The following is a 65,752-nucleotide window of genomic DNA, read 5'->3' as shown; positions in this document are numbered from 1 at the left end:
GTCCGTCAGGCTGTAGTTCCTAAACCCCTTTTGTGTTTGCCATATGTATTCACTACACACTGGAAAGGAAAGCACAGGAGCTTTATCCAATATGGATGTTCCAGGTTATCTTGTTAGAACAGCCTTTTCCTTATTTTTTAAATCCTCTTCATCTCTTTGAGGAGAAAATTAAATGAGGCAGATGGGAAGGGTTTTGAGTATATGGAAGTGTGTGTGTGTGTGTGTGTGTGTGTGTGTGTGTGTGTGTGTGTGTGTGTGTGTGTGTGTGTGTGTGTGTGTGTGTGTGTGTGTGTGTGTACACAGCGGCAGTGCTGCCCTGATTTAATTAACCTCTAATCTTAAATGACACACCTGTCTTCTCTAACTGCCACTGGGAGGTGTTGCCATGACAGAGAACTGCCACTTTGAAGCCATGGCAACAACATGCATAGCTGTTTACCTATCATAAACACACCAATCACACCAACCGTCTGCTGCACATGGGCCATACAGATAGAGGCTGGATAGGATGCATTACACACACACACAAACCCACTCTAAACACAGTGTGTGTATGTGATTGGAACGTTAAAATCAGCCCTTGCATAATTTACAGCAACTTCAGGTCAATGAGTGTTTTGACCATAGCAGCAGCAGGTCTTAAAGATAAGCCTAACATGGTCGCATGGTCGCCTGGTCCCAGAGTTGGAGTGGAAAGACCCATAGGGGAGGAGATGGTGTGGTGATGTGGTATGTGGAGGCCATTTTCCTCACTGTGCTCTAAACCACAGAGTCAATTCACATATAAATCTCTCGTACCAGGAGCTATTACAGGGAAGGGGAACTGGGGATACCTTGTCAGTTGCACAACTGAATGCATTCAACCGGAATGTGTCTGCCGCATTTAACCCAACCCTTATGAATTAGACCAGGGGCGGTACTGAGCTGAGGTACCCAAAACAACCTTTAAAAAATATATGATTATTATTTTTAACCTGTTGACCTGTAGCCAACGTTCCTTCTAAACTGTGCGCGTGCGCAATAGCCCCGAGACAGCCTCGCCACTCCCCTGGGGTATCCAGTGATGCCAATGTAGCGATTTTGTTGCTAGATTTAGCAACTTTTCAGACTACCCTGGCAACCTTTTTTTCAATCAGCACCTAGCAACAAATTTAGTTACTTTTTAACATTTATTTGGAACTTTTAGCAACTTTTGAAAAGTGACTCAAATGCTAAAATGCATGCATTTTCCCTCTAAACGATTTCCTCTGTCACACACTCAGTCACAACACACGTGCCTGGCTGTAAAAGTGCATTGTGAGTGATGTCAGCAGCAGGCGCTCAGCTCTTGCCCAGGCCAGCAGCAATTCCAGCAAATTGCAAATCATTGTTGGCTGACTGCAGCAGCAGTAGTACGGGTTCGACGAGCCAAACCCAATGAATATAGTTGGTCACGAATGTTTGATCTTGAACAGAACTTACAACATCAATCAACATGTCTGTACCTGAACAAATGTCAAATCATATTTTTTGCCGAGATGGACAGTCAATTTGAGTGACGTTATTGTGTATTCTACGTAATGACGCAGTTTTACGTAATCACGCAATGACATCACAACGTCATTTAGCAACTTTTAGCAACAAATCAACCTCCCAATTTACCCTGAACATTTGTTGGCAACACCTTTTAAAAACATTTTTTTTTATTAACAACAAATCAATACATAAAGCACATGAGGGAACACAAGCATACATAGATTAAAAACAATGGACAATCGCGCTAGGGGGTACAATATCACATTACAATTACACAAGGACCTTAAGGGACATGCATATACTTACAATTCTAACAGCTTTTTTGTTAGTAGAGCATTTAACCGTCTTAAAATACAGTTCAATTTCTTTTTGTAGGGTACGAAAATGTGGTTTTCTGTTTGTAAATTTACATTTGTGTATATGAAATTTGGCCAAAAGAATAATGAAATTAATTACATAAAAATGATTCCGCTTATTTCTATTGTATGTAAAGAATCCAAACAGTACATCTCTCCACAATAGTGTAAAATCTTCATAAATGTGTTCAATTATAAACCTACTGATGTCTTGCCACAGTTTTCTTACATGCATACAATGCCAAAAAAGATGCACAACTGTTTCTGGGTGGTCATTACAAAAGGAGCAATTTGAGTTGATGTTTTCCTTAAACTTCTTCATATAGTGGTTGGCAGGATAATGTTTATGAATCATTTTAAAGGAAACTTCCTTAATTTTGTTAACAAGTAGGTATGTGTGTGGCAACATCCAAACTTTTTTCCAACAGATATTATCAATAAATCCATTCCAATAAGGCATGACATAAGGTATAGATACAACATCCTGCTGAAACAAGGATCGTATCGCTCTGTTGTTGAATGGACCAAAAGAGAAACAAATCTTTCCTACTGATGAGTTAACAGGGTCAATAGAAGGTAGGCTCTGAGGGTCAGGTCTTGACATGTTCCTGAATAACATAGCTATAATAAATTACCTGAGGGAATGGCATCTAAAACAATTGCAAAATCTTTAGGTGTTACAGGGACCTTGTAAAGTGATAAGAATTCTTTATAACTGAGTAAAAGACCCTCTGCATTTACCAGTTGGCTCACCAATAGGATATTATTTCTGAACCAATATTCTAAAAACAGAGAGGTATTTTTATACAATATATCCCGATTATTCCATATATAATATCTGTGTGGAGAAAAATTGTGTTTATAAATTAAGGACCATGACAAGAAAACCTGCCAATGAAAAGCAGAAAGTTTCACTGGAACTTTGTCAATATTATAATTGCAAACCAACATGAAGTTAAGGCCACCAAAAGTAGAGAAGACATGATGAGGAATAAAATTCCAGATAGAAGTGGGTCTTCTTAGGAATTGTTTTATCCAATTGATCTTGAAAGTATTATTTAAAGTAGTAAAATCCAGAAAATTCAGTCCACCATTCTCATAAGTGTTCATTACAACAGTTTTCCTAATGTAATGGGTACGGTTTCTCCAAAGAAAGTTGAAAAGCATCTGGTCTATCTCCTTGCTTATTTTACGGTCAAGATATAAAGATAGAGCACCATATGTTAGTCTAGAGATACCTTCAGCCTTGGTTATTAGGACTCTACCTTTTAAAGATAAGTCCCTCTGTAGCCATTGATTTAGTTTCTTCTGGGTTTTTTTAATAAGAGGGTTCAAATTTAGTAAGCCTCTAGACTTCTGATCCTTTGTAATGGTTATGCCTAAATATGTAAGTTCTTCTTTTACTGGAATACCATAATATGAAGGTGTCACACAATCTTTGACAGCCATGAGTTCACATTTCTTAATGTTAAGATATAGACCAGACGCTTTGGAAAAGGATTGTATCACATTGATCGATATGGGAATTTGGTTAGCGTCTTTCAGAAAAAGTGTAGTATCGTCAGCCAGCTGGCTTATAATAATTTCTTTACCAGCTATGGAAATACCTTGTACAGGACTATTATTTAAAGAATTTGCAAGAAGTTGGGTGATTAATAAAAACAGGTATGGAGAGATAGGACAACCTTGCCTAATTCCTCTCTTTAACTCAAATCTAGGTGAGGTGCCATATTTCAATTTGATAGAGCTGTTACCATTTGCATAGAGAGTCTTAATAGCCTTACAGAAAAAATCCCCAAAGCCAAGTCTCTCAAGGGAGTGGAAGAGAAACTGATGCTCTACTGTGTCAAATGCTTTATAAAAATCTAAAAATAATATGAAGCTATCCTCAGTTATTATGTCTGAGTAGTCAAGTACGTCTAATACTAGTCTGACATTGTTAGAAATATGTTCCTCATGAAGCCAGACTGTGTTTCATCAATGATTGCATCCAGGACTTCTTTAATTCTTTTTGCAAGTAGTGAGGCTAATATCTTATAGTCATTATTAAGAAGACAAATTGGACGCCAGTTATCGATGAGCAGCACTTCTTTTTTAGGCTTAGGTATCAGTGTTATTAACCCCTGACTCATTGTAGGAGGGAGAACATTGTTTTTAATACTCTCTAAAAAGACTTCAAATAGGAAGGGAGCTACTTGTTCAGAAAATAATTTGTAAAATTCTGATGTAATTCCATCAACACCTGGTGATTTATTGTTCTTTAGATGTTTGATAGACTCTATAATCTCTTCAACTTTGATGGGTTCATCACACTGTTTAGATTCTATATCACTGATAGAGTGAACATTATTCAGTGAGTTAAAAAACATATCTGTGGATTCCTGACAGTACGTATAGCTATACAAATTTCTGTTAAAATTGCTGCAGTATTTAGCGATTAATTTTTGGTCATCTGTAATAACACCATCAATGTTTAACTTATGGGTAGTATTATTTTTAGAGTGAAATTTCTCAAGTCTAAAGAAATAGGATGAATTCTGTTCTCCCTCCTCAATCCATTTTTTCCTAGATCTAATAAAGGCTCCTTCTGCTTTTAATTTATATATATTATCCAGTTTATTTTGTAACTCAATTAGTTCCATCTTCTCCTCCCCCAAGAGGTCAGCTGGGGACCTCTGAGAAAGGGAAGTTCTTCTTCATGATCTTAATGATCTTCTTTCTTCTTCTTAATCTTAATGATCACATTTTCCTCCTCAGCTCTTCTGGTCTTAGCAAGATTACTACCATATTCTCTAAGATATTTGGACACCTCAAATTTAAAGAGCTCCCAGTTCTTGCAATAAGATTTTTCTTCACAAGCCCTTTCCCAAAAGTGTGAGAGCAGATCTTTAACCTCAAATGTAACTATATCATTATTTAATAATGAGCTATTTAGCTTCCAGTAGGATGCTCTACCAAGGTTCGTATCAGGGGTAAATATTTTGATATCAATGTAAATAGCCTTATGGTCTGTGAGGGGAGTAGTACAAATATTTGTAGTAACACACTCACTATCAATACATTTGGATATACGCCAAAAATCTATTCTGGATTGTCTGGAGCCTGTTTTGTTACTCCAAGTGAATGATCTTTCGGCCGGAAACTCTCTCTCCATATATCAGTAAGATCAAACTTTTCCATAAAAAGTATTAAACCCAAATTCTGATTGGTTGGCCTACCTGGGGGCCATCTATCAGTTGAATTATCTATTGTAATGTTAAAGTCCCCTCCTATCAATAATAACGAATTGGGAAATTTAGATAACCAATGAAGTATATGTTTCTCTATAGATTCAAGCAACTCATCATTCTCATGTTTGGTGTTGTACCCGTAGAAGTTTACAGTAATGAGCGTAATGTCATTGTAACTGATCACAAGACAAATAAAGTGACCAAAGGGGTCACATTCCGAGTGTAGAATATTACCACCAAAGGTATTTTTCATTGTAGTGACACCAGCAGAGCGTTCAGATCCATGGGAAAGCCAAATAACGTTACCCCACTGTGACCTCCAGAAGTTGGCATCAGCCAAAATTGAGTGAGACTCTTGAAAAAGCAAAAATCTGTTCGAAACTGTTTCGTAACCCCCTAGCATTAAGAGATAATATAGACAAAGACAAAACAACAAAGATTATATAAAAGTATAAACTGTAGTAGGATGAGTCAGAGACATAGGAGCAGTGATCGTAAACGATAAGGAACCGAGATCTGCACCATTTAAGTCAATTTAAAGTGAAAATAGCTTATTCCATAACCTTTGAAATTCAACTCAACTGGAAATTATGTTCAAGACCAAACCAAGGGTTCTTGCAGTAAGAGAGACTAAAAACCCTCTTTAGTGTAATCAGGAACTATTCTGAGAAATAAAAAAACAAATAATAATTTAAATAAAAGGGTACCTACTATTTTAAGTACATATGAAAACTGATCATAAAATAATTGAATAACAAAATGTTTCACATATAAACGTTCCTAAGACGTTTTTTGGAAATAAGTATTAATAACTAAATAGAACAATAACCGTGTAAAGTCAGAGCAGACCTGTATGCCATTTAAAACAGTATCTTAGTTACTTTATACATAAAACATAAATTCAGCTTTCAATCTTCTTCGTAAGTTTGTAAACAAAATAGGACTTCTGGTCATACAAGAACAAACTAATGAATTGAAATACCTGAGTATTCCTGTAAAATAGTCACCTGATGCTTGTTAGGTAAACCACATAAGGAAAATGAGAATACCATGGCTGAAACCATCAACCTGTTCCTTCTGGTGAGATTTTAGGGAGGAATATGGATTTCTGAACCGTTGATGAAACCTCGTCCTCCTACGAAGTAAGCAGCCTTCCTCACTTCGTGCTATCTTGATCGTTGGCCACAACTTGTTCCTTCTTTCTATGTCTTCCGGGCTGAGATGCTCGGCGAAACGCATACCATGGCTCTGAAGGAAGGCGTTCTTCCTAGCAGCTTTCCAGACAGCATCCCTGTAGAATCTGGTAGTGAATAGGATGATGATACCCCTGGGTCTTGAATCGCTTTGCTGTTGCTTCTTGCCGAGGCGATGTACAACGTCGATGGTATCACCAACTTTGTTCTTCTCTGCAGGCAAAACTTCTTGGCAGATACGGATAGCCTCTCCTCGCACATCTTCATTCTCCACCTCTGGCAAGCCGTAGAGTCTCAGGTTCCATTTTCTTGTGTATTGTTCCAGATCATTGAGACGTCTATGGTAGACATTGTTATTCTTTTCCACCCTTTCCACATTTTTTTCAACTTTTGCCACTCTCGTTTTCACATCATTAATTTCACCACATGCAAACTCCACAGTCTTTTTCAAGCCTTCGATAACCATGGTGTTCGCGCCTACCATTTTCTCAATGGCGTCACACCTGGAGTTGATGAGTAAGGAGAGGGTAGCCACGATGTCAGAGTTCATGTTGGGTTTTTTGGAGGGTGGAGGTTTGCACGGAGTAACCGGTAAAGAGGGGAATTCGTCATCTTCAGCATTCGAAAGCATGATATTATCCATAGGCCAAGTGTAGTTATGGCAGTTGTCTATAAGCACGTTTCTCTCTTGTTGATTAGCAATAGAACGGCTAACTTTTTCCTTTTTTTTTGTCACGACTTTGCATGGACATGCTGAAATAAATGATCCAATTATCATTCCAGTCACAGGAAAGGTCTTATATCTTGAACAAATAAAGATAATAATGACTAAACTTTTTTTTTTCACAATCTTTCTGAAGTTTGGTACGGAGCTTGGTAAAAAAGCATCTGTTCAAGCAGCCATCTTGGCACCGACCATTTGTTGGCAACACTGGGCATATCAGCAAATAGAGAAGCACGAAATTGAACTTCACTCAACTTTCTAGAGTTTTCCTTGTCAGTTAACACTGTCAACGTTGCCGTTTACTGTGGAAATTGAGATCGAATCAACGTAATATTAGCCACTTCAATGCAACATACCGAAACAAAACGAACTGTGCAAAACTAACTACCCAAGATATATTTTTGTAGTCAGAACGCATCGGAGTCTGATTCTAATGCATTGACTCTGTACTCTACACAGACCGGTGAGGCAGAACTAATCAGCGCTGCAGTGGGCCTATATGCAAATAGACCATTGCTATGGATCTGTTTCATTGTTTACAGCATGTGCGGTCGTGAGTAGATGCGCTTGTTTTGAGATCAAAGCGAGAGCTGCATGTGCACATTTTTTTAAATATCCTTTGCTAGTTAGTGAGTTATTAGTCCAGTTATAGATAATTTGTAGTCAGCAATAGGGGAGTGGTTGCTTCCTACAAGAGCACAAAACGTGTGCATTTCTAGACATCTTTGAAAAGCAAGTCAGGTAAAGAGCTTTTTTTCTTTCTTAAAGGGGCAGTGTTGTATTTTGAGACAGGTTTGCCAATAGGCAGAAGAATTTGTCTGATTCTCTGTAATAATGGTATGGGAATAATACATGTATTTCATTTTGTAAAGTGGTTTCTTGCATCAAACACCACATTTTCAGTCACCTCCATGTCTGAATGACAAGTGGATGAGCAGGTTATTGTCAAGCCCTGCATGGTGTATTTAAATCTCATGGAATGTAAGCCTACATTGAATACCACACATTGGCTGCTGCTGTAGGCTGAATGATAGAACAGCTATTTCCATGTTGAAATGTTAGGGGAAGCATTTTCTCCATTCTGTTTGATGGTAGGCCTACATTATGATCACATAACCACAGTAGCCTACTTGGCCACTGTTAAAACAGTAACTTAAAGCAGGTACAGCCTCAGTAAAAGGGTAAGCCCTTCGGTACAGATCTAGGAATCAGCATACTCTCCGCATACTCTCCGCAAATCCCAGCCTTAACCATAAAGCGTAAAAATGCCAAACTGACCTCAGATCAGTGTCTAGTGGTAACTTCATGACGGCCTAGGATCTCATCACCAGAGGGAGGCGCTAGTCTCTAACCAATTATTTTAAGGTATTATTGTGTTGTGTGGCTGTTGTACAGGTAACACAAAAAGGCCAGTGAGTGAGAAGCACTAGAAGGCCTGAATGCAACCCCACTTGGTCTTATTCAGCTCTTTGTCTCATAGTGTTCCACATCTGTACACCCCATTCACTTTCATCTAAAAGAAGCTCTACCAACAAACTCTACCAACAAGCTCTACCAACAAACTCCTGAGTCATTTCAGGCGAGCAGAGCAGAACCCTTGGACAGGATAGCTTTCACCTACAGTGTTTGATATTTACTGAAGCCTCCCAGGGTAAAGAGCCATGCTCTTAGTCAAGGGCAGAACGGACTTCCCTCCAGAGAGAGGGATAAAGAAAGAGGGAGGTAAAGATATATAAGAATGAGGGAGGAGAGGGAATGAGACAGAAATACATCCATGTGATCTTGCTATTCCACCCTGTAAATAATTGACATTTGGTTTGACACTTAGGGGTTCACAGTGGGGAAATGTATTACATTACAGTAACACACAGTATCACTATCCTAAACTAAACCATCTCCATCCAATGAACATAAACCCTACTGTCTCCTCCTGTGCTTCAGTTCTTTGTGTGATTGAATGGGGTGACGTAATCAGAAATCACTGTCCAACACACCAGTCCACATTACTGTAATATCGACTGCATTACGGGAACACTACACGTTGTCCTCTGTGTGTCATTATGGGGTTTAGGACTACTTTTGGTCTGAATGGATGATAGTTATAATCACATTATCAATACCAGGGCTCATTGGCAGTTTTCTCTGCTCGTTTTCGCTGCTTAAGGTTTTTATCAGGTTCACAATTGACCTCAGCTCGATATTGGATCATTTGCCTGTTGTACGTGTGTGTGTATATGTGTGTGTATGTCTTGTAGGCTTTATTGATCTCTGTGCCTGATCTCTGTTTCTCAGCTGTGTCATTTCATTGGTTAGCAATTTCTCAACACAACAAATGTGACTGAATCTGATGTGCCAGACATAGGTTACGCACGTGTTCACAAAGAAAGCAGTCTTGGCTATATAGGTCTGCATGACTGCAGATTAGACTATTTCAATGTAGCAATCCACTTAAGGACATTCTATCGACCAGCCAGAAAATGTCCTTCATTTTGCAAATGAATTCAGCCTCACACACTATAGTTACATCCCATTATTAGCAGTGAGCCACGGTCCAAATGTAAATGACTACAATTAAGGAGGAGAACAACGTGACACATGCAGGTATCTGCTGCTTATTCTAATATGTTACCTAACGTCAGTCTCTGCTAGTCAATCTCCCCTTCATTTTCTCTACATTTTTATCTCCCGGACATTATCCCACTAACTGGTGTTCTCTAAATTTACTCATTCCAGGGATAAATAGGTAGGTAAGATGTGGAGAATCAGAATGAGGTGGAACTGATAAGAGAAGTTATAATCTGTCACTGCAATGAGCACTAAACTAAAATTGGATTGCAATGGGAGAAAAAAAAAATCTATGTATCGTTTTTACTCTGGAAATAAGGTCTCATGGCCAGAGTAATTAATAAAGACATGTGCTATACTAAATATAAAGTTAAGATAGGATCTCTGAGTCCTTCTTTCCAACACTATACACAACCTATTTTGTTGTATGACCTTTGAACTTCTGCTCTTACAAACACGTTTACAGTTACAGGAGAGGAGCGATGGAGCTTGAGGAGATGCAACACTGAGTTAGTCTCATAGGCCTAAATGTGGGAAATGTATGCCAGGACCACAACAAGCTAGGAAAACCTAGGTGCAGTGGATAGATAGCATAGAAGGGAGAAAAAAAACCTTCCTGATTACGAAGATACCACCCGCCCCTCGCACACTGGGAGAGCGAGAGAAATCCCTTCCTAACTACGAAGATACCACATGCCCCTCTCGCACAGGGAGAGCGAGAGAAATCGAATCCATCTCTTGGCCTGCACTGACAGTCCTCTAACCTCCCCTCCCTTACTGACATAGTGATTACGCGCCCCGTGAGTTTGGCTGCCGTGGACCTGCCCCCGATCCCTGGTTTCACAGATAACAGATTATTGGACCAATTGATTTGTAGCACACACTGAATTCCCCATGGCTATTTAATGGGTTTTTCTCTTGCACTTTTCCTTCCATCAATCTATCAGGATTAAATTCCACCTGTCAATTATTGTCCCTTAGGCTATTCATTCTCATTTTCAAATAGCTGTTTGTTTGCTTAGAATCAAATAGGTTTAAATTGCAATTTAGAGGACCTGGAATGAATGAAAATGGATGGGGGTTTCTGAATTGCCTTTGTTGGTTTCCTTCTGCAAAAGTAGCTCAAGTTAACCTCCTCCCAGCAGTGTTCAGTTCACCGTGGGACATCACTATGTGAGGACATAATATGAGCAAGCTTGTGGCTCAGTTGGTAGAGCATGGTGCTTGCAACACCAGGGTTGTGGGTTTGATTCCCACGGGGAACCAGTATGACAAATAAATATGAAATGTATGCACTCAGCTGTAAATCGCTCTGGATAAAAGCATCTTCTAAATGACTTAAATGTATGTATGAGCCGAAGGAAGAACTATGGAAAACCTTTCAAAGTATTGTCCTACCTATAGCCCTCTCAACTGTTAAAGGCCAGCTCATACATACTCTGTTGGGATGCCTCAGGTAGGGGAAACCCTGAAGATGACTGATGGGATCAGGGAAGCTCAGGTAGAGGAAACCCTGAAGATGACTGATGGGATCAGGGAAACCCTGAAGATGACTGATGGGATCAGGGAAGCCCAGGTAGGGGAAACCCTGAAGATGACTGATGGGATCAGGGAAGCTCAGGTAGGGGAAACCCTGAAGATGACTGATGGGATCAGGTAGGGGAAACCCTGAAGATGACTGATGGGATCAGGTAGGGGAAACCCTGAAGATGACTGATGGGATCAGGGAAGCCCAGGTAGGGGAAACCCTGAAGATGACTGATGGGATCAGGGAAGCCCAGGTAGGGGAAGCCCTGAAGATGACTGATAAGATCAGGGAAGCCCAGGTAGGGGAAACCCTGAAGATGACTGATGGGATCAGGTAGGGGAAACCCTGAAGATGACTGATGGGATCAGGTAGGGGAAACCCTGAAGATGACTGATGGGATCAGGGAAGCTCAGGTAGAGGAAACCCTGAAGATGACTGATGGGATCAGGGAAACCCTGAAGATGACTGATGGGATCAGGGAAGCCCAGGTAGGGGAAACCCTGAAGATGACTGATGGGATCAGGGATGCCTCAGGTAGGGGAAACCCTGAAGATGACTGATGGGATCAGGGAAGCTCAGGTAGGGGAAACCCTGAAGATGACTGATGGGATCAGGTAGGGGAAACCCTGAAGATGACTGATGGGATCAGGTAGGGGAAACCCTGAAGATGACTGATGGGATCAGGGAAGCCCAGGTAGGGGAAACCCTGAAGATGACTGATGGGATCAGGGAAGCCCAGGTAGGGGAAACCCTGAAGATGACTGATGGGATCAGGGAAGCCCAGGTAGGGGAAGCCCTGAAGATGACTGATAGGATCAGGGAAGCCCAGGTAGGGGAAACCCTGAAGATGACTGATGGGATCAGGGAAGCTCAGGTAGGGGAAACCCTGAAGATGACTGATGGGATCAGGGAAGCTCAGGTGGCCCTTGTCAGGTGTGGGGGTTTCTGGAGGCAACTCAGGAGTCTCCTCCTGCTCAGGTCTTTGAGGCTAGATAGTTGGGAGTGAGCTGTGTTTCACCATCACTTTGAGAAGACCCCTGTCCTGAAAGGACAAAAACACGGGGGTCAACAAATGCTGTAGTTGTGAGTTTAGGGTTCAAGGTATTATGTGACTGAAATACTAGCTTGATGCAAAGTGTGGTAAGGCTCAGATGAGCCTTACCACGCATGTAGCCTTCTCAAAAAGCACTCCATACAATTCTCTTCACACTAAAAACACGTTTGCTACATTGTCATAATAAAATAGCATAGACTGGAAACGTTATTCAATTGAAAAGGTTGCATTTAGCTACTGGATAAGTATGAGTGTATCAAAATAACCAATTTAAATGCAGTTGAAATGGAACACCTGACATTCAGCCCATTATTTTTTATTAACTAGGCAAGTCAGTTAAGAACGAATTCTTATTTACACCCCGGCCAAACCCAGACGATGCTGGGCCAATTGTACACCACCCTATGGGACTCCTAATCACAGCCGGATGTGATACAGCGTGGATTCGAACCAGGGACTGTAGTGACACCTCTTGCACTTAGATGCAGTGCCTTAGACTGCTGCGCCACTCGGGAGCCATTACAATCATAACAAAACAAAAAAGGCAAAAGTTACAGTTGGTGCTGTAAATTGTTACAGTTGAATTAACGTTACAAAATAACAACTGATCTCATATTATAAACTGGGTGGTTCGAGCCCTGAATACTGATTGGCTGACAGCCGTGTTAAATCAGACCGTATACCACGGGTATGACAAAAATGTATTTTTACTGCTCTAATTACATTGGTAACCAATAAGGCACTTCAGGGGTTTGTGGTATACTGCCAATATACCACAGCTAAGGGCTGTGTCCAGGCACTCCGCATTGCATCGTGCATATGAACAGTCCTTAGCCGTGGTATATTGGCCGTATACCACAACCGCTCGGACCTTATTGCTTAAATATACAGGTCACGGTATTTACCTTCAGAGGGGAGGGAGACATCTCCAGAAGTTCTCTCTCAGATATCCAGTAAGTAACCAGCACAAAGCATTGTCTTTCATGATGTACAAGCGGATGTTTAGGCTAAGTTACTTGACCACAAAGTGATACAGAGCATAAGCACCGGCTCAATCTGGCTTCCTTCTTTTCGCGATGTGCAGACTCCATTTTGTTTTGTAACTTAATCAAAACTACGGTAAAGAAACATGGTCATTTGACCCCCAAAAGCTAACAGAATAAATTGACTTATTAAGTTGCTAGCTAACAAGTTAGCAGGAAACTTCCTCAAACAGCAATAATATCAAAGATTTGTATAACTAAATTTCATTGTTCTATCTGTGATATTATTGTGGAACACCTTGGAGCACCAAGCTCCCATCAGCATGGTAACTACAGTACATTCGGAAAGTATTCAGACCCCTTGACTTTTTCCACATTTTGTTACATTACAGCTTTATTCTAAAATGTATTAAATATGTTTTTTTCTTGTCAATCTACACACAATATCCCATAATGACAGCAAAAACAGGTTCTTAGACATTTTTGCAAATTTATTTAAAAAAATGAAATATCACCTTTACATAAGTATTCAGAGCCTTTACTCAGTACTTTGTTGAATCACCTTTAGCAGTGATTACAGCCTCGAGTCTTCTTGGGTATGACGCTACAAGCTTGGTACACCTGTATTTGGGGAGTTTCTCCCATTCTTCTCTGCAGATCCTCTCAAGTTCTGTCAGGTTGGATAGGGAGCATTGCCGCACAGCTATTTCCAGGTGTCTCCAGAGATGTTTGATCCGGTTCAAGTCCGGGCTCTGTCTGGACCACTCAAGGACATTCAGAGACTTGTCCCGAAGCCACTCCTGCGTTGTCTTGGCTGTGTGCTTAGGGTCGTTGTCCTGTTGGAAGGTGAACCTTAGCCCCAGTCTGAGGTCCTGAGCGCTCTGGAGCAGGTTTTCATCAAGGATCTCTCTGTACTTTGCTCCATTCATCTTTCCCTCGAGCCTGACTAGTCTCCCAGTCCCTGCCGCTGAAAAACATCCCCACAGCATGAAACTGCCACCACCACCCCATAGGTATGGTGCCAGGTGTCCTCCAGACGTGACGCTTGACATTCAGGCCAAAGAGTTCAATCTTGGTTTCATCAGACTAGAGAATCTTGTTTCTCATTTTTAGAATAAGGCTGTGGAAAAATACTGAATACTGGAAAATGTGGAAAAAGGGAAGGGGCCTGAATACTTTCCGAATGCACTGTACATGCTAATTACTGGAATCCCAAGCTTTATACCCGCCACGTCCTCAGAGGAAATAGGCCTACCACAGAACATCACAATTTCAGTAACACTAACACAACTTGAATGTGTTAAGCTGTTCTACCCTCAGTTGCTGGCCTCCTGCTGCAGTCTCATTTACTGGCTTGTATTTCTTCTTTTTTTACAGGGAAATGATAGAGGAAATAACCAGTTTTGGGAATCTATTCTGAAAATATAGTTTACCAACCGACCAACTACTTCACTTCACACTGGAATAAGCTAAGCTACACTAAAGCTGCCTTAAGGAAAATACAATTGACTGAACTAAAGTTACTTTTAAAAACTAGTTCACTACAGCCAAATTCACTTTGTGAAAAATTATCGTAAATCCGAAATGTCATAGACTACAAATTGCAAGAACAGATAAATTTTGAGTCATATGTTAAAAGAATGTGTCATTTAACCTATTAAACACAAAAACAATGTTTCAAGTGAGAATTAGGCAGGTCCAGTAAGTAGCTAAACTGCTACATGTCAAAAAGTAATTAACTACTGAAAACACTACCTAGATTTAGTTCAACTACAACCAAGCTACTGCAGAATGTAGTTATTTTACTAGTTGAACTGCAGAATGTAATTATTTTACTAGTTGAAGTGCAGAATGTAGTTATTTTACTAGTTGACCTGCAGAATGTAATTATTTTACTAGTTGAACTACATGTACCCTCTAAAAAGTAAAGGTTACTGGAGTATCCTTTAGGCGTTCTTCAAATTGAAACTGTGGGGGAACCTCTACAAGTTCTTTTAATTACCCTTTAAACCTCTTTTTAATGGATCCTCAAAGAACCTTTTGAAGAACCGTTTGGGGTACATTTTTTAACTATACCCCTCCCCTATTATTATAAATAATATGCGTAACAATAAAACAATATTTTAGTTGTCAGTGTTTATTATGATTTTAGTGCAAAGCAGAATTTAAGAGAAATCTAATATGAGTTAAACTCCCAGGAGAGCCCCAAGTCCATTGACATATCTGATATTGGCAGAAAGCGTAAATTCTTGTTAATCTAACTGCACTGTCCAATTTACAGTAGCTATTACAGGGAAAGAATACCATGCTATTGTTTGAGGAGAGTGCCCAGTTTTGAACATGAAAAGTTATTCATAAACAAATTAGGCACATTTGGGCAGTCTAGATACAACAGTTTGAACAGAAATACAATGGTTCATTGGATCAGTCTAAAACGTTGCACATGCACTACTGCCATCTAGTGGCCACAATGTAAATTGCACCTGGGCTGGAATAATACATTATGGCCTTTCTCTTGCATTTCAAAGACGGTACTAAATAAATAAAAACGTTTTTCTTTCTTTGTGTTATATTTTACCAGCTCCAATGTGTTATATTTTACTACATTCCTTTCACATTTCCACAAACTTCAAAGTGTTTCCATTCAAATGGTACCAAGAATATGCATATCCTTGCTTCAGGGCCTGAGCTACAGGCAGTTAGATTTGGGTATGTCATTTTAGGAGAAAATTGAAAAAAAAGAGTCTTGATCCTTAAGAGGTTCATCAACACGTCAGAGGATATACCCTGGGAAATTTTCTTGTTACTTACAACCTCATGCTAATCGCATTAGCCTACGTTAGCTCAACCGTCCCGAGGGGACCCACTGATCCTGAAGAAGTTTTATTATGTTTATGTTCTCCGTATCCATAGACAAGGGTGATTTTGCAGTGCATGGTGTAGGGAGGGTGAAGTCTGTGAATCAAAAAGTCATTATACAGATGATTAACAAAATATGCACACGACAGTATTCAAACCTTGTTTTTTGTGGTGAATGTGAATGAAAAAACTGTTTTGATAATGGTTTTCATACACATACCATGTCCATAATGTAGAGGCCTATGGGATATTCATAGACGAGGTAAGGGAAGAGAATGGTAAATGTGAGCTGTAAAACATACCAATACCAATTGACATACCTGTATATGCCTCCTTGTCTGTATACCTGCAGATAGACACAAAAGTGAGCGGTTCAGTCATCTGCACCAATACAGCCAGCCTTCAACATATTCTAATAGCCTACATATTCTTACCTCTGTTGATTGATATGCATTGCATTGTATCCATTTTCCCTTTTAGAAAGATTTGCACAAATATGACAAGATAGATGGTATCATCATAAAACAATATACAGTTGAAGTCGGAAGTTTACATACACTTAGGTTGAAGTCTTAAAACTCGTTTTTCAAACACCACACATATCTTGTTAGCAAACTAAAGTTTTGGCAAGTCGGTTAGGACATCAACTTTGTGCATGACACAAGTAATTTTTTCAACAATTGTTTACAGACAGATTATTTCACTTATAATTCACTGTATCACAATTCCAGTGGGTCAGAAGTTTACATACACTAAGTTGACTGTGCCTAAGAACACCATCCCAACCGTGAAGCACGGAGGGGCAACATCATGTTGTGGGGGTGCTTTGCTGCAGGAGGGACTGGTGCACTTCACAAAATAGATGGCATCATGAGGCAGGAAAATTATGTGGATATATTGAACCAACATCTCAAAACATCAGTCAGGAAGTTAAAGCTTGGTCGCAAATGGTTCTTCCAAATGGACAATGACCCCAAGCACACTTCCAAAGTTGTGGCAAATGGCTTAAGGACAACAAAGTCAAGGTATTGGAGGGCTATCACAAAGCCCTGATCTCAATCCTATATAAAATGTGTGGACAGAACTGAAAAAGCGTGTGCGAGCAAGGCCTACAAACCTGACTCAGTTGCACCAGCTCTGTCAGGAGGAATGGGACAACATTTTTGTGGAAGGCTACCCGAAACGTTTGACCCAAGTTAAACAATTTAAAGGCAATGCTACCAAATACTAATTGAGTGTATGTAAACTTCTGTCCCACTGGGAATGTGATGAAAGAAATAAAACCTGAAATAAATCACTCTACTATTATTCTGACATTTTTGAAGAATAAAATGTATCTAGCTTCAAGATATAGTTCAACTATCTTGTGGATGTTATGGACTATCAGTCCTTGCATGTCAAGCCCTATCTTTGAATTTGATGGGGGTAACGTTTCCTAAGCCCATCCCTCAGCTGTATATCAAAACAAGTGGAAGGGACTCCCTTTTGTTGTTTTCTGAATTGTAGGCTAGCTTTAAAGATACTCTATGCAGAAATCGCTCCAGAATTTCCTGGTTGCTAAAATTCTAATAGTTTGCCTAATTTCAGTTTATGTGGCAAAATAAGCGGGTATAGTGTCGAGAATCATTGCACCATCAAAACCGCTGTGAAATATATTTTCCATAAGCAAACAATATTGTATTTTCAGCTGTTTGAAGCTGGTGTACAAAACCTAAAGTAAAAGATACAAAAACTAACGTGTGTGTGTCCTAATGAATGTGAAGCATAGAAATAGCGCACAGAGGAGATCTACTGCTTCTTAGACTTGCTTTCAATCACAATTTGTAAATTTGGTCAGATCACCCAAAAAGTTACATATTTCAGCTTTAAGGTTTAGAGCTAATCGTCACTTAGGGTGACGTCTCATAATGAGTTTTTATATGGCTATATCCCTATAGTTGGAAAATGTGTGATAGCAGTGCAGCAATGGTAGCATTCTGTGTTAGCACGCTTTCTTTCATCCTTCCATCCCATTACTTTTCCCATAGGGATTTTACCTTGTGGCAAACAATGTCAGTATACAACAAGTTACTGCTCACGTATCCCCTTTAATCATATATCATTGGAAAGCTAAGATTCACAGCTGTACGTCATACACATTTTCGGAATGTTCAGGTCAACAGACCTTTGACCTCAAGGGTACATATCAGAATTACCTGTAGAAATGGCTTTAAAAAGGAAACCCTGATACATTTTAAACGTTGTTTGCCAAATGGTTCTGAAAGGTCATGAAATTAGCTTTTAAATGATATGTGATATAATCAACTTAGAAAGCATCAGTTACAACTATTGTTTATAAATCGCCCATATTGTGCCATTGACATTAGAATGTTGGACGCTTACCCATTGGACACACACTGGTTGAATAACATTGTTTCCACGTCATTTCAATGAAATTACGTTGAACAGATGTTGAATTGACGTCTGTGCCCAGTGGGTAGCAATAGAACTCCATAAAGTGGTGGAGCTATGTTTTTGGATTGTACCTTTTGGAACCAAATTTCACACACACAGCTAGAACAGGAAAGATTTGTATATACAGGGCCATCATAGGATTCACACATTAACCTCACAGAAGCCTTTTTCCAATATGGCCGCCAAACAACTCAATGGGGTCTTATTGGATCAATTTCGTATGACCATACCGGTATGAAATATAATTATAGTACGCCCAATAATATCTTGTAAATGTTCATAGTGATGTAGAATACATAACCAAATGAGCCATATATATATATATATATATATATATATATATATATATATATAAAGATGATAAATTATTCACAGAATTAAGAATGAATCTAATTCATTGATTTCTGAAGATGTTATGATCAGTAATTGCAATATGGCATCTTTAAACATGTAAAATGGATATGTAAATGTTAATAGTCATGGATGTGAGCCGATTAAAATGATATACTTAAGCAATAAGGCACCTCAGGGGTTTGTAACATATGGCCAATATACCACGGCTAAGGGCATGTCAGCCAATCAGCATTCAGGGCTCGAACCACTCAGTTTGTAAAATGTTATATTAGCTGTTTTCATAAAACAGAGGACTAGAAACTTGCTGCAAACATTACAGCGATCAAACATTTGGAAATTGCACCTTCTATATTCTACTATTCTCACTCCCATAAGTAAGTTGGGACCCTGACTTAAAATGTAATGTATGTATTTTTTTATGGTCTAGGGGCCTCTTAGCAGCCATTGGGCCTTAAGCGGCCACTCATGTCGCTTGCCCGGCCCTGAACTTGCCCCTCAACCTCATAATCTTACATATGGTTGCTTTCAATCATAACAGGAGTAACTTGCTTAATTGCTTAAACATAACTTTTTCCATCACCCAGCACATCAGATCACATAGGACACAGAGTACTCACAGGTCTCAGTAACTCAATTCAACCCCACTCTCTGTACCAGAACATCATGGCACAGAAGTAAAAGTAGTAGAATTTGCTTTGCTGGGTATCCACTCCCTATCAGCTAACGTCATAGACACGACAGTTACCAGAAACCAGACATTACGACAATAAACCTATGTTTTATGACAGAAAGACAATAAACAATCTTGACGTTATAATGAAGTGTATATAACATGGAGACTGAAGAAACATGACTATTGTACTTTTTTTTAGCATTATGATGTGACTGCTTGTATTAGAACTGTTACTTCGACCGGATCCTCGAGTCTCCTCTTCTACCTTCACAAAGTCAACTTGCATTTGAAAATCACTGTACCACTGTCTCCACTGTATAAAGTCAACTTGGAGCTATTTCTCTGTCCATATCATAACAATCCTCCCCTCCTGCAGACAGGTGATGATAGACTCCCCCAGTCGCCCTCCCGTGAAATAAAAAGACCCTGGCAATTTTCCACAGCAGTCTCACCCCAGCCTCTCTCTTGTCTGTACAAATTACATGTTTCCCACTACTCTCTGGCTCCTGGGGTGATTATAGCGTGCTTCGGGCTCCTGCAGGCAGCTCACCGTGCACTAATAAGACCAGAGACAGGCTTCCCCAGTGTGCAAATGTGAGAGATTTCACTCCCAGACACATCATACCTCAGCATGACATTCACTTCCCTGAAGAGGATGATGACTGCTCAGGCTGAACTCCTTCCTGAGGAGGAATAGACTGGCATTAACATGTCAGAGGAGTTTCACCAGTTATGTATCAGTAAAGACAATGTACTATTTGTTACCTAAACGCCTCATCTCTTTAACACTGGTTGGTTATGAAACAAGTAACCATGGCAGCGTTTACACAGACAGCCCAATTCTGATCTTTTTTTCACTAATTGGTCTTTTGACCAATCAGATCAGCTCTGAAAAACAGCTGGTGTGAAAAGATCTGATGTGACTGGTCAAAAGACCAATTAGTGGAAAAAAAGATCAGAATTATGCTGCTGCATCCTAAGGTCCTCCCCTCTGTATTGACTCAATACATTATAGAAAGTCAGATAAAGGGATATATGACCAATCAACATTTGTTGTTTTTTGTGTGTAAACCACATGTAAAGTGATTGTTGTAAAGACATCTGATTTGTCCCCTAATTGAGTGAGTGTCCCCTAATTGTCATGGGTCTGTGGCATCCATCTGTGCCCGGTTCAGGTGGAGAGAGATGAGAGATGTCTGCCCTCTGCTGGATATACAGGGTAGTAGTGACAATAGGCTCCATAGGGACAAATGGGGATCAACTGTTTTTTAACTGAGGTATATAGGGGGCTCACTGGTCATACACTTTGTCCTTTGAGTGGTTGACTACTTCCATGAGGTGAGTAGTGTCAGGCGTACACGACCCTACTACAATCACGACCTGCCACGCACACCTGAACGTTACCAAGTTCATGGTATGGGTGACTGGAGGGGGTAAACTCATTGTGTTGCATAATTTATGGTCCATATTATCTTAGATCTACACAGCGCCTGTTTGGAAACAAAGCAGTCATTAACTAAATGATTTTGAAGAGAAAAATGATTCCAGGCCTGTGGATCCAGAGCGAGGCCTTTGTCACTGAAACCCCTGGAGTCTGATTTCAGACTGGTGAATAAGACGTGATGGTTCCTCTGGTTCTATTTAGTGGAGAGATGAGGATAGGAAGGGTGAATGGAGTTCAGAGGCAATTGGTTATTAGTGTGTGTACTGTTCATTTGCACACATTTTACACTTGCAGTTACATTTGAAGCAATTTAATACATTTTATGTTTTTAATTTAAAATGTATTTGTCTGTCTGTAAGGAGATGACAAGCAAGAGTGAAATGATTTGACTTCAGTAATGTCATATAACAGTCCAATAGTCTTTCTTCCATTGTTGTCATGGCGCCTTGCCGATAAACAGAATGCTCATGAGGAAGACCATGATGAAGAAGATCCACATAAAATAACCTATCCATCACCCTGGCAACCTTCTTCCACTCTGCCTGGTGGCGCAAGAGGCCCTCTGCCACCGGAAGCAGATGGCGATGTACTCCACGTTCCGCACCAGCTTGGAGTCCACCCCGGGTAAGCTGATGCCATGACTACAGAACACACAGGGGTCAAAGGTTACTGAGGCCACCACAGCAGCGACCACGGTTGCCTTTTCAACCTCTGGACAGCATGGAAGCGCCTCCTCACAGCAATCCCCCAGGGAGAGGTTCCCGTTGGACTCAAAACCTTCGTACTTGGAGCTGGGTCTTCTAATCTCTGGTGATGTGGTGTTGGGGGTCAAGGCTTGGGGTGACGTTGAGGTCCAGGGGTTTGGGATCCGGAGTGTTTGTGGCGGTACTGGTTCTCTCGCCCGCTGTGGCCTCCCAGTTTCCCATTGGCCTGGTGGTGGGGCTGAAGATGGGGTGGTGGAAGTAGTCCTGTCCATAGTGTGAGGAGGAAGAGGAGGGGGAAGAGGTGGCAGGGACACAGTTCTCTCTCTCTCACCTCGTAGACCAAGATGATCTTGGGCATGTAGTTGATGATGAGGACTTTGGCCCAATGGGGGACGGGTTTGGCGTCGGCACAACAGAAATGGATGTTCATGATGAAGACGGTGAGAGCTGTGGAGGCTGTGATCATTGTCATGGTAGCAACGTACCACTTTCCTGTGTGACAGACAGAAGAGAGAAAAACAACTTACTTCATGTAAATACATGGATTCTATGTGTGTGTGTGTGTGTGTGTCTGCACTCACCAATAAGGGGTACATAATCAGACGACGGCATTCTCTCGGCCACCATGAGCTGGAGCACTGTCAAGGCCAGGGACACCTTCTCCCCAGAGTCAGCTGGCAGGTAGAAGCCCAGCGGGGCCAGGAAGGAGATGAGGAAGTGGGGCAGAAGGTTAAAGATGTAGAAGGAGGAGTGGCGTTGTAGCAGGACGGTGTAGGTGATATCAGGGTAGGGATCGGAGCAACAGCCGTACATGATGACGATCTTGGTGGCCGGCATGCCGTGGCATTCCCACTTCACGTTCTCCACGAAGTCCGGCAGGTCCTCACTGTCCATGCCCATGGCTATGTCAACCTGGGAAGAGACATCGGAATAGAGGGTGAAATACAGTAGGAGTGTAACAGTGGTGTTTCAGAGCATGTATAATGCACACACACACAATGACTTTGTCTGCATTGCTAATGGCAGAATGACATCACCACATACAGGACTGTGTGTCTGCCTGTCTGTGGTAGGGCAGTCTGAAGCAGTAGGACAGGGTGTCTGCCTGTCTGTGGTAGGGCAGTCTGAAGCAGTAGGACAGGGTGTCTGCCTGTCTGTGGTAGGGCAGTCTGAAGCAGTAGGACAAGGACAGGGTGTGTCTGCCTGTCTGTGGTAGGGCAGTCTGAAGCAGTAGGACAGGGTGTATCTGTCTGTCTGCGGTAAGGCATTCTGAAGCAGTAGGACAAGGTGTGTCTGCCTGTCTGTGGTAGGGCAGTCTGAAGCAATAGGACAGGGTGTGTCTGCCTGTCTGTGGTAGGGCAGTCTGAAGCAGTAGGACAAGGTGTGTCTGCCTGTCTGTGGTAGGGCAGTCTGAAGCAATAGGACAGGGTGTGTCTGCCTGTCTGTGGTAGGGCAGTCTGAAGCAGTAGGACAGGGTGTGTCTGCGGTAGGGCATTCTGAAGCAGTAGGACGAGGTGTGTCTGCCTGTCTGTGGTAGGGCATTCTGAAGCAGTAGGACAAGGACAGGGTGTGTCTGCCTGTCTGTGGTAGGGCAGTCTGAAGCAGTAGGACAGGGTGTGTCTGCGGTAGGGCATTCTGAAGCAGTAGGACAAGGTGTGTCTGCCTGTCTGTGGTAGGGCAGTCTGAAGCAGTAGGACAAGGACAGGGTGTGTCTGCCTGTCTGTGGTAGGGCATTCTGAAGCAGTAGGACAGGGTGTGTCTGCCTGTCTGTGGTAGGGCATTCTGAAGCAGTAGGACAGGGTGTGTCTGCCTGTCTGTGGTAGGGCATTCTGAAGCAGTAGGACAAGCACAGGGTGTGTCTGCCTGTCTGTGGTAGGGCATTCTGAAGCAGTAGGACAGGGTGTGTCTGCCTGTCTGTGGTAGGGCATTCTGAAGCAGTAGGACAGGGTGTGTCTGCCTGTCTGTGGTAGGGCATTCTGAAGCAGTAGGACAGGGTGTGTCTGCCTGTCTGTGGTAGGGCATTCTGAAGCAGTAGGACAGGGTGTGTCTGCCTGTCTTTCTTTCAGGCTCACCAAGTTGTCACCATTTAACTTTTATACTGACACAGGAGACAGTCTAAATAACAAAAGTATGTGTGTGTGTGTGTGTGTGTGTGTGGTGTGTGTGTGTGTGGTGTGGGTGCCCATCCTGTACACCTTGTTGCCGTTGTATGTCCAGGAGCCAAATGTGAGGTTGCACTCCTGGCTGTGGAAGGGGAAGTAGGAGACAACCACCACAAAGGAGCTCAAATTCAAATTACAATTCATGCACCAACAGTTATTGTTGGTAAGGGAGGTTGTTTCTAGATAGCAGAAATGATTATGGTCTAGAGGCTGTACTGTACAGTATATCTGTGTGACGTACGGGCGTACTTGTTATAGAGGACGAGGTCAGGCCTCCACACCAGACTGCTGGGTATCCGGATGACCTCCAGGCCATCATAGTCCTCCTTGTTCCACCTCAGGTAGGCATTGTGCCACATCTGACGAATCCACAGCTATCAATACCTGGTTCCTCTCATCCTGCACACACAGACACAGATACTGTATAAACACACACACACACACACACACACACACACACACACACATGCAGGTGCCCACATACCGCAGACACATGCACACAGCAGTCACACACACACAAGACATGTGGACACACACACAGATAAGGGCAATATACTAGCGAACAGTCTTATTCTTCTTGTCATTGTCTCTCTCATTAGCCCACTAAAGTCTCAGAATAGCTTTCATACAGTGAAATTCAGACCCAGCTATCTGTCAATATCAGGTGGATGAGGAGTTTAGATGTGTGTGTGGGGGGGGTCACTGCCAGAACCTGACACATTGCTTGACCAAAGCATGGAACCAAGGAGTAATGGGAAACTCAAAACACACACACCATTAGTCTGTCTGCATATCATCCCTGAGACACGGAGTGAGTTGGCAGTAGGACAGCTCTCTTTAGAGAGCACTGGACAAGGTACACTTAGTAACACACACACACACAAATGGGAGGTTGACACTCCACTGAACTGAAAGAGTATATGGTTGCTAACTGTAGGCCTGTACAGTACATCTGACGTCTCTCATACACATCAACAGAGGAACTAATTGGGTAACTAATACAGCATGTTCAAGGTACAGTACTTGTGCCTTGCATACATAGGTAAAAGAACAGGTGAGTCACAGAGTTGACGGACTATACGTGTCTTAGCAATGAGCAGAACAGCGCTGGCTGCTGCCTGGTTCCTCTGATCTAAAGTACATGATCTCTCTCTACGATATCTCTCAGAAGAGTTATCCTCTGTATAGGTACACACAGTATTTGATCAGGGGATATACATTTAGTCAAAGCCTCATTGTGAGAAGCCGGTCATAGATTACCAGTGGTCCTCTACTCGTCGCTGAGACCTAGTCAGTAATCTCTGAGACATGCCTTTGATCTGGGAGAGAGTGATCTGCACGGTGACGTTCAGGGCTGTGTCTGTGTCCTCCACTGGCCACAGGGCTTTGTCTGTGTCCTCCACTGGCCACAGGGCTTTGTCTGTGTCCTCCACTGGCCACAGGGCTGTGTCTGTGTCCTCCACTGGCCACAGGGCTTTGTCTGTGTCCTCCACTGGCCACAGGGCTGTTTCTGTGTCCTCCACTGGCCACAGGGCTGTGTCTGTGTCCTCCACTGGCCACAGGGCTTTGTCTGTGTCCTCAACTGGCCACAGGGCTTTGTCTGTGTCCTCAACTGGCCACAGGGCTTTGTCTGTGTCCTCAACTGGCCACAGGGCTTTGTCTGTGTCCTCAACTGGCCACAGGGCTTTGTCTGTGTCCTCAACTGGCCACAGGGCTTTGTCTGTGTCCTCAACTGGCCACAGGGCTTTCGAGTAGTTCTCCATCAGGTCAGTGAGCAGCTGCTGTGCGTACTGGCCCTGGGCCGAGTGGGCCACTACAATAGGAGAATAGAAGTCAGTCTTATTTGTGAAAGAATACAGAAGGTAGGCCAATTTGTTGTATGTACTGTATGTGTGTATGTATAGTCGTGGCCAAAAGTTGAGAATGACACAAATATTCATTTTCACAAAGTTCATTTTCACAAAGTCTGCTGCCTCAGAGCCTTTAGATATTTTTGTCAGATGTTACTCTGGAATACTGAAGTATAATTACAAGCATTTCATAAGTATTAAAGGCTTTATTGACACTTACATGAAGTTGATGCAAAGAGTCAATATTTGCAGTGTTGACCCTTCTTTTTCAAGACCTCTGCAATCCGCCCTGGCATGCTGTCAATTAACTTCTGGGCCACATCCTGACTGATGGCAGCCCATTCTTGCATTATCAATGCTTGAAGTTTGTCAGAATTTGTGAGTTTTTGTTTGTCCACCTGCCTCTTGAGGATTGACCACAAGTTCTCAACGGGATTAAGGTCTGGGGAGTTTCCTGGCCATGGACCCAAAAGATCAATGTTTTGTTCCCTGATCCACTTAGCTATCGCTTTTGCCTTATGGCAAGGTGCTCCATCATGCTGGAAAAGGCATTGTTTGTCACCAAACTGTTCCTGGATGTTTGGGAGAAGTTGCTCTCTGAGGATGTGTTGGTACCATTCTTTATTCATGGCTGTGTTGTTAGGCAAAATTGTGAGTGAGCCCATTCCCTTGGCTGAGAAGCAACCCCACACATGAATGGTCTCAGGATGCTTTACTGTTGGCATGACACAGGACTGATGGTAGCTCTCACCTTGTCTTCTCCGGACAAGCTTTTTTCCGGATGCCCCAAACAATCAGAAAGGGGATTCATCAGAGAAAATGACTTTACCCCAGTCCTCTGCAGTCCAATCCCTGTACCTTTTGCAGAATATCAGTCTGTCCCTGATGTTTTTCCTGGAGAGAAGTGGCTTCTTTGCTGCCCTTCTTCACACCAGGCCATCCTTCAAAAGTCTTCACCTCACTGTGCGTGCAGATGCACTCACACCTGCCTGCTGCCATTCCTGAGCAAGCTCTGTACTGGTGGTGCCCCGATCCCGCAGCTGAATCAACTTTAGGAGACGGTCCTGGCGCTTGCTGGACATTCTTGGGCGCCCTGAAGCCTTCTTCACAACAATTGAGCCTCTCTCCTTGAAGTTCTTGATGATCCGATAAATGGTTGATTTAGGTGCAATCTTACTGGCAGCAATATCCTTGCCTGTGAAGTCCTTTTTGTGCAAAGCAATGATGACGGCACGTGTAACCATGGATGACAGAGGAAGAACAATGATTTTAAGTACCACCCTCCTTTTGAAGCTTCCAGTCTATTATTCGACCTCAATCAGCATGACAGAGTGATCTCCAGCCTTGTCCTCGTCAACACTCACACCTGTGTTAATGAGAGAATTACTGACATGATGTCAACTGATCCTTTTGTGGCAGGGCTGAAATGCAGTGGAAATGTTTTGGGGGGATTCAGTTCATTTGCATGGCAAAGAGGGACTTTGCAATTAATTGCAATTCATCTGATCACTCTTCATAACATTCTGGAGTATATGCAAATTGCCGTCATACAAACTGAGGCAGCAGACTTTGTGAAAATTAATATTTGTGTCATTCTCAAAACTTTTGCCCACGACTAAGGCACCGGTGGTATGTTATTAGACCCATGGAATGCTGGTTCAAGCCTCCCTCCATTGTTACCCACTCAATGGACTGAATAGCCCACATTGGGGAAGGGTCCTGTCTCGAGAGTTGTCTGGGGTGTGGAAAGATGTAATCCAATGCGTAAAATGAGCTCACTGGGACGTTTTAAATATAAAAGCAACAATGTCAATCTAGGTCAGAAATAAGACTGTTAATATAATTTAAAATAAGACAGACATACGTTTCCATTTCCATGGGCTTAACTCCATTGTAGGATTTCCCAAACACATCCTAAGTACAGCTAATGTCACTGACTTACCATCGAGCAAAAACATCGCAAAGCACACAATTGGAAACATCTTCCGCTTTTAGGATGAATGTCCAGAAGGAACCAGGAGGAAGTTGGATCAACACACACCCGCTCATTTGTTTAAATCCATCCAGGTTTGCATGGCGTCCATTCAACCCCAATTGAACTCAATTGCTTATAACAGCCCTCCTCGCGCTTTAGGGCAGCAGAGGTTGCATGCCCGCTCAGATACGGAATAGGACCCCGGCTATCACGTAGAAGGCAGAGACCGGGGAAACCAGGACAAATCAAATCAAACCAGATGCCCCCGGACCATAGGCACAACACACAGGATGTATTCAGCTGTAAGATCAAACTATTGGCAGGTGTGCTCACGAGGCAGACACTGGTTGAAGCAGAAGGTTCAATGTAATAGGCTTAGGCCTACCAATTTGTTGATCAATGGGCTTGGATATCAGGTTTGGATAGGGCATAGGAATGGTTTGTGTGATTTTATCATCATGGATACCAGGGTAATCAAATGTTTAGGCCTACAATTTCCAATCAAATACAAAGACTGGATGTGGGTTTTGGTTGCCTTGGAGGGCCCTTAGGAGACCTGGGTAATGGGGCATTGAGGGAATAGATGGTGCAGGATTATATCTGGGTGGTATAACCAGTAGACGTGTTCCTATGAGGGTATTCAAGTCCAAAACATAGGGTTGTCTTCTTCACAAAACCTAAAGCTGGGACCTAAGCTGTTGCCACCCTGACACTTACTCAGATCACATCTCACTTTACTAAGTATCACCTACACTAAATCCCAGAGCTTTTCTCAGCTCTGGCAGAAGACTTTGGTGGTGTGTCAGGGGAGAGATATTCATCAAGGTAACAAAGAGAGATACAAAACAAGCTTCTGTGACTTGGGAAACCTGAGGTTGGCTTTGTCTGTATCTCGATAGCAGGTGTCGCTGTGCAGCAGGGGAGTCTGCATGGGTCGCAATAGGGAAACTAAGGCCTAACTCCAGCCCCCAGACACAGTAGGCCTATTTACACACAGACTGATACAAGCTTGTGTGTAAGGGCATTCTTCCCAGTGCAGGCATGCTGCAACATGGGTATCGGAGAGCACTGCCAGGTTCACTCCTGTGTTAAAAGATGGACTTGTTGGCAAGGCTGGCTCAGACACAACACGCTACATACCCTGCCATCTGGTTGTGTTCAGCCTAATAACTCTCGCCTGACTACACAAACAATATGCTCTGTGGCTTTTCTCAAACAAGAACTGATAGCCCATTGTACAATGTGTTAATCTAGTTCATGCTCCGATCCACTAGCATGTGGGGTTTTAATCATGTCTAGACAGAATCAACCCATTTAGTAAGTCCTTCCATGCTACTGATAGTGCAGTGCATACAAATTCAATTATTTAAATAAACATGCATATGTATGCAGCCTGCTTACACACACACACACACAATTCTATATTGTATTGCATATGTTTGTTCTACTTTCCTCAAGTATATAATTCCCACTGGACTTTGTTTCTTCCAGCATTATAAATTTAGCTTCTCACCCTAGATTTTTGTACACATACAGGGAGGGAAGACTACTAATCACACACACAAATGCAAACACACAATACTCAAAGTAATTTGGCAATATAATGAATTTCTAAAGAGCAAATAAAACACCACACATTTTGGATTAATTTACACAGACTTTAATAGCTTTATTTACAGATGAATTCTTTTGACAGGTTTTTTTTTTTTTTAAACCTCTGTTGGCATTGTTCAGTGGATGCGATATCTTTCAAACCACTTCATTTTTTTTAAACTCCCAGTCTTAAATTTGCTTGAGTAGCGTTATCGGTAAACAGTGCGCTGAGCGTTTCTGTTTTTTGTTTTCTTTCTCTTTTTAAAAACGGGAATCTAATCGTCTTCCTGTAGGAGGCCAGAACCAGATAGAAAAAGGGGGAAGAAGAAAGAGTGATGATGATGATGATAGTCATGACAGGGTTGAGAGGGGTGGGGCTCCCTGCTGATGGGATGGAGAGTTTAGGATGGTAAGACTGAGCCAGTTGACACATCATGTGGATACTGCAAGTGCTAGGAAACATCAGTGATGTGGTAAGTGCCAAAATGGTGGAGATTTCTCAGCTTACTTTCTTCAAGGTCATAACTGATGTAAAAGGATTGTATACGTCATAGGACGCCGGTGGAGAATGTTGAGACAAAGCCAGCGACTGAAGGAGTTGGGATGGTAATGGACATGAATAGCATGAGTAGAGAGGGAGAGGAATGGCACATGGCCTAAGGGAAGGAGTCATTTGATTGAGGTATGTGAAATGATGGCAGGGAACAGTGCCAACATGAAGATGGCAAGGAAGATGGAGGAGAGTGGTACAGAGATGTTGACAATGGGAGAAATGCCAGGAGGTTGAAAGGGGGTATCCAACAGGTAGATAAGAGGGGTGAGGGGTCAGAGGGACAGCAGAGAAAAGGGCTTCAGATGGAGGGAGACTGAAGGAGAGGGGTCAGATGGGGGCATTGAGACTCAGTTACTGAGCAGTAGCTCTGTTGCTGTCTCCACATCCCAGGATTTCGACGACAACGCCACTATTACTGCATTCTGTGGAGACGGGACAAACAGGAGTGTAAGAAGTTTAGAACACTGTCAGAACTGTGCTACAGTATTCAAAACACAAAACTGAGATCCATTGGTGAACCATATTAAAATGGGATCAAAGAACATCACCTATCAACAGTGGTCTTGTAATACCATAATAAAGCATAAATGACTTATGAAGGTATGAGACAGTAATAAGGGGTTGGTCACTCACTTTGTCAAAGCCCATGGCACAGAGTTTGTCTATTTTGCGTGTGTACTCTGGGCTGGAGGAGGGGGCGCCAGCATACACATGAGACCAGAGTCTGGCCGTCTGTTTGAACATCTCTGGGTTCTGCTTATACTGGGGGGGGGGGAGAGAAAGAAATAAAGAACACATCACAATACCGAGCAGGCAGCAGCATAGAAACCTCACTAGGTGACAATTTAGTAAATCACATTTACTCAACGAACAAATGGCAAAATCTACAAACAAATTAGAGGCATACTTATTATGCATACTCTCCTTCTCTCACACACAGACACCCAGTGTTCCTCTCACCTGATTGGCCACCACAGCGTCCTGTGGGTCATCTGGCTCTGCAGCTGCCAGTAAGGCCTGTAGTGACAACAGCACTGTCCTCAGCGTCATAGCTGCCGCCCTGTCAGACACACAGAGGAGATGGTATTAGAGTACTAAGAACTGGGATCATCCGTAACTAAGACATGACAATTATTTTTTTAAATTATTTTTTAAAAAGAGTATTGGAACAGAGTGACTTACCACTGGTCTTTGAGGATGTCCAGACATATAGCACCTGTGACTGAGCTGATGTTGGGATGCCAGATCTTTGTGATAAATCGCACCTGGGAAGCACATAAACAAGCAAGTGAATTAGCAAAGGACTTCTCCCTGGCACAGGTCAATGTTGACAAAATTCACAACTGAACAATAAACATTAGAATGTTATTTTGTATACATACCTTTGGTGGATTGAAGGGATATGTTTCTGGAATTTTAATTTCTAGTTGATATCTGCCACCTGAAAAATACAGAAAGCAAATAGTTATGACAGCAAGAACGCCAACATATGCACAAGTACTGACTAAAATATGGGATCAAGCGACTGCTCAAACCTTCTGTAACCTTTTGCATGACACAAGCCTAGCTCCCTTGATGGAAAAATGCTTTGAATCCTATTGTGGCGCAGTAGACAGACTAGAGTTTGACTCAGGTAAGCTAAATAAGTCTGCCTCAGCCCTCAACTAAACACAGGTAGGCGTGTCCCAGGTAAACCAGTTAGGTGTGTCCACAGTCCCAAGTCAGTAAACCCCGGCCTCTCACCTTCATACGGCGTGTCAGGTGGCCCTGCAATCTCCCCCTTCAGCTCTGTGAAGTTCTCATCCACTAGGTCCACCTTTATCTGGTTTCTACTCGTCTGTCAGAGAAGGAGAGAAGCAGAGGTCATCAGTTGGTTCTGTCACAGAGCATGTGCTGGGGTGTAAGGAAAGGAGGGGTAGCCATAAGAGGGTACCTCATCTCTACCCAACTTCCTCTCAACAGACATACTCACAGAACGATCGGTGACAGCTAATACGTTCACATGACCTGTTTCCTTCCACTTGAATATGATATAATTTGATAAGAAGCAACAGTATGAGAACTTTGTCAGGTCCAAGTTGTGCTACAGATTCTTACGGGATATGCAAAACTAGTTGGCTAACGTTAACTCCATTCACAAATAAAATACTACCATGACATGACACTTATGTTGCTCAATACCTTTAACTATCAATGCATGGCATGAAGCATGTCATAATCACCTGCAACAGGACAAGAAGGTAGAAAATGTCACGCTAGCTTTCGAACCCAAATCTGCCAATGCGGCAGAAGTTGACACCCTGGTAGTAAAAACACAGCGTTAACTGTGGGTGGCAAATATCATACTTCTTAGTTGACTAGTTAGCTACCACCCATCGTCTGACGTTAGAAAGGTTAATTAAGCCTCATATTAAACCAGCGTGACTTTTTTCAATGCTTAGCTAGCTACCTTCGCTGGAAACGCTAACGTTAGCATCAAGGCAGGGAATTTCCTGTAGGCTAGTTAAGTTAGCAGCATAACGTTCACCAACGTTGCGAACAATCCAGTCACGCGTTCCTTCCTTGGCCTCCGTTACAGGGTAGTTAGCGCCTTGTCCTTCACCTTTGTTAACATCTGGCTAAGTAACCTCAGTAGCTAGCTAGCATATAATAAAACACTCATTTTCAACAACAGTCAATCGTGTTAGACACCAACTCAGTTAGCTTGCTAGCTAGCTAGATATTTAGCGTATCGTTCACGGTCGATTGAAAAAAATAAGCCCACCTCCTCGCTTTTGAGAACCTCTTTAAATTCCCGTTTTATCCTTTGAACCGCGATGTTGGCCATGATTTCGCCGTGTTTCTGTCGGAAGGGAACACGATCCTCTCGCTCAGTCAGGCCTCGCTTGGCTTCAGCCCTACTAGTAGCTAGCTAACCCAGCTAATTCGCAGTCCCCCTCGCACTTTCGTTCTTTCTGCCTGTCACTTTTGGATCCAAGTAACAATAACAGTTGCAAGGGTACAGCTAGTTACCACTAAATGCTAAGTTCTGCGCAAACGTGACTGAGCCACGATGTCATAAAATATATCGCTAGCTAGTTACTAAAGAGCCGAGGGACATGTGTATTTTCTGGAAGAATTGTCACAATGTACGCAGTTGACAGTTTGTGATGCTGGAAACATTTTAATACCAACTGCATGCAAGCTGAAAAGCGGATCATGTGATTTCGACAGCATTGCTTTGCTGTACGTTTACTTGTCATTAGTTCCCTCCTTGTCATTACATTCCAGAGACGCTTGTCTGCAATAACTGGTACACCTATTTATTGTGAGTGGACGATGAAAAACAGGCCTAGAATTGCTTATATATGCTTGATTATATTGTCCAAAGTATAATTTAATTTATAAATAATTACACTGTACATTTAACATATTTATTGTTACCTATCTGGACCTCAATGATGCAACAATGAGGCAACATTCAGAATCTGCCTATAGAAAAAGATGTATCTGGGACAACTCTCAATTTAGCAGTATATACGTATATATGGTTCACTGCTTCATACACCCTTGCTGGATCTAGAATGCTGATGAGGAAACGATAAGCATAGGACGAGAACAACGTCCAAAATGATTCTATCAAAACAAACAAAGCCTTTCCTCATTTGTATTAGTGGTCTTTGACTGTCACAAACTAGAAAAACTGCTTCATGTGGAGATGCCATATCGCTACAAATGACAGCTCAAGATGACTTAACTATCTACGTATGTCAGTTAATTTACATACTAAAAATCAGACTGTGTTAGACTATGGTATTAATTCATCCTGTACTCTGTCTCTGACTATGTTCTACCTTTCTCAGCCTGTGTATCATGGTCAGCTCTTTCTCTCTGTATTCTCGCCAAGGGCCTTGAACTAGCGTTGGGACATAAGACCCCCACTAGGGGGCAGCAGTGTCTCAAAGAATCAGTGCCCGCACAGCAACATTTCTGGCACAATCAAAGCTTCTACAACAGATAACATCAATTTGAAAAAGGGAAAGCTGCAACACAGTTGTATTTTATTGAATTTCATATATAGCAAATTATGGTTTAATTTACATAATAACATATGTTTTTACAATGACATCACACATCATCTTTACCCCCTCAATAAAATTGCGCAATAAATTAGTCGAACTAAACAAGTGCTTGAGTTGGCCATCCATAGATAACATGGCTCTGGAGCCAAGGGAGAAAAATACTTCTGCCATCAGTTCAGACGCCCTGTGAACTCCCTATGATTACAAGTCTCCAAGACATGAGATCAGGACACTGAGTGATGCACACTAACAAGTCATACAGGGCAGTCTATTGTTGGCCTACACGATACACAATCAGTCTAGGCCCCTTACTTTTTTCAATCTTTATTAATGACCTGCCACTGGCTTTGAGTAAAGCCAGAGTGTCTATGTATGCGGATGACTCAACACTATACATGTCAGCTACTACAGCGACCAAAATGACTGCTTAACAAAGAGGTGCAGTTAGTTTCAGAGTGGGTGGCAAGGAATAAGTTAGTCATAAATATTTCTAAAACTAAAATCATTGTATTTGGGACAAATCAGGTGACCAAACTGCATGGAGTAACCCTGGATTGTAAACTGTCATGGTCAAAATATATTGATACAACAGTAGCTAAGATGGGGAGAATAAAAAAGTCCATAATAAAGCGCTGCTCTACCTTCTTAACAACACTATCAACAAGGCAGGTCCTACAGGCCCTAGTTTCTACCTTCTTAACACTATCAACAAGGCAGGTCATACAGGCCCTAGTTTTGTCTCACCTGGACTATTGTTCAGTCATGTGGTCATGTGCCACAAAAAGGGACTTAGGAAAATTGCAATTGGCTCAGAACAGGGCAGCACGGCTGGGCCTTGGATGTACACAGAGAGCTAATATTAATATGCATGTCAATCTCTCCTTGCTCAAAGTGGTCGATAGATTGACTACATCACTACTTGTATTTATGAGAGGTATTGACATGTTTAAAGCACCGAGTTGTCTGTTTGAACTACTGCAGCACAGCTCGGACATCTATGCATACCCCACAAGACATGTCACCAGAGATCTCTTCACAGTCCCCAAGTCCAGAACAGACTATGGGAGGCGTACAGTACTACATAGAGCCATGACTACATGGAACTCTAGTCCACATCAAGTAACTGATGCAAGCAGTAAAATGTGATTAAAAAAAATATATAAAATACACCTTATGGAACAGCTGGGACTGTGAGGCAACACAAACATAGGCACAGACACATGCCTACACACATAACAGACGCACTACAGACAAATGGATTTTGTACTGTAAATATGTGGTAGTGGTGGAGTAGGGGCCTGAGGGCACACAGTGTGTTGTGAAATCTGTGAATGTATTGTAATGCTTTTAAAATGGTATAAACTGCATTAATTTAGCTGGACCCCAGGAAGAGTAGCTGCTGCCTTGGCAGCATGAGGATTCATAATACATTTCTGATAGTTTATAGGCTACAAACTGTCAATTGTATTCATTGGAGATACATTGTTTTTCAATATGTGGGATCTCTAGCGCTCAGACAGAGACTATTAGTCACTTGGTATTGGTAAAGATGACCCCCTGGCCCTCACTGATCCCGCTGTGTTGAGCACAATCCCATGTGGATTAGAATGAAGTTTCCCCCTAGACACTGCTCTACAGTCAGTTTTGTGTTTTTCCTCTCAGTTCAAGGTTTGGATTTCAGGAGGGTAAGCGGATCCTAGACCTGTCCCCAAGAACCATTACGACAGGACCAAACGCCTAGCAGCTGACCACTCGGATCCTTTGTCACACGCTGCAGGGCCACTCTCTCCCACAGCTGACACTTCATCCCTAATGGGACAGGACACACCGGCACCCCCTACTCCTAGCCCTCTTCCTCCTGACGATGACGACTGCCACTAGCACAGCTAGCGTGATGAGGAGACATGCAGTGAAGAACAGCAGGGGTTTGTTCTCTGAGATGCGAGCGCAGATGGAACACACTGTCCGGCGGTTGCTGACCCTACAGGAAGATGTGACGTTGTTGCCAGGGAAACCACTGCAGTCAATGATCCGTCGTTAGGCTGCGATGGAGGTTTTGGGTTGTGACCGGTGGTGGAAAGAGGTGAAGAGGCCGAACGTGTCGATCCTGCAGTTTCCAGATGTAGAAGCTCTTTAGGTTGACGCCATCTAACTGACGAGCTGGAGTGGAGAGCAGACAGGGAGAAGTGGGAAGTCAGAATCACTATTTCTACATACAGAAAAGCCACTTTAAGCAAAACCAATAACAAGCTGTAGCATGTGTAGGGGCCATAAACCAACTGAGGCTTTGTGGCTACAGTATTGCACAGAATGTTTGTCTCAGTACAACGGGACAGTTCTCACTGGGATTCACTTTAGGATCTCAAAGGTACCTCATACAGTAAAGTGTGAGTTTACTGGATTTTAATTGAAAATGAGAATTTGTTCTTAACTGACTTGCCTGGTTAAATAAAGGTTAAAAAAAAAACACAGAAATCTGAGCGGTGGTTGCATGTGACTCCAGGAAGGGGTTGATGTGTTCTACCCAGTCTGCGTGCAGGGCCAGGGACACATCCTCTGTTGGCTGAGATGCTCCCTCTCATATAGCCTCCAGGCCTTAGTGTGGGCCAGCAGGAGGCTATGGGCTGCCAGATGCTGCGCCTCTCCACTCCATCAGTCTGTTGGGCTCATTGACGGTGATCCAATAACTCACCCAGGGCCCAGCCCTGTAGCCCTGGCCTCCACCGTGCTCCGGTTCAGCCAGCCTCTGGAGCCATGCACCGGGCCAGGCAAGCCCAGCAGAGGGGCTCTGTTCATGGGGTAGTAGAGCATGACCATGGCCTCCAGGCCCTGCTTGCGGAGCTCAGTCAGGAGACAGCGATAGAATCTGTTAAAAAGAGTTTAAAGTGATTTAAAATGCAATGTGTATCCATGCAGGCGTGCATGTTTGCATGTGTATTAAACATTGAATACACACTATACAGTGTGTCTACCCTCAGGGCCTCTGTGTGCACATTAAACAGATCTCCATGGGGCAGGATGAGGGACCAGTTTAGAGCGAAGCGGTAGTGAGATGCCCCTGTGGACTCAAAGAAGCCCAGGTGACCTCAGATGGCCAGGTAATCATCCTGGTGTGGAGCTTGACCCCTTGGACAGGATACAGCGCCCTGTCCCCTGTCAGGTTCCAGCTGTACAGATGGGGGTCCAAGAATTGAGGGGAGAAGGGGTGGAAATGGACCTTTAATTAAGGAGAACAAGAATATACATTGTGTTTATTTCTTACAAGGTGTGTAATGACCTAGCTTGCGTATTGTTCTGTTCGAGAGCTAAAAAAAAGCAGAGCAGTTTTACTAAATAAAATCACAATCTCCTTTCTCCTCCCTCTCTCATCTCTGCATCCTGTCCTCTTCTCATCCCCTCACCTGTACGGTTGAGTCGGCCACGCCCCAGTGGAAGTCACATGGGTAACACCCTTTGACCTCTGGTGGTCTCATCACCAGGGAAACCGTTGTCCTTTACGACCTGCCTGTAGAACTGAGCGGTGGTCTTTGGGACCCCAGTTGTCCTGACTGAAAACCATCCACCAGAAAGCAGGCTGTGTAGCCAAACACTGACACTGGCAAACACCATCGCTGGACACAAACAAACACAGAGAATTAAATGAGGAGACAGTTACCACAGAGGTAGAAATGGCACAACAGTGCAGAGGTTAAATATATTAAAGGTGTCAGTCTGTCAAATATAGTCTTGTTGACCTCTGTTTTCCCTAACCCTGCCCCCTCTTCTACCCACTCCTCCCTCCTCACCTTGCAGCACCTTGTTGATGAACCTCGTCATCAGGTAGATAGCAACTGTATCCGAAGCAGGTACGGGGAGTAAAACATTTCATTGTAACGGACAGCGAAGAGACAGGAACAGTGTCAGAAACAATACGATGCAGCAGCAGGGAACAGAGCAGGGAACTGACAGATATAGGGGAGGAAATAAACAGGAGAAAAGGGAGTCCAGGTGAGTCCAATAACGCTGATGCAAGTCACGAGGGAAGGCAGGTGTGCATGATGGATGGTAGGAGTGCGTGATGCAGGGTAATCTGGCGCCCTCAAGCGCCAGGGAAGGGAAGAGCGGAAGCAGACGTGACAGAATGTAATGAGGTCAAAGTAAAAGTTGTCAAAAATATAAATAGTAAAGTACAGATAACACAAAGAAATACTTAAGTAGTACTTTAAAGTATGTTTTACTTTACTTTACTGTACTTTACAACACTGACCTTGACCCTGACTGACACCCTGAAGATGTTGTGGCATACGATGAAGGGGGCGGTGGAGTCCTCTGTCTCTCAGGCGTGTGAACTCCCATCCCGTACCCCTGGACAGCCACCAAGGTATGGGTTGTGCATGGTGATCCAGTACCTCCATATGAACCCCAGTGCCTCAATATCATCCTACCAGTGGGTGTAACTGTCACTGCCTGTGTCTGTGACACCTCAGTGGGGGGCCTGAGTGGGTGAAGTGGTCCCAGATTGAGGGGCCTGTCCCGGTCCGAGGCCCCCTCGGGTATGGAAGGCAGAGGTCCCAGTGCCCCAGAGGATTCCTGGAGGGAAAGTCCCATTGAGAAAGGACCGGCTCTGGTTGTAAGGCTCTGGGGTGGAGGGCTGCTGCCACTGCCTCCTGCCCTCACCCAGGGAACAGAAAGCCCCGTCCCAGACGATCGCTTCCAGGAGGAGGGAGAGATGGTATGTTACCATATTGCAGCCAAAGTAAGAAGAATGATCCTCTCCAGAGATTTCAAAAATCCTTTAAGAAAAGCTGATCTCATTCTGAGGGACTGTTCTTGTGTGAGTATGAGGGGTCTGGATGTGAAGAATGTGAGGGATCCATGATGGAAGAATAGAAGATGAAGGGATTGAAGCGAACAAGTATAGGAGACATCAACATGTGGAGCCTAGGAGAGGAGCGGTACACTATTCATCTGCCTGACGAACCTGGTTGGACTTACCTATCTCTCTCTCTCTCTACCTCCCTCTCTCTCCCTCCTTTACTCTGTCATCCTCCCTCTCTCTCTCTCCTTTACTCGGTCCTCCTCCCTCTCACTCCCCTTTACTCTCTACTCCTCCTCCCTCTCTCTCTCCTTTACTCTGTCCTCCTCTCTCTCTCTCTCTCTCTCTCTCTCTTTTACTCTGTCCTCCTCCCCTCTCTCTCCTTTACTGTCCTCCTCTCTCTCTCTCTTTCTCTCTCTCTCTCCTTTACTCTGTACTCCTTTCTCTCTCTCCTTTACTCTGTCCTCCCTCTCTCTCTCCTTTACTCTGTCCTCCTCCTCCCCTCTCTACTTTACTCTCTCCTCTCTCTCTCCTTTCTCTGTCCTCTCCCCTCTCTCTCCTTTACTCTGTCCTCCTCCCTCTCTCTCCTTTACTCTGTCCTCCTCTCTCTCTCTCTCTACTTTACTCTGTCCTCATCTCTCTCTCTCTCCTTTACTCTGTCCTCCTCCCTCTCTCTCTCCTTTACTCTGTCCTCCTCCCTCACCTCTCTCTCCTTTCTCTCTGTCCTCCTCCTCCTCCCTCTCTCTCTCCTTTACTCTGTCCTCCTCCCTCTCTTTCTACTTTACGCTGTCCTCATCCTCTCTCTCTCTCTCTCTCTCTCTCTCTCTCTCTCTCTCTCTCTGTCCTCCTCCTCTCTCTCTCTCCTTTACTCTGTCCTCCTCTCTCTCTCTCTACTTTACTCTGTCCTCATCCCTCTCTCTCCTTTACGCTCCTCCTCTCTCTCTCTCCTTTCTCTGTCCTCCTCTCTCTTTCTACTTTACTCTGTCCTCCTCCCTCTCTCTCTCCTTTACTCTGTCCTCCTCTCCCTCTCTCTCTGTCCTTTACTCTGTCCCCCTCTCTCTCCCTCTCTCTCTCCTTTACTCTGTCCTCCTCCCTCTCTCTCCTTTACTCTGTCCTCCTCCCCTCTTTCTCCTTTACTCTGTCCTCCTCTCCTCTCTCTCTCTCTTTACTCTGTCCTCCTCCCTCTCTCTTCTTTACTCTGTCCTCATCTCTCTCTCTCTCTACTTTACTCTGTCCTCATCTCTCTCTCTCTCTCTCTCTCTCTCTCTCTCTCTCTCTCTCTCTCTCTCTCTCTCTCTTTCTCCTCCCTCTCTCTCTCCTTTACTCTGTCCTCCTCCCTCTCTCTCTCCTTTACTCTGTCCTCCTCTCTCTCTCTCCTTTACTCTGTCCTCCTCCCTCTCTCTGACACATAATGTACATTGGGCATGCACAACCACACTCCCCAACACTGACTCATACGGCCAGGAACACACATGCAGCACACACACATTTTGTCAATGATTAGCTTGAACTCTGATCCTCACGTCGACTACATTTACTCTCCCTCCCTCTCTCTCTCTCTCTCTCTCTCTCTCTCACTCTCTCTTTCGATCTCTCTCTCCCTTTCAATCTCATCTCTATCTCACAATCACTTTCTCTTGCTAAATCTTCTAGTCTCCCTCTCTCTCTACACTAACATGTTATTGGAACCATTACTACCTAATGGATATAAGGAACAGATTAGCATGTTCTTGCAGCTATTCAAACCCTAATGACCCGTCTGAAAAATAGCTCAAATAAGGTTGAGTTAAAACCAGTCACCACGCCCTAATAGGGGATTTTTTTCCCTCTTAATTATATCAAAACTTTTACCAGTTGAATGTAGATACAAATATAATATTTATTTGTATTAGCATTTTTCTAAAGTATTGGATTAAAATATTTAAATGAGGTGATATGTCATTAAATATGTGCATATGTCCATATCTGGCAAATCCATTTTTCAGGGCACTGAATTAAGTCAGTCTAAATATTGTTCTTTCATTTTGTTAAGACATTCCAGGACTGGATTTACTCTGAGCAGATTGTGGATAAATACTTTTTAAAACTTTCCATCTGTAAAATACTAAAGACATTTTTGACACATTTTTCTAAAGTAAATGCTATCCAGAATAAATTCACTCTGGGGAAGTCTGGAGAATATATCCAAGGATAACCACACAACATTTGGTGAATATAGATGCTTCTGAAGTTGAGGAAAATTATTTGGCATGTGGGAAGATTGATTTTTGGGAAATGGCAGTTAAAGACAAGTTCACGGAATTTAGACAACCAAACACCAAACACCTGTTTAGATCCAATCACAATGTCTTCAAAGTTACATGTAGTCCAGTTTGTTACATTCTCTATGAAATGTGCTTTTAAATTATGTGTAATTCAATGTAATGAGTTTTGAAATTATGGATTTATGTCCATTTTAAAGTGGCTTAAAATTCACAACATTTTTATGACAGTTGTGTGATATACTAAAGAAAATATACATTTTCATCAAGACTTTTACATTTTTATGTTTGCTTTTTGAAAATACTAATATTAATGGACCAAAATACCAACAAATCTGAAAATTGATAGGTACGTAGATGCAAAAATGTAATTTCAGCCTGTGGCGCCTGGCAGAAAGTTGTTTTGCTGTGGGGCAGATCCACAAGACAAAACTCATGCTCCAATTGGATGACCAAATAAAATACAGTTTAACCTCGGTGCACAAAAGAATCAGAGGAAAAATGCACAGTTCCCTCTGATTTTATGGCCAAATCAGTCATTACTGTTATCCTAGATTTGATTAAAGACAATGACAGGTGAAAACCGACATGATGTTCCACTTGACAAATGGTGTGTCTGTGTGAGTGTTTGCCTATCTTTGATCTGATTTGAGGCAGAGCCGGATGAATCGGGGGCTTAGCGGGGCGAGGACCAAGAGTCAGCAAATAAAAACACAAATACAGATAAAGGAAACACAGTATAGATTTTATTTTTCAATCATTTGGTCAATAGATCAATATTTTACAAAAAACACAAGTGTGAATTCAATTTCATCACAAGCAAATACAGGTAACTGCCAAAATAAAATAAAAGACAGGGTGTTTGGCCAACACAAGCTGCCAGAACAGCTTCGATGCGTCTTGGCATAGATTCTACAAGATGACCTAAACCATGTCAGGAAAATGCACGCCACACCATAACATATCATTTGTATCCCTCATTTACTCAAGTGTTTCCTTTATTTTGGCAGTTACCGGTTGCCTATAGTTGGGAAGGCCACAACTTGGCCAGCATCTGAGCCAAGTATTTGTTGTGTCGTGCCCATAGACATATAATCCATAGAAGGGCTTTCAAACAATTTACCCTGGCAATTTGATTTACACTAGCAATGTCTGCCAGTCATGATTTGAATGGGAACTGCCATCTATGGATCATATTTCTATAGGTTGGTTGCATCTGTCTGTTTGCATTTTTCACATTTCAAAATACAATCGCTGGAAAAACGTACCGTTTGGAAAGCAAATGCATACTGCTGAAAAGAGAAGACTAATCTGTCTGCTGAAAAGAGAAGACTAATCTGTCTGCTCGAAGGAGAAGACTAATCTGCAATATTGTTTTTCAAAGTAGCTCATCTTGAGATATGTAAATTGTTTGTCCCATGTTTAATGATCTGAAATAAAAGATCCCAGAAATGTTCCATATGCACAAAAAGCTTACTTCTCTCAAATGTTGTGCACAAATTTGATTACATCCCTGTTAGTGAGCATTTCTCCTAGACTAAGATAATCCATCCACCTGACAGCTGTGGCATATCAAGAAGCTGATTAAACCGTATTATCATTACACAGGTGCACCTTGCGCTGGGGAAAATAAAGGCCACTCTAAAATGTGCAGTTCTGTCACACAACACAATGCCACAGATGTTGCAAGTTTTGAGGGAGTGTGCAATTGACATGCTGACTTCAGGAATGTCAACCAGAGCTGTTACCAGATAATTTAATGTTAATTTCAATACCGTAAGCCACCTCCAACTTAATTTTAGAAAATGTGTCAATATGTCCAACCGGCCTCACAAACACAGACCATATGTAACCACGCCAGCTCAGGACCTTCACATCCGGCTTCTTCACCTGCGGGATTGTCTGAGACCAGCCACCCAGACAGCTGATGAAACTGAGGAATATTTATGTCTGTAATAAAGCCCTTTGTGAGGAAAAACACTTTCTGATTGGCTGAGCCTGGCTCCCCAGTGGGTGGGCCTTTGCCCTCCCAGGCCCACCCATGGCTGCGCTCCTGCCCAGTAATTTGAAATACATAGATTAGGGCCTAATGAATTCATTTCAATTGACTGATTTCCTTATGTGAACTTTAACTCAGTAAAATCGTTGAAATTGCTGCATGTTGCGTTTATATTTTTGTTCAGTATGTATATTGCCTCCTAATATTCTACAATCTGTTTGTTGCTTTATTGGCCTGGGCAATTGTTTGTTAAAATTCAAAACCAGATTAATCTTAGAGTGGCCACTCGATTCGGCCGTTCATGTGGTATTAAAAAATATTAAGCTGTCTTTTACTGTGTAAATGACTAGAATTGCATGAAATGCGTTCTTAAAAATACATTTTGGGACCCTGCTAACAAATGTTCCCCGTTTGTGGAAATCCTAAAAACGCCTCTGCTCAACTGTAGTCACATGACAGACGTTATAATGGCTTTATTATAAAGGGGCTTTAACTTCAACAGTACATTTACCACACATCCAATTGCAGCTGGGTTCACAGATTTGTTCACAGAAAATGACAGTGTGCCGTGATATTAAAATCCAAAGCCATGGGGCATATGATTTCTTCATCTGGACCTGATTTGAAGAAATAAACACCTTATCATGACATTTGCCACAGGCATTATGAGGTTATGTCAATTTAGTTGGAAAAAAATCCTCCACCTCTAGCCGACCTGACATCAGCAGTGATTCACTACGAATGTAGACCTGCCCCAGTGTCTGTGAGTTAGAGATGTCGACCATGAGTATGACGTGTCTCCTCTCTAACGCCCAGGAAGCAACGATTCAACCTCCCATTAGACAGCTCTGCAAGCGTTATAATGTCAAAATATGTTTGTTAGTCACCAAATATGGAGATTCGCTGAGCAACTATGTTCATTTAGTCCTGTTACTACCGGTAAGACTATGTACTTCCAAAAAAGGTGTAAATTAAGTAACAGACGTATTTTGACATGATTTACATATGTGGTTACGGTCATGGAACCAATTGGGTACTTGAGGGGGACCGTTAAATGCAGTAAACAATGGGTTACTCAATGGGTGGGAGGGGGCGTTCCTGTAGATGCATGAATGCCCACATGCAGGGACGCCCTGAAGTGCGGGCTTCAGTTGCACACTATTGCCTGGACGGGTCTAAAATGATTTGCTAAGGTTATCAAACAGGAGATCAGTGATGATATATGGTGAGTAGGGGAAGTTAGGCCGAAGCAATCAGTTACCATTGACGACTTTACAACCGCTGAATGTGGGATGAAAATATATACAGTGGCAAGAAAAAGGTATGTGAACCTTTTGGAATTACCAAGACTTCTGCCTGAACTGGTCATAACATTTGATCTGATCTTCATCTAGGTCACGACAATATGCAAACACAGTCTTCTTAAACTAATAACACACAAACAATGATACGTTTTCATGTCTTTATTGAACACACTGTGTAAACATTCACAGTGCAGGGTGGGAAAAGTATGTGAACCCTTGGATGTAATAACTGGTTGACCCTCCTTTGGCAGCAATAACCTCAACCAAATGTTTTCTGTAGTTACGGATCAGACCTGCACAACGGTCAGGAGGAATTTTGGACCATTCCTCTCTACAAAACTGATTCAGTTCAGCAATATTCTTTGGATGTCTGGTGTGAATCGCTCTCTTGAGGTCATGCCACATCATCTCAATCGCGTTGAGGTCAGGACTGACTGGGCCACTCCAGAAGGCGTATTTTCTTCTGTTAAAACCATTCTGTTGTTGATTTACTTCTGTGTTTTGGGTCATTGTCCTGTTGCATCACCCAACTTCTGTTGAGCTTCAATTGGCGCACAGATAGCCTTACATTCTCCTGCAACATGTTTGATAAACTTGGTAATTCATTTTTCTGTCAATGATAGCAAGCTGTCCAGGCCCTGAAGCAGCAAAGCAGCCCCAAACCATGATGCTCCCTTCACCATATTTTACAGTTGGTTTGAGGTTTTGATGTTGCTGTGCTGTGCCTTTTTTTCTCCACACATAGTGTTGTGTGTTCCTTCCAAACAACTCAACTTTAGTTTCATCTGTCCACAGAATATTTTGGACAGTAGCACTGTGGAACATCCAGATGCTCTTTTGCGAACTTCAGATGTGCAGCAATGGTTTATTTTGGACAGCAGTAGCCTTCTTCCGTAGTGTTCTCCCATGAACACCATTCTTATTTAGTGTTTTAGGTATCGTAGACTCGTCAACAGAGATGTTATCATGTTCCAGACATTTCTGTAAGTCCTTAGCTGACAATCTAGGATTCTTCTTAACCTCATTGAGCATTATGCGCTGTGCTCTTGCAGTCATCTTTGCAGGACGGCCACTCCTAGGGAGAATAGCAACAGTGCTGAACTTTCTCCATTTATAGACAATTTGTCTCACCGTGGACTGATGAACATCAAGGATTTTAGGGATGTAACCCTTTCCAGCTTTATACAAGTCAACAATTCTTAATCTTGGGTCTTCTGAGTTCTCTCTTGTTCTAGGCACATGGTTCACAATGCTTCTTCTGAATGTTTTGAGTATTTTTATAGGGCAGGGCAGCTCTAACCAACATCTCCAACCTCGTGTCAATGATAGTACTCCAGGTAAGCTGACTCATGACTCCAATAAGCTTTTGGAGAAGTCTTAGCCTAGGGGTTCGCATACTTTTCCCAACCTACACTGTGAATGTTTAAATGATGTATTCAATATAGACAAGAACAATACAATAATGTCTGTGTTATTAGTTTGAGGAGACTGTGTTTGTCTGTTGTTGTGACTTAGATGAAGATCAGATCTAATTTTATGACCAATTAATGCAGAAATCCAGATAATTCCAAAGGGTTCACATACCTTTTCTTGCCACTGTATATGACGGACTCCCACAGAGGCCCATATGCATGAATGCACACTCTCGGAGGTGCGTGTTCATGCCCATGCCTCAAAGGCGGTGTACCAGTGAACGCTGCCATGAGAACAGCACACTATAGATGGGTTGGTTGTTTAGCAACAAAACCGACGCATGTGCAACTACGGGGCAAAACAGATGTGGTTGGCCTAGATTGTTAACAGGTAAACTATGTTTTGTCTTCAATGTTCATTGAAAACAGAAATACATTTGCACATAAGCACTTGTCTCTCAAATACATCATTACAGTTGTTGGTTTTCTATATTGCGAATTTCTGCAATATAAGCATTGACATGAAATCAGTCCAAACAAGACATTGTGTCAAGACCAAGATGAAACTAGGCATTTACGATTACCCACATAGACATTTCTTTTCATTGTTGGTAGCTATCTGGCCATCCAGAAACAAACTTCTCCCTTCTACCCCATTGAGCATATGCATCGTTTTCGTGAGCTGTCAGCTAACGTCTATAAAGTCAGAGTGAAGTGGGAGTGTTTAAAAGTGCACTTAACTTGGCATGAGGCCATACATTCCTTGTCCTGTCATTGTTGACACGTAATAGGTTGGTTTTATAAGATGGTCCCTTAGACTAACCTGTAGGGCTCGTTGGTCTAGGGGTATGATTCTCGCTTTGGGTGCGAGAGGTCCCGGGTTCAAATCCCGGACGAGCCCTATTTTTAAAACGTTTGTGTTTTTGTCGTTATATCCTCCATGTTCATAAAAGGTGTTCTCTTCATTTATCTTTTTTATCAATAAAAAGCAATAAGTTAAATCTACTTAATATCTTTATAATGAAGCCATACATTGAGTAATATATTATCATAGCCTCTATTCGATGCCAAATCCACAGACGTGGCAAAATCTCAACTTCATTGCCTGTCAAACTCTATCTCTGCCCATCAGTGTGAATTAAATGGAAGAAATGAGAAATATGTGTGTAAAGGAGGAACATGTTTCCTGCACATTTGAATGGCATGGTTTCAAGTGTCTGTTTCCCTCTGCTCAACATTTACTGTAAGCCAACATGAGACTGATAAGGTAATAAATAATATGAGTGTGAAAGCAACACAATAGCAAAGGCAGAGAAAAGTGAGATAAAGCTGAAAGGAATGAGAGAGACAGACTGACTGAATATCATTTCAACAACAAATAACACCTCTTGAAAAGACAGTGAATAGGACAGGTCAGTCTTTTCTTTCATCTTTCTGTGTGTGTGTGTGTGTGTGTGTGTGTGTGTGTGTACCGCAAGTACTGTATAATAGACCAAAAGAGCTGAAGAGTCTATTCAAAAGTCTATTAAAAAAATACACAAGGAAGCTTTTTTTGTGAATAAGGACACTGCATGACATTCATATGGGGCGGCAGGGTAGCCTAGTGGTTAGAGCGTTGGACTAACCGAAAGGTTAACGCTGCATGACATTCATATGGGGCGGCAGGGTAGCCTAGTGGTTAGAGCGTTGGACTAACCGAAAGGTTAACGCTGCATGACATTCATATGGGGCGGCAGGGTAGCCTAGTGGTTAGAGCGTTGGACTAACCGAAAGGTTAACGCTGCATGACATTCATATGGGGCGGCAGGGTAGCCTAGTGGTTAGAGCGTTGGACTAACCGAAAGGTTAACGCTGCATGACATTCATATGGGGCGGCAGGGTAGCCTAGTGGTTAGAGCGTTGGACTAACCGAAAGGTTAACGCTGCATGACATTCATATGGGGCGGCAGGGTAGCCCAGTGGTTAGAGCGTTGGACTAACCGAAAGGTTAACGCTGCATGACATTCATATGGGGCGGCAGGGTAGCCTAGTGGTTAGAGCGTTGGACTAACCGAAAGGTTAACGCTGCATGACATTCATATGGGGCGGCAGGGTAGCCTAGTGGTTAGAGCGTTGGACTAACCGAAAGGTTAACGCTGCATGACATTCATATGGGGCGGCAGGGTAGCCTAGTGGTTAGAGCGTTGGACTAACCGAAAGGTTAACGCTGCATGACATTCATATGGGGCGGCAGGGTAGCCTAGTGGTTAGAGCGTTGGACTAACCGAAGGTTAACGCTGCATGACATTCATATGGGGCGGCAGGGTAGCCTAGTGGTTAGAGCGTTGGACTAACCGAAAGGTTAACGCTGCATGACATTCATATGGGGCGGCAGGGTAGCCTAGTGGTTAGAGCGTTGGACTAACCGAAGGTTAACGCTGCATGACATTCATATGGGGCGGCAGGGTAGCCTAGTGGTTAGAGCGTTGGACTAACCGAAAGGTTAACGCTGCATGACATTCATATGGGGCGGCAGGGTAGCCTAGTGGTTAGAGCGTTGGACTAACCGAAAGGTTAACGCTGCATGACATTCATATGGGGCGGCAGGGTAGCCTAGTGGTTAGAGGTTGGACTAACCGAAAGGTTAACGCTGCATGACATTCATATGGGGCGGCAGGGTAGCCTAGTGGTTAGAGCGTTGGACTAACCGAAAGGTTAACGCTGCATGACATTCATATGGGGCGGCAGGGTAGCCTAGTGGTTAGAGCGTTGGACTAACCGAAAGGTTAACGCTGCATGACATTCATATGGGGCGGCAGGGTAGCCTAGTGGTTAGAGCGTTGGACTAACCGAAAGGTTAACGCTGCATGACATTCATATGGGGCGGCAGGGTAGCCTAGTGGTTAGAGCGTTGGACTAACCGAAAGGTTAACGCTGCATGACATTCATATGGGGCGGCAGGGTAGCCTAGTGGTTAGAGCGTTGGACTAACCGAAAGGTTAACGCTGCATGACATTCATATGGGGCGGCAGGGTAGCCTAGTGGTTAGAGCGTTGGACTAACCGAAAGGTTAACGCTGCATGACATTCATATGGGGCGGCAGGGTAGCCTAGTGGTTAGAGCGTTGGACTAACCGAAAGGTTAACGCTGCATGACATTCATATGGGGCGGCAGGGTAGCCTAGTGGTTAGAGCGTTGGACTAACCGAAAGGTTAACGCTGCATGACATTCATATGGGGCGGCAGGGTAGCCTAGTGGTTAGAGCGTTGGACTAACCGAAAGGTTAACGCTGCATGACATTCATATGGGGCGGCAGGGTAGCCTAGTGGTTAGAGCGTTGGACTAACCGAAAGGTTAACGCTGCATGACATTCATATGGGGCGGCAGGGTAGCCTAGTGGTTAGAGCGTTGGACTAACCGAAAGGTTAACGCTGCATGACATTCATATGGGGCGGCAGGGTAGCCTAGTGGTTAGAGCGTTGGACTAACCGAAAGGTTGCAAGTTCGAATCCCCGAGCTGACAAGGTACAAATCTGTCATTCTGCCCCTGAACAGGCAGTTAACCCACTGTTCCTAGGCCGTCATTGAAAATAAGAATTTGTTCTTAACTGACTTGCCTAGTAAAATAAAGGAAAAATTTAAATATTTAAAACAAAGCCTTTACATTTTATTGTGATTCACAAACACATTGTGTATTGAACCTCTTTTACAAAACCAATGCTTTTTACATTTTCTCTCCCTCTTCCGCTTGATCCTTTCCATAGAGGAGGAATGTGGCCGTCACCCTCTGAGCAGTGGCTGTGTTAGTGGGAGTCCATCGCAGCACCCTCTCTTCCTCAGAAATATACACCCTCATTGTCAACCTCTCTTCCAAAAACCTCTCCTTCCCCAGAAACTTACCGCCATCCACCTAAGCCTCGGACCTCTCCCAGAACAACATAAACAAACTCCCCCATGAGAATTTCCAAGTGACCACTCACCCGTCTTGGAATGTCTTGGAGGAGATAGATCCGGAGACATTCCATCCAACTCCACTCCTGGAGAGTCTGGACTTCTCCCACAACCGTCTCCAGAATCTCACTGAACAACGGTACCTGCTGTTCATACAGAACCTGAGAGGTCTAGATCTGACCTCTAACCTGTTCCACACCATTAACCTGGGGGCAGAGTTCTGTAGCCTGGGAAAGCTAGTCTGGAGCTCGGAGCAAACATCAACATCCCTGACGTACACCTGCAAACTTTGACCCTTCGTCTGGAGAACTTCACAGCCTATGAGAGTGGCAGCCTGGGTGACATCCAGGCAGAGAAGGTCCGCATGTCCAACGAGGTCGAGCTGATGGGTATGAACCCGAAGGGCGACCACAGTTACCTGGTGAAACTTTTGAAGGGGAGAGGAGCTGACAACACCTCACATCTTCACCTAGCCAGTATGGTCATCACTTGGGAGCACTTGACCAACACCGTAAACGCTGTGTTCCAATCCCCCATCGCCCACCTGAGCACTTCAGACATGGCTATCCACATCCGTCTTTTAGTGACACCCCACGAAGAGACACATTCGAGAGGGGGTGGTTACATTTTTCTTCTCCCTGGAAGCCCTCTGTCATTTCTTCATCAACATGCCTGTGGAGCACCTGCCGATGACTGAGACGTCCATCATACACACATGCCATAAAATTGCCCCAAGTTGCCCAGCAGGATACTGCAGCTAGACTTCTCAGACTGCACCCTGACTGATACGGTGTCCTCCAGAGTAGAACTGCAAATCGCTGTGGAGTGTACAACCCTGAATAAAAAGTGGACATCCTGGTTCTAAGAGGGAACAACCTCAAGAACCTTCAAATCCTGAGCAAGTGTTCAGCACATGAGCTCTCTGCGTCACCTGGACCTCAGCCTCAACTCGTTGGTTTACAGCGGCCAGGAATGCCACTGGCTGTCCACCTGAACCTATCCTCCAATGGGCTGAGCGAATTGGTATTCAGCTGCTTGCCAAACAGCACCCCCACCCTGGGCCTCCAGAACAACCAGATCTCCAATGTACCAGAGACCCTGCTGGCCCTAGACTCTCTCCTCGCTCTGTACCTAAGTACCAATCGGCTGAGGAATCTCCCTGTGTGCGCTGGATTCCCACACCTTAAGTATCTCCTGCTCACGGAGAACTCCCTCCATGCCCCATCTTTGACCGGTCTGGGGGCCTGCCCTGTTCTACAGGTTCTAAACGCCAGCAGAAACCCCTTCACCTGTTCCCTGAGAGGATACAGGGATCTGGGTACTTTTGGGACTGGGCTGGGCAGCGGACACACAGGAATCCAACTTCTCCACTGGCCACGAGCTTACCACTGCAGCTACCCCAAAGTCTGAGGAACTCCACACACCAGAGGGCTTCCAGATCCAGGAGATATCCTGCAACATTGGCCTGCTGGCATTTGGTGCCCAGCGGTCACGGTTATCATTTTATGGCAACTCTGTGCCACCACCTGGACGTTCCGTGGTACCCGAGTATGATCTGGCAGTGGACCCAAGCCAAGCACCATTCCAGGACCCAGCAGGTCCGGCCCCAGGACCTGGAGGGGGTGTTGTTCCACTCCTTCGTGTCCTACAGCCAGCATAATGCAGACGGGGTCAAGGGCAGTGGTGTAAAATACTTTAAAGTACCACTTAAGTAGTTTGAGGTATATGTTTATATTTTTGACAACTTTTACTTTTACTCCATACATTTTCCCTGACACCCGAAAGTACTCCTTACATTTTGAATGCTTAGCAGGCCAGGAAAATGGTCAAATTCATGCACTTATGAAGAGAACACCTGGTCATCCCTACTGCCTGACAGACTCACTCAATACAAATGCATCTTTTGTAAATAATGTCTGAGTGTTGGAGTGTGCCCCTGACTTCAAAACTAGAAAATGGTACTGTCTGCTTTTCCCCTTTACTCCTACCTACATGTACATATTATCCGAATTTTCCTCGACTGACCTGTACCCCCTGAAGTGGTACCGGTACCCCTGTATATACTGTAGCCTTATTATTTTATTGTTACTTTTTTAAACTTTAGTTAATTCAGTCAATATTTTCTTAACTCTATTTTTCTTAAAACTGCATTGTTGGTTAAGGGCTTGTAAGTAAGCATTTCATGGTAAGGTCTGTTGTATTCGGGGCATGTGACAAATACATCTGTTTTTATTAATAAAGGGAATTTTAAATGATTTATGCTTTTACTTTTGATACTTAAGTATATTTAAAACCAAATACTTTTAGACTTTTACTCAAGTAGAATTGTACTGGCTGACTATCACTTTTACTTGAGTAACTTTCTATTGAGGTATCTATACTTTAACTCAAGTGTGACAATTGGGTCCTTTTTCCACAACTGGTCAAGGGCCCGCTCTTGCTAACCTGGAGAACTCCGGGCAAGGGGGCTCCACATCTGTCGCCATGAGAGGGACTTCGTCCCAGGAAAGACGATCGTGGAGAACATCATCCAATGTGTGGAGAGGAGCCGGAGATGTGTTCATCCTCTCTGGACACTTCGTCCGGAGCGAGTGGTGCTACTACGAGCTGTACTTTGCCAGCCATCAGCGGCTGTCCTGTGGGTTTGACAGTGATATCCTGGTGCTACTGGAGCCTCTGACTCAGTACATGATCCCTTCCAAGGTCTACCAATGAAGGCTATGATGGGCAGGCACACCTACCTGGAGTGGCCCCAGGACAGAGGCAAGCACAGGTTGTTCTGGGCCACCCCCAGGGCTGCACTGCAGTGGTGGAGAAATCAAGAAAGAACTGTTGTTTCCAACCAGTCAGGTTTAATGAATTCATATAAACTAACATCTATTTTACTACAGCTTTATAAAAAAGAAAACGTTTTATTGTTTATCTAACAATATCAAGCTCACGTTTGTCAACTTTCCTTTCAATCTCACAATGATTTGGAACCTCTAATTCTTTTCATCAGCTTCACAAAATGATCCAACTAGGCAAAGTAAACAAAATGTATCAAGATAGCCAATGAAAGACACACTAGACAGCAAATACAGACACACTATACACCAACAATACCTGTTTAGTATCCTCAGAAACAGTATGCTCCCCAAGTACAGAACCTTCTCTGAAAGTAGCCATCTAAGTTTAAGGCAAGCACAAAAAGTGTCCAATAGTGTACCCTCATGAAAATAGCACCATAAATAAAACCTTGAAAGAGGAAAACAATGAATTTACCTCTTTCTAATTATGTGTGTTATTTGGTCATAGAGGCTGTTCAGGGGTCAGAAGTTAATTTGTCAGGTCTGATGGAAGACGACGATGGTCTTCTGGGCACACAAGCTGCAAGGAAGACCAGGCTTTCACTGTGGACATTAGACCCATAAGCCTGGGCTCCTGGTCTCAACAGGTTCAAAAGTCAGATGTCCGAGGTTTAAAGGTGAAGGGGTCAGAGGTTAGGTGTCAGATCAGGGCAGGGACTGGATGATGATGATCTTCTCGTTGACACAGAAGCGGTGGAGGACAGTGTACAGGTTCTCCCCGCAGCGTGACACCTGTCTCTCCATGGCCAGACGGAAGTCCTCCTTCACCCCTTTAGTGATGCCACGCGTCACCGTGTGGTGCCTACAGGGCAGAGGAAGCCAGACAATGGGTGTGAGAAAGAAACCATTTATAGCATTCTCATAGAAAACACGTTCATCATTTTAGAAATCAGACATTTGATAATATTCATTTTTCTCCAAACCTCTACAGTAACAGTTGAAAGCACCAATTTATCAACAATAAAACATAAAATGACACAACATCAAGGAAACAACATGTTTCCCCAAATACAGTATTCATAGTTTTGAGATGGAATGAGAGTATAGGGTATCTACCAACCAGGCAAAATTTAGACGGGGAAGATTCCACAACATCAAAAACAGTAACACATAGTCAAACGTGAATGTTCACAAATGCAATGACAACTACAGATATGAAAAATACAACCAAAATTGACTTTAAAAACATCAGTAACGACCACATAAACGGATGCAATGGGTCAAACGCCTTCTCAAAAATAAAACACGACAAGGACTCGATGAAAACGACAGACCGAAAACCAAAATGAGGTTTGGGGCAGAGGGATGGAGAGAGTGTTTGGGGTAGGGGTGGTGGGCAGGGGTACCTGTCGGTCGTCTGCACCCCAGGTAGCAGCAGGGTGTTTAACTCCCCACCCAGGGCGGGACTAGGGTTCCTGAGGACAGTAAACACCAACATTCATCAACTCACGCTCCGGGTTAGAAGTTGCCCTTAAGCACAGATCTAGGATCAGCTTACCCTCTAAAAATCTTTACGTTTAACATTAAGAGAAAGCATGAAACTGATCATAGATCAGTGTCTAGAGGCAACCTCATTCTACTCCTCAACTCGCACTGAGAGTGGTTGCATTCAAACAACCTAAACAACTTTTTCCCGACCTTAGATAGACAGCGCTTTGTACCTCTAACCATTTCTCAACATAACGCCTGACAGCTGAGCTGCTATTCGCTACATCTATGTGAGCATGACTGCGTACAATACATAAGCATCTGCCAGTGGGAGGGGCTTACTTGATTAACATTCCCTGATTGGGCAGTAGTTCCAGCTGGACCCGCCCCCCCTCCGTAGTGCGCAGGTATGCAAACTCCTCCAGCATATCAATATCTGAACAAGTTAAAGTCAAACAACAGAGAGACAAAAAGCTAAAAAGTGTATGCAATCCCCAGTCGTTCTCATATCTGCTCAACGTTAGTCTTGGATTGTTTTAGATATATATATTAAAAAAAATATATATATATATATTGTTTTAGCTATACTGTCTGATAAGGATACTGGTGACGTAGTTGAAGAAGTTCTCATACTGGAAGCTGCCCTGCTGACAGATCTTATCAATGGCTTTCAGGAACAGAGACTCGCCCTGTGGCCAATCGTGTTGCAAGAGCACCACCACGTGACCCAAGGAGAGGTCGTCTCGGCTGTCCGTGAAGGCACGAAGCTGATGAAAATTAAAAATAGGTTATTTGAGTTTAAGGGGAATTAAAACCTGCAGACCCTTATCAAAATAGTTCTGTGTTTAGCCTTATTTGTAAGGGCAGTGTTGAGGTACCTTGAAACAGGCGAACATCAGCTGAAGACAGAATGGCAGAATCGTTTTACTCGTACAGGGCAGCAGCCTCAGATCATTGCCTAGCAACAAAAACACACCGCATTGTAAGCATGGACATAAAACAAAGACATTTGAAGATATCTCACACACAGTGAACCTTACCTTTCCTGGGCTTGTTTCTGGCTTTGCCCGATTCGTCAGTGTTCTTGACTGGATCCTGGTTTTGGGGTACCAGCCCACCAACTACATCAAGTAACTTTTCACACGCCATCTGATACAGACGGAGACACAGAAAAACAGTGACGCAATCTCTCTCTGGTTCTTTGCATGTTTCTGTATGAGCTCTCTGTATGTGCATACCCACCCTGTACTCTCCCAGTGCGTAGTGGCAGGAGGCCTGCTGTATAAGGGTCCTGTGGTGCTCCAGGTTACCCTGTCCTGGGGAGCTCTGTCCAGGCTGAGGCTGCTGAAACCCAGACATCTGGAGTAGGCTGGACAAGGCCTTACGGTAATGACCCTGGGGGAGAGGACACACACACTGGCATTGAACACAAATCCGTGGACATACACAGACAAACATGTACATACAAAACACTGATGAACTCCTAACGAACAATGATCATTATTTATGTTTACCTGGTATATGATCATATCTGTGAAGAATATTCTGAACCACAGCCAGTTGTCTGTCTTCCAGGATGAACAGATCTTGTTGAATTCTGGAGAATGTGTGAAAACATTTCATCAGAACGACAAACATCTGCTTAGACAGGACATGCATGTAGAGAGCACGCAGTTGGGAGCTGGGGGATGTATTTGGAGGGCATACCAGTCCCCAGGCTGTCGTGGGACTGGAGGAGATCCCAGCTCTCCCTGGCCAAACGGAAGCTCTCCAGAGTCTCTGCCCACCCGGGCATCTCTGTTTTGTTGACCATGATGTTCCGGCCACGCCCCTTCCCCAGGCCCTCGTCATCATCTGAGCTCTGAAGAAACACCCAAATACATGCATGAGCATGTACACACACACACAGTCCACAAAGACTTCCCATCTATCCTCTCACCATGGTCTTCTCGCGGCCGTCGGCCAGTTTGCGTTTCTTGTGAGCGTGTTTCCCTGCTCCTCTCTCCAGTTCTACCTCACTGTACACTGAGCTCAGGTCCTCCAGCAGTATCCACGACCCAGAGGCCAACGCATTCACACCTGCAACACACACACACACACACACACACACAAATGAATACACAGACGCAACACACAAACAACCTCACTGTAAACTAAGGAGAGAGCCTCAAACAGAATCTCCACAAGACCAACGCTCAAAGGACAAAATTGACATTTCCACAGTCATGTGAATACAAATACATATGAACACACAAGGGGAGAGACTGACCGTGAAACAGAGCAGGCTGTACAGCTGAGACGTAGAGGTAGGCACTGCGGAAGAGGACCAGCGAGGCACAGATGACCACCTGACTGCAGCACCGTGACCTGGTCTCTCCCTCTAGACTGGGCAGGTAGCAACACAGCTCCTTAACCCACTGCAGCATCTCCACGTAGCCCCTACAAAACACAGGTAAACAGTGATGCACACACTTTAACACCCAGCATTATCCTGCAAAACAAACACATGCATAGAGTATGTATAGGCTAACCACTCACAAGTAAACACCAACACACATTCACTTCAGTTACACACACATACTGGGAGATCATCTGTGCCCCTACCTCTGTCCCTTGTCCCCCTGCCACTCGCAACGAGCCCCCACCACTGCCAGGATATCCAGCAGTCTCTCCCAGGGCTCAGCCACCAATGACGACTTCTCTGACAGCCCCTCAATCACATAGCGCTGGGACCCCCGAGACACACTGGGAGACTTCAGCCCACCACCCTCCTGAGAGCCTGAGAGAAGGGAGAAGATGAGTACAGGGCAACGTCATTGGACTGTGAAACACGTGAAAATGGAAAGTGTAAGCAAACGTGCAGAAGGAAGAGGGAGAAATTGAGGACAAAAATCATAAAACTAGCTGATGGCATGCAAGTAGTAGCAATGTGGAGGTGGCATGCAATGAGAAATAAATGAGATCAAATGCAGATATTATAAATAGTACTCAGCTACCGTTTAGGGCTTTGCCCTGCAGCTGTCCGTCAGCAGACGGGCCCCGCGTGACATAACCGATGTAGAACTCTGCTGCTTTCAGCATGTACTTCAGCAGCAGACTGGCAGGCAGACGCATGTCCACGTTGTTTATGATCAACGGGAGAACGTCACACACTGTGAGAGAGGAAGAAAAGTAACATAGAATGCATATATAGTTACTTTACATTTGTCATCTTTTGAGGTCCAAATGTTCTAGGTTTCGATCATCTGATTCAGAGAAATCTCTCACCAAACAGCTTCCTGAAACAGTTGACAGGTGTCTCCAGTTTTTCAGCCGTCTCCGCCTCCAATAGGGAATCTCCCAAATTGACCTTGAATGCGAGTGCAAACAAAGCAACAGATAAATGATTCTGTGTTATTTAACACGGTGTTGAAGGTCAGAGGTGAGAGGTTACGTACCCCGTGTTGGACCACAGACTCTGGGAAGCGCCTGAGCAGTAACAGAAGCATCTCAGCCTTCTCCAGGGTGTTGAAGCATTGTTCTGTGGCCTTCAGCAGCACCTCACACTGCACTGGTCCGGGCAGGGTTTCAAACAGACCTACAGTGAACATACACAATACAGTGTTAGCACTTCTAACATTTCACCCAATCAGGAAAGATCTCATGTAGATCTAACACACACACGGTCCTCACCTCGTAGGAACTGAGCCTGTTTGTCCTGACAGTCGCTCCGCAGGGCAGCTGTGATGACAGTAATCTCCCGCCACACAACAGGCTGATCAGGGAAATTGATGAACCTGAAGGACACAGCACACATAACAGCAGTTACACCAGTCAACAACAGTACTGTGCGCAGAAGTAGCGAGATAAGAACTTTCACTCACATATCATACAGCAGTCTGCCCGCTGAAGCCGTCTTCTCTGCATTTCTCTCAATGGTGTACATCTCGTGCTGTCAAGACAAGAGACCAATCAATGTGACATTCCATTCCAGCCTTTATGATACAAAGCCAAGGACAAGACCTCTTGACAGAGACTAGCTTGACTACTACATGTGTTCCAAGTGGCTCGTTAGTAATTTGTCAAATCCGAGTTTAGTCCGCTAGCGTTTCAATGTCATTTACTAGACGCAGCTTACCTGAATATTGAAGTCCGTGGGATAGAGGGTTCGAGCGGTTATCAGCCAAGCCTTGGCTGCACACGGGTCCTCGGACACTAGATCCCGAGCCCGTTTCACTAAAAACTCGCAGTCCTTTTGTGCTGACATATTTGCTTGTATTATTGAATTCCGTGAGGTACAGGGTTAGTGCAGTTATCAGACATAAACAAACCAAAATATGAATTTCCTATTGTTGAAACTGGGTTATTTGTTTATCGCTCCGCTCAATGGCAACCTTTTGATGACATCACGACTTGCAGTCGCAGATGTGATGTCATTAGGCTCGAGGGATCGTATTTCCAGGTAAATGCTGCCACCTGGTGCAATGACAGAATATTGCACACATAAAATGAAGGGCGAATCTTGAGTAAAATGCTAAATAAACATCATAAAAAGCACGAGGCTTTATTTAAATAATAATAATAATAATGTGACCTTTATTTAACTGGCAAGTCAGTTAAGAACAAATTTGTATTTACAATTACGGCCTACCCCGGCCAAACCCGATCGACGCTGGGCTAATTTTGCGCAGACTTATGGGACTCCCAATTACAGCCGGATGTGATACAGCCTGGATTCGAACCAGGGACTGTAGTGACGCATCTTGCACTGAGATGCAGTGCCTTAAACTGCTGCGCCATTCAATTCTAGTCACGGAGTTAACCCTCAAAATATAATCCATTCGAGGTGCAAATGTTATTTTGTCAAATATACATTGTAAACCTGTTTCAAGAGAACCAACAGGAATAGCCTGAAACTTTCCACCAAAAACTGGTGGAAAATAAATTCAAACATGTTTTATTTGCGCATGCGCCGTAGGGAATGCCGCTATCTGCATCGCTACTGGTTTTCCTTCCTGCCTGTTTCACCACAATCCCATCTGCGATCGACACAGCAGACTGTACGACCTAAAATAAGATATTTTCTGTGGTAAAATTACGGATTCTTCGTGGCAAGGCAAAAGGCAACGGCTGGAGTTAACGCGGCAAGTAAAGTTGGATACGAGGGACATAGTTTTTAAATATAGTATTATAATGAGCTTTTTCATTTTTATTTTTTTTAACGTTTACCACGACAGCTTGTGTGGTTTAAAATCAAGTCAAGTTGTCAGCTTTGACACAGTAGTGTAACATGCTAGCTAACGTTAACTCGCTAGCACAAGGCCTGCAAACTGTAGCTAGCAGAGTCAAAAGGCTGTTAGTAACAATAGCTTGCTAATGACATCTTGACTGTTAAGATTAGCCATGTCACTGGCAAGTAAAGGGCCCTCAAATTGATGTTAGCTAGCTAACTGGCTTGTTAGTTTAGCGACACCCCTTTCACCTGGTTAACACAACCACAGTCATAATTATCGATAAACTCCGCCCATTTCCACAATTTCTCTAATTAACATTTCATGTTAAACCTAACCTTAATTAACCACATGCCTAACCACAACCTTAAATTAGGACCAAAAATACTTTGTGGCTATGGAATCTGACTTAGTACCTGTGTTGTCTAACGTTGGTCAGTGGAAACCCGTTCACCAATCATTTAGCATTTTATTCTACCGTTCTGAACAGGAAGACAAATTTAGCAGACAGTTTTGTCCTGTGCTTTGGAGTTCGTAAACTAATTCAGAATAATCAAGTTTGGATTGTGCAAGTGTGTAATCTTTGGAAATTATACATTATGATAGATTACAACTCAGATTTGAGCATGTCTTTCAACTTTGTGTGCATAATTTGGAAGTTGCGTTCCATAGCATATCCATGACAGCAAATTGGGAGTTCCTAGAAGACGTTACCCAAGATCCTTTAGCAAGAGTACAATGATCAGACCTGTTATTTACGGTGTCTGGATCAGACTCGGCAACCAGGTTCAGGACAGTTCATTTGTACAAGGTGACAACTTGACCTCTAATGACCCTTCAGTGACACTTCTATCACCCTCTGACCTACACTACATGACCAAATGTATGTGGACACCTGCTCATTGAACATTTCATTGTTGAATCATGGGCATTAATATGAAGTTGTCCCACCCCCCCACTTGCTAACAATCAGCTACGAGCATTAGTGAGGTTGGGCACTGTTGGGTGGGTAGGTCAGCGTTCCAATTCATCCCAAAGTTCTTCTACACCGATCTTGACAAACATTTCTGTATGAAACTCGCTTTGTGCACTGGGGGCATTGTCATGCTGAAACAGGAAAGGGCCTTCCCCAGACTGTTGCCACAAAGTTGGAAGAACAGACTTGTCTAGAATGCTGTAGTGTTAAGATTTCTGTTCTCTTCACTGAAACTAAGGGGCCTAGTCCGAACCAGGAAAAACAGCCCCAAACCATTATTCCTCCTACACCAAACTTTAGTTGGCACTATGCATTGGGGCAGGTAGCGTTCTCTTGGCATCCGCCAAACCCAAATTTGTCCGTCGGACTGCTAGATGGTGAAGTGTGATTCATCGCTCCAGAGAACACTTTTTCATTGCTCCAGAGTCCAATGGTGGCGAGCTTTACACCACTCCAGCCGATGCTTGGCATTGTGATCTTATGCTCCTGACGAACAGTTCTTGTGCTGACGTTGCTTCCAGAGGCAGTTTGGAACTCGGTAGTGAGTGTTACAACCGTGGACAGACGATTTTTACGTGCTACAGCCCTCGGCGGTCCTGTTCTGTGAGCTTGCGTGGCCTGCCATTTCGCAGCTGAGCCGTTGTTGCTCCTAGACGTTTCCACTTCGCAGTGACAACACTTGCAGTTGCCCGGGGATTAAATTTGACGAACTGACTTGTTAGAAAGGTGGCATCCTATGACTGTGCCATGTTGAAAGTAACTGAGCTCATCAGTAAGGCCATTCTACTGCCAATGTTTGTCTATGGAGATTGCATGGCGTTGTGCTCAATGTTACACAACTGTCAGCAACAGGTGTGGCTGACATGGCCAAACCCACTAATTTGAAGGGGTGTCCACATACTTTTGTGTATTTAGAGCATGCTCTGTGTGTAGAACCTTGTGTTTTCAAGACAACTGGCTGCATAACATCTAGGCAGATGTATAAATTATTTATATGTGTGTATATATACACGTCATTGATTTGAATCCCCTTCTGATGACCAAATAGCACCTTTGTCTAAGAACCCTTGTACATTAGACCCAAGTGTTATGCAATAATTCTTATCACTGAGGTGTTAACGGTGGCAAACTTCAATAGAGGCAGCAGCACTTAACTGGATTGTGTTAGTTTGTGGTGCACTGGACTGCAATACCAAACCTGCTTACACAAGATCCTTCTTACATTGGCAACCTGGTGATTGTTTTGTAGAATGTTCGTATCAACACCAGTTCTACCCAGGAGAGAATAACTGCCACCTCTCAATGAAGCAACGGCAGTTGAAGGCCGAATGCGGTACTGCAGGCATTGTTGGCAGTGAAGGATACACCAGGATATGTTGGCAGTGAAGGATATGCTTCTAATACACCAGATGTATGTCCTTGAACCTATTTATTTTAAAATCTCACACAGAAGTTATAATTTAGTTTCTAATGGCAGCCTGCCGTATCCCGGTCGGCCTTCAACTTGAGTTACTCAATGAGAGGGGGCTAGCCTGCAATGTCACTTCCTGGCGTAGCTCAAACTGTGAATGTTGTGTCTCCATGAGACGCCATCGTAACTGACTTAACTCTATCGCATTGAAGCCAAATTTTCACATTGGAATGAATGGTGTCAAGTGATTGATGGCTTTATCCATTCATATATACAGTCATTGGTCCTACCACAGTGCAGAACCTGATGCCTTCTGGATACAAGCCTCGTTGTCACACAATCCTTCTCCACTATGCATGAGGGTGTTTTGCAGACTGGTTGACCATCCATTTACAATGTTATTATAGCCATGGCATGTTTTGCTGAGATGAACAGGAAGCTTCCATTCACACAGTTTCAGCATCAATAGATAATATTGCATTTTAAATATGTGGATTTTCAATTTAAGAAATGTTTTTATTCCCTCCCACAGGTTGAAAATCATCCAAGAGGTCGTCTCCCCAGCGGTGATGTTTGTGGCGTAGGCTCAGGGTGTGTCTCACCTCCCATGGTGTTACCACCATGGACCCAGAGTCAGCCCGCACATCACAGCCCCAGGGCTCCCTTGGTAAAAGTGGGGTCTCCCTGCTATCTGGCAGGGGTTTGGGGGCAGCTCTCACCCCTCGAGGGAAACACTATGCGTGTGGTTCCATAGCTGCCTTCACCAACATCATGGTGACATTCCCCATCCAGAAAGTTCTGTTCAGGCAGCAGCTGCACGGTGTGCGGGCCAGAGAGGCCGTCGGGCAGCTCCAACGGGACGGGATGAGGAACCTCTACAGGGGGCTGCTCCCTCCTCTTCTGCAGAAGACCACCACGGTAGCCATCATGTTCGGCCTGTACGAGGACTTCTCCCATGTCTTACTGGACCAGTTGTCCACAGGCAGCGGCATTCCTGAGCTAGTGACGCGGAGCTTCGCAGCTGCGCTGGCGGGCACGGCAGAGGCTGCCCTGATGCCGTTTGAGAGGGTGCAGACTCTCCTCCAGGACCACCGGCACCACGGCCGCTTCCACAACACGGGCCACACCTTCCGGACGCTCCTAAGAGAGTACGGTGTGAAGGAGTGCTACCGCGGCCTGGTGCCAGTGTTAATAAGAAACGGTCCCAGTAACATGCTGTTCTTCGGGCTCCGCGGGCCCATCAAGGAGCAGCTCCCTGAAGCCTCCAGCCGGACCGGCCACCTGGTCAATGACTTTGTGTGTGGCGGGGTGCTGGGGGCGGCGCTGGGGATCATGTTCTACCCGCTGAACGTGGTGAAGTCCCGTGCCCAGTCCCAAGTTGGGGGCGCGTTCCGGCCTTGTGGGGAGGTGTTAATGACGGTTTGGCGGGAGAGAGGCGGCAGCGTGGCCATGCTGTTCAGAGGGGCCCACCTCAACTACCACCGCTCTCTTCTCTCCTGGGGCATCATCAACGCCACATACGAGCTGCTGCTCAAAGTGTTCTGATACTGAACGGGGGATAGAAAGAGGGGGAGGTGTGGAAAGGGGGAGCGAGAGAAAATGCAAGACTTGCGTAAGTGTTTGAGGGTGAGGATGAATGCAATTTTTGTTTTATTGGATCGCCATTAGCTGTTGCACAAGCAGCAGCTATTCTTCCTGGGGTCCGTATAGAACATCAATAGACAAGAAAAGCTCAAGGATAGAACTACATTAAAAAAAGGCACCTATAGCATTTATATCAATGCATACACACAAACTATCTCTGTCAAATAGGGGAGAGGTGGGGTGTTGCTCTATCTGTTTTTTTAATTGATGCTGTCTCTTGTGTTTGGCACTTGAAACTGATGTGCCCACTGCCCACCCAAAAAGGTCCAGATAGTTTATGTGGGGGGGTAAGTGTCTACGGCAAGCAGAAGAGGACAGAGGGTATCTGAAAAGTGAAGTTTCTCTACTGACAATGGCCATCCGGTCAGTGTGAGATGAATTGCCGCTTGTTTAAAGTCACAGTATCAAAGTGAGAGGTCTGGGTCCAACGAAAGCCTTCAATCTTTTTTTATTTTTTATAAATGTATCAATTGAAATGGATTTGACAAATTATTGACATTCTGTAAGTACCTTTCCCATTGTAGTCTGATGTGGTACCCAACAAAGTTTCAGAGGCAGTTTCACAGGGGGTAAGCCTTTTCAGTGACCAAGAGCACCTCTTAAAGAACTGTTCATTGTATTGACCAGTGTTTCTGTGTGCATTGGTTATTAGTCCCTTCAACCCCTGCTTTCCCTGCTCTGATTCTCTGACTGTGAGCTCTGCTATTTACCATGTCGGTCATCTTGGATTATGCACAGATTCGACCCTCTGTGGCGTACGACCCTGGCGGCTTGCGGCGTACGACCCTGGCGGCTTGCGGCGTACGACCCTTGCGGCGTACGACCCTGGCGGCTTGCGGCGTACGACCCTAACTGTGTTTGTCCTGTAGGTATAGCGCTCGCCAGCTTGTAGTCCTAAAACACGGAAATTAGTTACCTCTGGTTCGTTCAGCCATTCCTATAGGGAAAATGAATGGGGAATGAATATGGTTTGGGGATAAACGCCGAAAATAAGGTCAGCATTTTACACAGGCTTAGAAGATCTTATACGTTGTCTTCTATGCAATAATATCAGTCAGTTAACAGGACCTTTATGAATTATGAAGACTGCTTTTTTTATTAAATAAATGCGTCAAAATTAACAAGTGACATTAGCTGATGAAGATTATCCTATAGAACAAAATTACAAATCTCCTAAGCCTGTGTATATCACAGACCTTTATCCAAAAACCCTACAAAAACTCAATTTTGCCATTGCCATGGTTCGTTGGACAAAGCCTGAGTTAGTGCCTACCAATATCCGTTGTTACTTTTGCTCTCTATAGTGCTCTCTTTTACTTGAAAGATGATTGGAAAAAGCAGTAGCTTAGAAGCACAGGGGAACTGGACTAGGGAAGTGCTTCATTATGTCATCCAATCCAAGCAAATCTTGAAAATGTTTGTCAAATGTGTGTTTAATTAATTAGCATATTCCCGAAGTGCTACTTGTAATGTTTGTCTGTCAAAGTGTTGACAAGTACCCATTAGTTTAAGTATAATTAAAATGTACTTGTTACCCATAACTTCTAGTCCTTCATGAAATAGACTGAAATAATAATAATAAAAAATTCACACGAACAATACAGGAACACACACGTTTTGCCTATCAATTTATACTTCCATCTCTCGATGTAATCCTTCATTTACACACTTGTTTCTCTCCATATGTATTTTTCCCTTGCTCTCTCTTTCTCTCCATTCTTACTGCTGAACACTTGTGCACACCTCTCTGCCCATAACCCCTGTTGACATAATGGGCTCAAATTTTAAGCTTCAGTAGAGGCAGTCGCCATGCAGCAGCCCACACTGAGTATGACAGGCCAGAATAGGGAAGGCATGCTGCTAGGGGATTGAGACTGGGCTAGAAAGAGAGCACTGGAGGAGTGTGTGAGAACTAGTATGAGGGAGACTGAATGCAGATGAAAATGAGAAAAGTGATAGGGAGTAGTGTTGTGGCACAGAAAGTGAAATCTGCCATTTACTTTGACCCCCTCGCCGTCTATATGCCTTCTGTATTTTCAACAATTCTAAGCGCTGAATAAGATCAGTACAGTTTTCTAGCTTTGAAGGTACAAGTATGTTTTACTGAGTGTTTCAGAAAAACTCATTAGGCTATTACATAAAACATTTCCTAAATAATTGCAGATCTGTTGTTGGTCACAGATTTTCAATTAATGTGCTGCTAACCAAGCCAGCAAGCATTGAAAATGAACAGTTAAAATGTCTGAAAGAGAAAGCATACTCTTTTTTTGGTCAATTTGTGAATAATCTGTCATTTTTTTCCCCAATCAAAAACAAGTCATGACGTTCAATCATATTGTGAAGATGCACTATATACAGTCCCAACAGAAAGTATTCACACACCTTCACTTTATCAGAATTTTCTTGTGTCCAGGGAACTTGCAGGTGCCTTGGTGGAAGAGTGGGGTAACATCTCACAGCAAGAACGGGCAAATCTGGTTCAGTCTATGAGGACGAGATGCACTGCAGTACTTAATACAGCTGGTGGCCACACCAGCTACTGACAGTTACTTTTGATTTTGACACCCCCCCCTTTGTTCAGGGACACATTATTCAATTTCTGTTAGTCATATGTCTGGAACTTGTTCATTTTATGTCTCAGTTGTTGAATCTTTTATGTTCATACTAATATTTACAGTTGACAGTGAGGACGTTTCTTTTTTT

The 65,752-nt window shown here is 43.6% G+C and overlaps 4 protein-coding genes, 1 long non-coding RNA gene, 1 other non-coding gene and 1 pseudogene across 9 annotated transcripts; 3 read left to right on the top strand and 4 right to left on the bottom strand.

The window, feature by feature from the left end:
• Positions 1 to 21,307: 21,307 nt before the first annotated feature.
• Positions 21,308 to 25,591, bottom strand: LOC112257082 (neuronal acetylcholine receptor subunit alpha-9-II-like). Its single transcript, XM_042326267.1, is given in 5 exon segments — positions 21,308 to 22,128; positions 22,218 to 22,548; positions 23,832 to 23,977; positions 24,040 to 24,182; positions 25,086 to 25,591. Coding segments are annotated over 5 exon segments (1,464 nt in total). The 5' UTR covers positions 25,562 to 25,591; the 3' UTR covers positions 21,308 to 21,760.
• A 3,700-nt stretch (positions 25,592 to 29,291) lies between these two features.
• Positions 29,292 to 32,962, bottom strand: LOC112256137 (ubiquitin-conjugating enzyme E2 K). Of its 3 annotated transcripts, none has more exons than XM_042325752.1 (8): positions 32,534 to 32,962; positions 31,992 to 32,069; positions 31,513 to 31,606; positions 31,152 to 31,210; positions 30,952 to 31,034; positions 30,730 to 30,829; positions 30,403 to 30,531; positions 29,292 to 30,191 (listed from the first exon to the last, which is right to left on the bottom strand). In XM_042325752.1, the coding sequence occupies exons 6-8, from the start codon at positions 30,817 to 30,819 to the stop codon at positions 30,117 to 30,119; spliced, it is 294 nt and encodes a 97-aa protein (XP_042181686.1). In that variant the 5' UTR covers positions 30,820 to 30,829; positions 30,952 to 31,034; positions 31,152 to 31,210; positions 31,513 to 31,606; positions 31,992 to 32,069; positions 32,534 to 32,962; the 3' UTR covers positions 29,292 to 30,116. The 3 variants fall into 3 exon arrangements, with proteins under 3 accessions (XP_042181686.1, XP_024284920.1, XP_024284919.1); XM_024429152.2 differs by lacking the exon at positions 32,534 to 32,962 and adding an exon at positions 32,219 to 32,506; XM_024429151.2 differs by lacking the exon at positions 31,992 to 32,069.
• A 3,314-nt stretch (positions 32,963 to 36,276) lies between these two features.
• On the bottom strand, positions 36,277 to 37,771 carry LOC112257083. The gene is made up of 4 exons (XR_002954501.2): positions 37,616 to 37,771; positions 37,232 to 37,441; positions 36,803 to 37,047; positions 36,277 to 36,696 (listed from the first exon to the last, which is right to left on the bottom strand). It is a non-coding gene; the product is annotated as an uncharacterized LOC112257083 (long non-coding RNA).
• A 6,329-nt stretch (positions 37,772 to 44,100) lies between these two features.
• On the top strand, positions 44,101 to 52,995 carry LOC112255680 (annotated as a pseudogene).
• trnap-ugg lies at positions 46,431 to 46,502 on the top strand. The gene has a single exon. It is a non-coding gene; the product is annotated as a tRNA-Pro (tRNA).
• ints10 (integrator complex subunit 10) lies at positions 52,367 to 58,208 on the bottom strand. Of its 2 annotated transcripts, XM_024429153.2 has the most exons (18): positions 57,926 to 58,208; positions 57,672 to 57,739; positions 57,481 to 57,584; positions 57,246 to 57,385; positions 57,076 to 57,157; positions 56,805 to 56,960; positions 56,413 to 56,587; positions 56,078 to 56,247; positions 55,748 to 55,887; positions 55,516 to 55,669; positions 55,323 to 55,405; positions 55,051 to 55,203; positions 54,849 to 54,957; positions 54,687 to 54,766; positions 54,413 to 54,575; positions 54,151 to 54,244; positions 53,727 to 53,795; positions 52,367 to 53,182 (listed from the first exon to the last, which is right to left on the bottom strand). In XM_024429153.2, exons 1-18 carry the CDS (start codon positions 58,052 to 58,054, stop codon positions 53,026 to 53,028), a joined length of 2,226 nt encoding a protein of 741 aa, XP_024284921.1. In that variant the 5' UTR covers positions 58,055 to 58,208; the 3' UTR covers positions 52,367 to 53,025. The 2 variants fall into 2 exon arrangements, with proteins under 2 accessions (XP_024284921.1, XP_024284922.1); XM_024429154.2 differs by lacking the exon at positions 53,727 to 53,795 and having other exon boundaries at positions 57,926 to 58,207.
• Positions 58,209 to 58,765: 557 nt separating this feature from the next.
• On the top strand, positions 58,766 to 64,660 carry LOC112256139 (mitochondrial nicotinamide adenine dinucleotide transporter SLC25A51). The gene is made up of 2 exons (XM_042325751.1): positions 58,766 to 58,931; positions 61,938 to 64,660. The coding sequence occupies exon 2, from the start codon at positions 62,027 to 62,029 to the stop codon at positions 62,948 to 62,950; it is 924 nt and encodes a 307-aa protein (XP_042181685.1). The 5' UTR covers positions 58,766 to 58,931; positions 61,938 to 62,026; the 3' UTR covers positions 62,951 to 64,660.
• Positions 64,661 to 65,752: the final 1,092 nt, after the last annotated feature.

This window comes from Oncorhynchus tshawytscha, linkage group LG08 (assembly GCF_018296145.1).
Source record: "Oncorhynchus tshawytscha isolate Ot180627B linkage group LG08, Otsh_v2.0, whole genome shotgun sequence".
Taxonomy (NCBI): Eukaryota; Metazoa; Chordata; class Actinopteri; order Salmoniformes; family Salmonidae; genus Oncorhynchus; species Oncorhynchus tshawytscha.
The sequence above is the reverse complement of the archived record's forward strand: the minus strand, read 5'-3'. Positions and strand labels throughout refer to the sequence as shown.

What these genes read in the sequence shown, in the direction of transcription:
- LOC112256137 (XM_024429151.2), bottom strand. Translation starts at nt 32,596, where the DNA reads ATGGCCAACATCGCGGTTCAAAGGATAAAACGGGAATTTAAAGAGGTT. An exon ending in ATCCCTTCAATCCACCAAAG is followed by an intron (nt 31,035 to 31,151) that starts GTATGTATACAA and finishes TGTGCTTCCCAG; the next exon opens with GTGCGATTTATCACAAAGAT. An exon ending in GTGCCATGGGCTTTGACAAA is followed by an intron (nt 30,192 to 30,402) that starts GTGAGTGACCAA and finishes CCGTCTCCACAG; the next exon opens with AATGCAGTAATAGTGGCGTT.
- ints10 (XM_024429153.2), bottom strand. Translation starts at nt 58,054, where the DNA reads ATGTCAGCACAAAAGGACTGCGAGTTTTTAGTGAAACGGGCTCGGGAT. An exon ending in TGATGTTCGCCTGTTTCAAG is followed by an intron (nt 54,576 to 54,686) that starts GTACCTCAACAC and finishes AATTTTCATCAG; the next exon opens with CTTCGTGCCTTCACGGACAG. An exon ending in AATCAGGGAATGTTAATCAA is followed by an intron (nt 53,796 to 54,150) that starts GTAAGCCCCTCC and finishes TACTGTCCTCAG; the next exon opens with GAACCCTAGTCCCGCCCTGG.
- LOC112256139 (XM_042325751.1), top strand. Translation starts at nt 62,027, where the DNA reads ATGGACCCAGAGTCAGCCCGCACATCACAGCCCCAGGGCTCCCTTGGT.